The sequence below is a fragment of the Eschrichtius robustus genome, chromosome 3 (genome assembly GCF_028021215.1).
Source record: "Eschrichtius robustus isolate mEscRob2 chromosome 3, mEscRob2.pri, whole genome shotgun sequence".
Classification (NCBI taxonomy): domain Eukaryota; kingdom Metazoa; phylum Chordata; class Mammalia; order Artiodactyla; family Eschrichtiidae; genus Eschrichtius; species Eschrichtius robustus.
The window spans coordinates 102972954-103044416 of NC_090826.1; the positions used below are offsets into that span (position 1 = coordinate 102972954).

Below are 71463 nucleotides of genomic sequence, written 5' to 3' on the forward strand. Positions count from 1 at the left end.
GCAGTGTACTGTGGGGAGAGTGCTAGAAAAGAAGACTCAACCTGACTCTGAATTTCAGGACTCAGTGTAAAACACCTGGGGAACAACTTTATAATTGTTTCATTTACAAAGACTGCTACTAATAAGAGCAAATTATTTAAGTGGCAGTTGTATTAAAGGAATGCTGAGGAAAAGACTGAGGACTTGACTCTGTGTGTTTAATAACAGCCTCCAAGACAGGGACCAAGAAAACGTTGACTTTTCTAAATATCCAGAGGCAAAACCTAAGGGCTTCAAAAATCATTAACAGAAGAAAATATGTTTACAAGCATACTAAAGAGCTTTTATAGGGAGTTAAGAGATGACTGGAAAACGGAGTCGGAGGAAAAGTTTCAGGGGTCAGAATTCTTTAGCTGACAGATTTCTGATGGTCAGTGGTCTGCCTAGAACTGTGCTTTTAAAGCAGGAGGTAATATGTCTGCTGCTAGACAGGAAAAAAGAGATTTGCAATGGCGGGATAGACATTGGCTAGGAGGAACTTTGGAATGGTGACAAGGGTTGGCTTTATTTTAATACAGTGATAGTGGCAGCTAAGTGGCTTCCTGGGGTACCAAGGGAATGGTAAAAGATAAAGATGCATGCTTAAGATTGTTTCCATGCAACCTTTAGTGCAAGCTGGGCCAAAGAGACTTCTGTCCTTCCAGATCCCTAGCTCATTGATCTCGCAAATGTTTGCTTCCAGTGGAAAATGCTAACTTCATGTAGGTTCCAACTCTTATTCTAAAGCCCTTAATTGCAATGGCATGTTTATTCATTTCAGCAAGTACTTACTCAAAGTGCTAGCACACTTGGCTCAAAATACTGACTTGCATCATATTTTTCAGACATCTGCTGACTATTCACAATGACTGGGCCAGCCCTCCGTGGTGTGTCAAATCCTCCTCAAAGCCATCCACACTTGGCAGCCTTGAGGGCTGTAAATGCTGAGTCTCTGGACCAATCAGTTTAATTGTTTCCCAAGCTAGGAGCTTAATAAGAGCTGATAGAATAAGAGGTAGATAGAATAGAGAGGCAGAATTTGCCCCACCTTCTCTTCTGGAAGTTTCTTTTATCCTCAGCACTGCTCTGGGAGTTTGAAAAGATGCACAATCGTTCTGCCAGTGTCCTGGGACTATCCAGTACCAATCACTCCCTGGGCCTCAGTTTCTTCATGTAAAATAAGGGGAATGTTTGCTCTCCAAGGTTCCATTCAGAAACCTCTCCCAAGAGGAGGAAAGAAGCCTGTCCCCCAAAAAGGATATTTCCCCCTTTGGTCACCTATGTCCCAAAGCATCTCTCTCACATCTGAGACTTCTGCACCTCAATTCTGGCCACAATGTCCCTTTGTCTTAATTTTATAGGCGTGTTCAGGGCTCCACGGTACAACCCGGCAGGCGTTCTTTACATCATTCTTTCCCATAAAAAGTTTTCAGCTCCTGCTTCCTTATCATGTTCTTTCCCTTCACCTCTTAAAATTTGTCCTCAACACCTGGCAATAAACTTTACCCCTAAAAACACCCCTGAAAATTGCCCAGAAGTGCCTAGGCCATAACACTTGGCTGTAGCATTTGTAGAAACATCAACTTTAGAGGAGTAATAGCAAGGCCCTTTCTGACATTCTGACCCGTTTTTGTCGAATTATGTTTCTTTCAACAGGACTGCAATGAAAAATGGATTATCAAATGACTTGAAAATGGAATGCGATTTGCCTCTAGAGGTGGGATCAGGTGGGCCAGAACAGTGGTGGAGGAGTGTTTGTTGATCTGTATCAGTCATTTTTAGAAAAGAAATGGTTCTCTGCCTCACGATGATGCACATGGTAGACTGATGAAGAGTAGGAATAGGCAGAAAAGGCTCTTGCCGAGAGGAGAGGCACACGGAAACCCTCTCTCTGTATTTGTGAGGACAGCCATGTTGAAAGCAATTAGTATTCTTCCACCAAAACTTCCTTGGTGCTATGCTCAGAGACCACATTTTACAAGCAGGAAGATGGGTTCCCATCTTGCAATTTTGAGGCCAGGCTCCCCCATTGCTAGCTGAGTGGCCTTGTTAGAAGAAAGTCCTCAAACCTCCAGTTTCCCACGCTGGAAAATGCGGCTAAAGCCCTTTACCTTTCGGACTTGTGAGAATTCTAGCGGATTTGATATGTAAAAGTGCTATGTGGAGGCGAAAGCAAACTTTGGATTTTAATATTTATTTTTATGCCTTTTCCCCTCTCTGGCACATAGCTAGAACTTTGAGGTCCTCCTGAAAGGACCTTCGGTAATCTTCAGCTACCAAATGAACAGCTGTAGAGACCAAGGGAAATGCCTTGATTTATCAGGTTTATGTTGTTGAATGGGAAAAAAAAAATGATAATTTTACTTATGAACCGAGGAAAAGGTGATCCGCTAGCAGGAGAAACCTACATTGTTCAGACTTTTGCTTTCTACATTTTGTTGTTGTTCTTGCTGTGCTTTTTCCATTCAGACCAGGGCCCAGGGGATAATGAATCTCAAACAAGCTGAGAGATCTTTAGCAAGCAAAAGCCTCCTACAGGTTAGCGGTAATGGTGGATGTAGGGCATGTAAATAAAGCATTTCCTAGACCTTTGGAGACAGAGCCCTGATAACTCTTCATAAATTCCTTCTGTTGAATAAGCAGCATTGGGAACTCTGTTCTGGATTTGGGGGTTCTTTCCCCAGCAGTCACGAATTTGAATTCAGTTGGCAATTCCTCTGGTCTTCAGGGCCCGCACTGATTTAACCAAGCTTGAAGGTCGCTGGAGGAGGCACCAGCCCTTAATGCATTCTTGGGCAAGAGGAAAGAAACAGTTTCTTCTAAGAAGGAACAAAGACTTAGGCTAATGGTCTAACTGATAACACAGTTGCTACTTTCTCCCCCTTTGTTTTTCTTTCTTCCTCCCTCCTGCCCGTTTCTTTCAAGTTTCACATCTTCACTCATGTTAAATTAATACTTGGAGTTGATAGGGCCGGTTTTAACTTGCTTAGGAAGTTAATGTTTTCCTTGTTTCCAGTCGGAATTCCCAGAGACATGGAGTGACTTTCTCCTGCAAATCGTGCTTTCCCAGAGTATGCTTGACTTCCCCAAAACATTGTTAATAATACTTCGCTTTTTAACTGTAGGAGACCTTCAGCCATTGCAGCCTCTGCAGAAGCTGTAATGGGAGAAAGCCACACAGCGCAGCCAGGCCAGGGCCCTCTGGGGGGTTCCTGGACTCCTCACCACACTCCAGGCCCAGGTGCCTCACAGCACCAAAGGCTGCGGTGAAAGAGGCCCTGCTGTGCCAGGTGGGGGGCAAGGAGAGGCATGAGACAGGCCCTCAAACATCTCCTCGGAGGAGGAGCCCCTTTTGCTAAGGATATGCATTCCCTGAGGTTTCAGTTATTCCTCCCCCCAAAAATGATCCCCCAAACTGGAAAAGCAGCTTTCATTCACACAGTAGCGTGAATGAATTCACAGCAGGCCCTTTGGATTATCATTTGGGGGTCTTGAAGCAAAGGAGGGAGAAGGCACTTGGGACCTCCGGCAAGGCCAGCTCAGGCCCTGTGGGGATATGGATAACGGGGATCCCAAGACCACAGGAGGCATTCAGGAGGGCACCAAGAGGCTGGCCGGGGACGCCATCGCAGGTGGGCGCGGGGGCCTGGACTCCGCAGGGGGGCGCAGTCCCTCCTGCGGGCGCTGGCTGCAGGCACATCCGACCCCTCACCCCCATCCCGGTGCTTCCCTTAGTCCCAGAAGAGCTTTCCGATGCCCAGAAAGGCCCCTCCGCGCAAGGTTTCTGCCCCGGGTCCGCGGAGATTCGGGGACCCAGTTCCGTGGACGTCCCCGCACCCACTGTGGACCTTGCGTGCCCTCCAAAGCAGGCCGGTCACGCAGGGCGGCGGGAGGGGGGCGCGGGAGCGGCATGGCCGCCGAGTCCCCGCTGCCCAGCCAGCCGGCGCGCCCGGGAGTGGCGCGGCCGCGGCCTCCCGGGACGTGGGCACGCGCGCCCCAGGGCCCGGCGCCCTCCTGCCGGGAGCCGCGACCTGCCGCAGCCGGCGCGGCCCCGGCCTGGGGGTGGGGCTTGGGGCGGGGGCGGAGCCAGGCCCGCGGCCGGTGTCAGGTTGCTCCGGTAACGGTGACGTGCCGCGGCGTGGGCGGGGCTAGCACGCAGGTTGCATATTTTAGGAAGTGAGGAGGAGGCGCGGGCTTGAGCTGCGGCGGGGTCTGGGGCTCAGAGCAGCGGCGGGAGGAGGCGGACACGTGGCAGCAGCAGCGGTAGCAGCCCCGGCAGCGGCGGCAGAAAAGGCATCGGCCCGAGCCGCCGGCCGTCTTCCCTCCTTCCCGCCCCGCGGCAGCCCTAGCTCCCTTCTCTCCGCTCCCCCGGTCGCGCTTTCTCGGCCGGGAGCCGCTCTCTTCTTTTCTCTCTGATTCTCAAGCAACAGGACCCGGCGCGGGGCACAGACCACCGCCAGTATGGGGAAGGGGGTGAGTGTCCGGGGAGCCAGGGGAGGGGCACGGGGAGCCCTGGAGGGGAGGAGGAGGAAGAAGAGGAAGTCAGGAGGGCGACCACAGCCAGAGGGAGGCGGAGGAGGAGGAAGCGGCGGGGCGCGGAATGGGTTGGCAGAGCGGCGAGGCTTAAAAGACGACGCACTTTGGAAATGGAGGAAGCGCAGTAATGAGGGGCGGGCGGGGGAAGGGAGCGCCCGGGGGACGGAGGGCGGCAGCGCCGGGCAGCGCGCAGACCCTGGAGAGGGGCTGCGGGCCCTCGAGTCCGAGCGCGCCCGGGGTCCGGGGCTCCTGGAGGCGGCGCTCGGGAGCCGCGGGCCCAGGAGGAGGAGGGAGGACGGCTGCTGGGCGGCCCCGGCAAGGAGCGGGCCGCCGGCGGCATCCCCAACCCGATCCTTCCCTCCCTCCCTCCGCCCGCCCTCACCTCGCGTCTCTTGCCTTCCTTTTTTTCTCCGCCCTTCTTGCCCAGAGGAAAGGCGTGCTCCTCCCCTTCCCCTGGGGCGCTCTGCTCGGCCCCTTCCCGGGCTGCCGTTCCCGCCGCGGCTCCGGCCCGGCGCTGGGGGGCTTGCGACGCGGGGGCGGCCTTAGGGTCCCAGGCTGCTTCTGGAGGCGCCGGGCTTAGCCAGTTGCCCGCAGAGGCGGCCGCCCTCCGCTAGAGGAAAAAACTGGCTTCCCCTTACTGTGGAGCCGGTCGGGCAGGCTGGTGCCAGAAAGGGTGTGTCTTTGCCCTAGGATGGCCTTTAAGGTATACTTTTGAGAGCTTTAATGGGCCCCTTTCCATAAACATGGGATGCGCCCGGGGCAGCTGGAGCAACTGGAATGGTTATCTTAATGGTGGGGAGAGTGTGTGTAGATTTTTTGGAGGGATGAGCCAGGAAGGAGCACAGGCTGATCCACCAGGGTCTCCGGGTATTATAAACACGAAAAAGGACGGGAAGCCGGGGCAGTACGCGGTAGGAGTGCCGACCTGCGGAAGAGGGGTTCCCGAAGGAACGAGGGGGTCCCCTGGGCAGGAGAGGCGAGCGCTGTGGTGATACCAGAACGACGGCTGGTTCCTGCATTTCTGTAACTTGGAGCTGTGCTAACCCGTAGCCACGGCAAGAGACTGGGTGCCAGACCCCAACGGGGCCAAAGTCCAGTCGAGAAAAGTTTATACCAAAGAACAATCAGAAGTATCAGTTGATGGGATAAAATGACCAGGTCATGAGAATACTGGTAGGAGAGAATCCGCTCCATTGTGTCCAGGGCTTGCACAGTGCCTTGGCGGTTAGTAGGTCTTTGAAGGTTCTGAGGGCTCCTCGGTGTGGAGTGAGTGATGGGCGAAGAGGGACGGTGCATTCTTTGGGGACTCTAAATGGATTTTGAAGGAGGTCATTGAAAGGCTTGGACCTGGTCGAGAAAGTAAGGAGAAGTGGGAATGCACAACTTGCATCTTATAAAAGCACAAAATGTGGAGGGCTGGCTCAGGTCAAGTAGCTGAAAAGAGCTGAGTGCCAGCCTCTGTACTTCCAGGATGAAAACTGGGGTAGTGGCCTGTGCTTGTACCACACCATCAAACCCTAAGTCATTCCAGTAAACAAGCTCTTTAAAGCTCATTTCTTTGTCTCTTTCCCCTCAAAAAAAGTTTATTTCTTGAGCCTCACATTACTGACTGGGGGGGGGCTGCAGAGATCGTAGATATGTACCCGGGGCCTAGGAAGGTGAAGTGATTTGCTCAAGGTCAAATGGTTGGTTAGTGACACACCAGACGTCCCTGATTCGTGAACAGCCTGTGGTCTCCCAGCCTGAATACTCACTCACTCCTTAACATTGCCTGATACGCAGAACTCTCAAGTTATTTTTCCGATGAAACTGGGGTGTTTGTGAGGCTGGATTAATGGACCAGAGAGATGTTTGAATAACTAAGTTATGTCCATAGATCTATATGTCCCTTTCGTAACCACACACATGCGCAGTGGTGGTAAAGCAATATACCTGGGTCGTGGAGGTTCAGCCTAGATGCCTTATGGATTTTTAATAAAATGCCTAGTAGCTGGCAAACACAAAATTGAATTGTAACTGGTTAACACAGGCTGATATGCTGCTTATCTGCTGGGTTGTAGTTAGTATTTTGGGTACTCTGATAAATTAAACAAGGGGGGGTGGTGGGTGGGGTGATTCCCCTGGGATAAAGTTACCCCTTTGTCCCCAGTGACTTACCGTGATAGTCCAAATGTTCAGAAGGATATTTTATGCTCAAATGTTGGGATTTTTCCACATGGGGATTAAAATGTGGGTGGAGTGGTGACTAAAGCCCTGCTGATAATTGGTTAACCAGGAAGCCAGTGCTGGCAGCTAATTTTTAAGGTCATTGTTAATTTCTTCCCCTCCCCTTCCCATTACTGTTGGGAGCCCAGGTTTTGACGATATTTCAGGTGATTTTATTTCTCCTTAAAAATCGATCTTCTAAGCTTTTGGTAAAGAAATGGAAGAACAGCTCCTGCTGAATCATTCCTGGATGAAATAGGATTTTGTCCTTTTTTTCATACTGGTTGTTTTTGCCAGTCACTTGGCTTAAATCCACAGCTAGGCCTACCACCCACAATCCTTTAGCTCACCAAAGGTACGCAAGAAACTTTCTCTTTTCTCAAGTTTACAAAAGATGAGGGGAGGGGGGATGTCACCCGGTCTTTCATTGCAGTTCTCCATTGTTTGAACATTAACTTAGTTACCTAGAAAAGAAACCATAGCTTATGGGTAGTGATTTAAAGAGGAGCCTGGAAAAAGGTGCAGGTGAAGGTTGCACAAGGGATACAGATGTCAGCAGAAATCCTGGTTGTATGGTAGCACTATCAGCTGCCCTTTGGGAGCTCAGCTCGAAAGTGTGACTAAATTCCCTCTGGCTGCTATAAAGCTAGTACTTTAGACTGAAAACATCGCACGGCAGCGTCCTCGGAGTGGAAGGTTGCCCAGGCCTGGCCCGAGCAAGTGGAGTGGTTACGGGAGGAACTGGTGACTAGCCCTAGGGACAGAGAAGAAGGTAGGGGATGCATCACACCGTTTGCCCCCATCGAGTGTTCAGTGTATGAGTGACGAACACCCCCCCACCCCCCTCGCCTTTCTGTACCCTGCTCTGAGGGTGTATTCTCTTTGGGTAACTTACTGTTTGTTAATTTGTAGTTTTCTCTTCCAGTAAGTTTGTAACACTCTGGTGACTCACCTTTGGGTGGGAGGGTAGGAAAGGGGGAGGTCTGCATCATAAGTATGAGAAGATTGAGAGAAGGCTAAGCCTGACAACCCCCGTCCCCAAAAGAGGGCGAGGAATTTTTAAAAATCCAGTGAAATGTTTATTCAGGTGAGGAATAAAACTTAAAATATGCAGACCCCTGGAAGTGTTATTCCTAAATTGCACTTAAAAAGTGAATTCAACATTATAAAGCCCAATAGACTGGGTACCCATCCATTCTCCATCCCAGAACCCTTCTAAAGCATTGTTTTCTGATTATTTTAGCAACAAATGAACAGATAAGTGACTTTCTGTTCAGTCAGGCTATGTTCCATTTTTTTTTTTTTTTGGCTGCATTGGGTCTTCGTTGCTGCGCGCGGTCTTTCTCTAGCTCTGGCGAGCGGGGGCTACTCTTCGTGCCGGTGCGCGGGCTTCTCATTGTGGTGGCTTCTCTTGCTGTGGAGCACGGGCTGTAGGCATGCGGGCTTCAGTAGTTGTGGCACACAGGCTCAGTAGTTGTGGCTCGCGGGCTCTATAGAGCACAGGCTCAGTTGTTGTGGTGCACGGGCTTAATTGCTCCGTGGCATGTGGGATCTTCCCGGACCAGGGCTTGAACCCGTGTCTCCAGACGGATTCTTAACCACTGCCACCAGCGAAGTCCAGGCTATGTTTTTTCACATAGTATATCCAAACTTAAGAATGAAAGAGGCTTTAAGGAAAATAGTTTTCGAAGGATTTTGTATGGAAAAGTAAGTAAAATTAGTTTCTTTATTTAAAACAGAAAGTTTTTTAAAGCCCTGAAGTGTCAGTTTCTCATCTGGCCCTTAGGTAGAATACCCACCCACGTGAAAGTCACCTGTGTTCCGTTTAGAGAGGGTACAGGGCAAGTGTGAGTGGCAGCTGTTGTTGGGGTTTTAAAGCATTTGGCGTTGAGAGATCTAATCTTTATAAACTATGGGTTTTTGCTGTTCATCAGTCTTAAGTCTTTTCAAAACTAGAGAACGGTTTTTCTTTCACCTGAAAAAAAAATACTGAAGATTGAAAAGAATGGGAAATATTGAATACTATGAATTACCCTCCAAAGGGAAGCTGAGTGGAAGTGTCATTGGACACTGCTGGGATGCTGTTGAACGGCATCTTTGAGTTCTCATTTACTTTCACTTTCCAAGTAAAAGGCTTTACGTTTTTAGAGTCTTGGTCAAAGTCTTGTGAAATAAAATGGGCTTTTCAGCCCTCTGTGAGGGGCAGGAGGGTGAACATTTGTGCTGTGGTGCCTTCCTCTAGTCGCCCAGGGCGCTCTGCCAGCCAGCAGGCCAGAAGAAGAAACACGAGTGTCAGATCAGATGGGCTCACGGTAATCAGAGTTGCTGCTTTTGGCCAGCAAAACACTGGGCAGAATGTTTCCCCACCCCTGCCAGAGCTGTCCAATTCTGGATTCCGCTGAAATTACGTGTCCAGTAAGTGATAATGTGAAGGACAGAGAATTTTAAAATCCACTATTTTTTTTAAAACTCTCCTTCGTTTATATATTTTTGGAAAAGGAGCCATAACCAAGTCAGGTCTGAACTTTCTCACGTTGCTATGAATCGAATGTGTGTGAGAGGAAGTGTATTCTTTGGCTGTAGTCATAGAGAGACTGTTCTTTGCATATGAGTCACCTCCTTAGTTGTGCTTAAATCTGTCGTCAGGAATCCACAAGCAGTTCTTCACATTTATTTGACTAATGTTTCACATAGCAGATTCTGTCAGTGAGAATAGAAGCACCCCACTCTATCCCCCCAACCCACGCTGCAGTTTTTCTCTCTGGTTTCATTTGGATCCTGAGCCAAGGGAATTTTGGCCAGTGGACCCCATACCTTAGTTCCTTTGTGACTTTACAATGGATTATATCTGAACATTAATTATCTCTGTACCTGGTTTTATTCAAACCCTGTTCAGTAACAGCTGTTAGATGTTTTTGGTTGGTGATCTGAAAAGTTGATCCTTGATGGCTTGTGTTTTTGTCTTTGGGACCTGTATTGTTTGGGGGCCTGATAATCAGTGTGTTAAGGTTTTGTGGGTCATTGGGACTTGGTGCTTGGTTTATCTTTCCAGTTTGTCATCATGGTGAGGGCAGGGCCTCACGCACTTTGGGGTGTTACCTTCTTGTGTTTTTCCTTTATCCTCCACATGATGCTTCCATGGTGCCATATTGGTTTTATTGGTTTCAACTCAGGTGGCATTCCTCTAGGGCCTGTCACTGCCTTTGTCCTCTTCAGCCCTGCAGCTGTTTTACTTCCCACCCTGGGCTTCAAGGTACCAATTGAGGAGTGATCTGGACTTACTGGAAATTGATTCAGTCCCCTTTTAATGCTTGTGCTGGTTATTAAGCCAGGGTCTCTCAAACCAACAACTTCTTTTGAGTAGCACTAGCTAAAGAGTGGTCTGACAAAATGAAAAAAGGCATGAGGAGGGCAGCAAGTGGGGGGAAACAGGCAGAACATTTTAACTCTTCATAAACCAGGTACCTAATGTAGAGGTAGAAAACCCCATTGAAAAGACAAGTTTTTTTATTTTAGATAACTGAAAAAGCACATTTTTCAAGAGGTCATACATCTAAAGTATAGTGATTATTTAGATGTTTTAGAATTGTTTTGAATGGTCACGGATGTATACTGACTATTGCAGGTAGGGTGGGCTGGCAGGCCCGTTGAAATTTCACATGCAGGCAGATTGGGGAGGAAGGTTAAGCCTTGTTCATTTTGGGCTGAGGGAACCCGCTGGCTAGAGCTGGAGCTGTTTTCTTTGCCCCCTGCTGGCTGATGGGCTGCAGCCCAAGTTTGGAGGGACTGAGCTGGGCTCACAAAGAGACCCACTGCTTTGGCCTGGCTACTTGATATTCCCCAGCTGTCGGCAGGTTTAGGTGAGTGAGAGAAGGACTGTGAAGGCCAGGTGTCTGTCCCTCGGGTCACGTCCTCTTCCTTCTCTGCCCTAAACGCTGCTCTGGGCTGCAGAGCCCTGCAGTGTCACGGCAGTGCCGTCCTCTTTCAGCCCCAGCCGTCTCCAGCCTCAGCTCCCTGGCTGGAAAATCCCTTGTACATGAACTAAACTACTTAATCATTTAGGAGCCATCGGAGGTGTGATGAACTGGGATTGGTCATGTCTTATATCTTTATAAGTTTCAATTGACGATGAAATAAAAAATGCCCCAAACGAGGTGTGTTGTTGTTTTTTTTTTTAATTCATAAGGACTTTTCATAGTAAGTGACGAGTGGCAGTGATTTACGTGTTCATTAAAACCAAGTTATAATAACCTTTGTGTAGTGCTTTGCAGAGTACCTTCACATACACATTTGTATTTGATAATGATTAATAATATATCATCCCAGGGAGACTGGAAAGCCTACCCGCGCCCCCCTTTTTACATAAAGGAAAGATGTAGCCCAGACTAGGCAGTGCCTCTAGGCAACCAGTGAGGATCGGAGACCATCCCTCCAGCTTCCTGCTAAGGTGGAATTTGCCAAATTCGGTTCAGAGGTATCCTTTTGACAGCCCTCTTGGCCAGCTTTGAAATGCGCTGCATTGGGGGCAGTTACTTTTACCCTCCTTCTGGCCCCTCTTGATAGTCCAAAGCTTTGTCAGTTTTGGAAACAGTGCTGTTTTTAGCTGTTTTGTTTTTGGATTTGATGGCAGCCCCTTGATTCATCTGACTATCAGAATGCCTCTCTAGAGTCTTTAGTAGTTAACACCAAGTGTTATTCCCATTTTAGGCAACGAGGAAACGGAGGCTGACTGTTCAGGGTCGTCTAGCTGGCACATGGCAGAGCTAGAATGACTTGGGACTGACTTAAAAGTACCATCCATAGTCTTGCCCAAAGGGTGTGGACATCGCTGCTTCCAAGTACCCTCCAGACGTTATCAGCAGCAGTTTCTGAAGTCTGAAGACCTCTGACCTCCCGGCTGGCCACAGGGCATTGTGCTGATGTGTGGTGGGAACCGTGGCCAGACATCACACTGCACAGTTGAGAAAGCCTCTAAGGCCTGATGGGGGCCAGTTGAGATGGGTCCGAAGGCCTCGGGGCAGCTTCAGCTTATGCAGACGTCAAGTGACTCACCTCTAGGCTGGAAGCTTGTCTCCTAAACTCATTGCACCTTCTTTGTGTGCCTTTGTAAAAAGTTTTGGGATGTTTCTCTGCACCTGTCACATCCGCTTCCCACTCCACCCCCTTTAAGTTGTTAACTGCTGAAGAAGAGGAAGGAGCATCTCCAGCCCTAGCAGGCCTTGCTCATTGTAAGGGTTTGGTCTATGTTTTTAAAAAAGTGAACGTTGGAGCCTCAACCCTGGGGGCTGAGGGTGGGCGCCTTCCCGACGCTGCACACCAGGCCCACTCTGTGCGTAAATTCACAGACAAACGTGAATGGATGACAACAGAAAATAGCGTTAGAATAGTGGGAATCAGCAATTTTGCACAGGAAGCTTTGGGAGATGTTTACTGACTGTAGTCTCCCTGAAGTTGGGACAGAATTGAACAAATGAGGAGTTCAGTGCTTTGGAAAGTGAAAAAGCTGCTAGTGAACTCTTATTCTCCTCTATCAGGAGAAGTCACTGAAATGAATGAAGCTTTTGCAGAAAATCCAGGGCTTGTCAACAGATCTTGTTATGAAGATGGTTGGCTGATCAAGATGACACTCAGTAACCCTTCAGAACTAGATGAACTCATGAGTGAAGAAGCATCTGAGAAATGCATAAAATCCATTGAGGAGTGACAATGGAACCCCTAAATAAACTAGTTTGAAACAACTTAAAAAAATAAATAATAAACAAGTGCACCTTGCTCCAGGTTTCAACCTTGGTTCCTCCTGTCAAGAATTTTCTCACCCCGTCTCCTGAGCACCCTTTCCCTCTACCCAGACCAACTGGTGGCAAAACTCATAGTGAACCGTTGAGAGGATGAAATCCCCAGGAAGCACAGGGCGAAGTAATGACACTCTTTATTTTAGGCTGTGTCACACTGGGCAAGCCCCTGCCCTTGTTGTGACCTCCCACTTCCTAAATTAGAATGGGAAAAACAAATGTTCACAAGTGGCCCTTTTGGGGGGGTGGTATGACAGTGGCCTTGAGCCTCCATCGTACCCTTCCTCAGAGACGGCACAGCGGTGCCCAAGGGTGCTGTCGCAGGGAGTCTGGTCACTGCCCGTCTTCCGTGGAGGAAGGAGAACTGACCTGCATTTCCTAATGGGAACAGTGGGAATTGTGTGCCCAGTGCCCAGAGGAGTGGGCAGGTCATCACAGTAGGTTCGGGAGACCATGTTATCATTTCCCTTTTCATGACCTTTGTTTTTCCCTAATGCTTTTAAAAGAAATAAAGAAAATGCTGTCTGCCCAATTTTAGGTTGTTCCCTGTCCTACCCTGTACCACCGCACCCCACCCCAAACACACACACACAGTTTTTTTTTTCTGCTTTGAAACTAGTAATTGAGATTGGTAGGGACTTGAGTAATATTTGGTTCCCATCAAGATAAGCTAGTACTATTGTTTGACTTGTAGGGAAGCACTGAATTGCATAAGCTGCCTGGTCTTCTGGACATTGCCTAGTGAAACAATTAAAATCTTGAAGGAGAAGAAATATCACTTGTTAGCACTTCCCCTGTCTCTTTCACAGATGTCCTGTTTTAAACCACCACCCCTTTTATGCCGTGAAGGGATGAAGAATGGGGAGGGTTATTAGGGAATCTTGATTTCCAGCTACCTTAACCATTGATAACTGAGAAGCTTCAGGCAGGAGATCTGTTTTGTAAATGGGGATAAAACTCTGGAACATGTCCAAGGTCTAGCCTGCTCCAATAATTCTCTCCCCCTCTTTTGGAGTGGAAAATATTGAAAGTCGGAGAATAATCAAAGCCTACAGATGGTGAGGCAGAGGGCTTTTGACTCTGATTTCCATATATTGAAATTAAATATGTTTTAATGATACTCAACTTGCTTAACGAGAATTTGTGAACTGGATTTAAAAAAATCAATACAAACGCTCCATGTGAGTCTTTTAGAGATCCCTAGTCAATGTCTTTAACATGAGTTTTCAGCGTTGTGCTTCCTTATTAAATATATGAAGGAAGTCCCACTTTAGTTCCTCTCTGGTGGGAGCCCCGTCCTTTGTTTTGTTTGTCTGTTTGCTTCCAGTGTGTGTGATGATTTTAAGTCTGGCCCCAGGGCTCTCCCAGAGAGGCTCTCACCAACGTGGTTGCTCCATAGTGGAGAGAATGTGGAGAATGTTGACTATCTTTAGACTTGCTTCATTCGTAGCAGATAAGATACAGAAACTAAAGAACACTGAAAAAGTTAATGGGCAGGGAACACTGTAAAATGTGACCACACAAGTTGAGCAATGCGAATACTGTACATGTCTCTATGTTTTGGCAACACTAACTAACCTGGGGCCAGGATCGCTTTAGAGTCTTAAGAGGGTATTTTCAAATTCAAGTGAATATGGTATTTATTTGCAACCATATCAGCTATGACTGAAAGACACCTATATGCTTTGATTTTTAAAATTTATTTTATATTCAGCACAGTAGAATTTTTTTTTTTTAATTTCATTTATTTATTTATTTATTTATGGTTGTGTTGGGTCTTCGTTTCTGTGCGAGGGCTTTCTCCAGTTGCGGCAAGCGGGGGCAAGCGGGGGCCACTCTTCATCGCGGTGCGCGGGCCTCTCACTGTCTCGGCCTCTCTTGTTGCGGAGCACAGGCTCCAGACGCGCGGGCTCAGTAATTGTGGCTCACGGGCCTAGTTGCTCCGCAGGCATGTGGGATCTTCCCAGACCAGGGCTCGAACCCGTGTCCCCTGCATTGGCAGGCAGATTCTCAACCACTGCGCCACCAGGGAAGCCCAGCACAGTACAATTTTAATCTAGACAGTGTTTCTACTTGTTGCTTTAGTAGCTGGTGAGGTACTCCTGAAAATCAGAAATGATTAAGGGAGAGCCACAAATGAATACAAATAGCACCACATAGCCTCCACTGTAAGAAAATTGCTAATATAATTGCCTTTCTTTGCCCTTCTTAGGTGATAGTGGCAGTGTGTGGGCTGGGGGCCTCTGGAGTGAGGGGCGTCTTCTCTCCAGGGACCACTACCCTTAGGAGCACCAAGTTCAGGCTTTGTGTAGCTGGGCTCAGGCATTTTCAACAGGAGGTGGGGGAGTGGAACAATCTAAATTTAAACTGTGGAATCAACGTTTTCTCTAAAAATTGTTCCAGTTTTCAAGAGGCGTAGGTGGATCCTGCAATATGTGTGATAATGCACATGCTTTTCCTACATCCTGCTTATGTCAAAACATTTCCAGGGACTTTCATTTGGGGGCTTTATTCTCAGGCTGCAGATTGGGGTGGGGACTCTCTTCTTTGTCTTTCACTTGAAGAAGTTGAAGGATCCTTGGGCTGAGTTTTTTTAATAAGATGAAAAGGTCCGTGCTCTTAAGGCAAACCCTAAAGGTATTTAAAGTTGATACATAATGACTTCTTTGCAAAGATAAGAATTTAAACATCATAATAAAAGTCATTCACATTTAGGTGTATATATCATTTAATCCTCTCAAAACTCTAAGGAGGTAGGTGCCATTATCTCCATTCTAGGGAAGAGAACTGAAGAATTTCAGAATTAGTGACTTGCCCAAGGACACACAGCTATTAAGTGGTGGAGCCCAGGGTATGAACCTGTCTGATTCAGAATCCAAGTGCTTAAGTACTATACTGTACTCTTAAGTTAGTGATGTGAAGATAGTTTCATTCTTTCAGTGGGGAAGATGGAGGGCCATGGCATGGAAATGTTGACAACACAACCCTCTCCCCCCATTTACCCCAAATGGAAGCAACGGGCAGGGCCATTCTGAGGCCTGACAGGACTTTCCCATTGGTCTTAATGCCCTAGGGTGCAGATGGCCTGACCTGAGCTAATGATGGCAGTATTAATCCTAGACTGCTGTTGAGTATGCAGCATTAGAACATATATTTCCATGGATATTAGCCCAGTGACTGTTCACAATGATGGCTCTCCTAAAACTGCTGAAGATCCTTTCTCCACAATCTTGAGTTTCGAAATGCTGTTCCGAATTCACAACCGCACATTTCCCACATTCCTCTATAGGTTGGACGTGATAAATATGAACCCGCAGCTGTTTCAGAGCATGGCGACAAAAAGAAGGCCAAGAAAGAGAGGGATATGGACGAGCTGAAGAAAGAAGTTTCTATGGTAAGTACTAGGAGGAAGGTTGCTCTTTGTTCGTCTTAAAAATTAATTGTATCTTACATCTTCTGAGTGTATGGTACCCCTCCCCCCAGTCATCCTTCAGTCAGAGACTTGCTTCGTTTTCGAAGTAAAGAGATTATAGCAGTCGTACAGATTTTACTGAATTGTAGAGGTTGCTATGGAAAAATTTCATTATAAAAGCCGTTAGAGGGTTGGACAAGTTACTCAACACTCTGGCATAACCAAAGGTCCACAGAGGAACTGTGGTTGATATTATCGTGGGCCATTGCTTTTGTGTTTCTGCATCCTACTGAACACGGGGAACTTCCAACCTCTGCAGGCTGCGGAGGCGTCCACAGATGCAACCTGTCTATAGTCTGCCTGGTCATCAGAGAAGGTAGATGAGGTCTAGTTAGGTCTCTAAGACTGTCGGGTTTCTCTGACGATAGGTGGCAGGCAGTCGGGCTCCCGTCACACAGCTTGGGCCATTCTCCAGTGAAGACCATTCAGTAGGTAGCTGTGTGGTTGCCAAGCCATTGGGCAATGGTGAAAGTATACTAACTTGTGCACTGAAGAAAAACTTGTCTTCTGAGCCTAATGATAGTGAGGAGTGGTGATACTGATGCTTTTTTAAATCTTTTTTTTTTTTTTTTTTTTTAATGGTACAGTGTTTAATTCTTTTCCTTCTGTTTTCCCTTAGGATGACCATAAACTTAGCCTTGATGAGCTTCATCGCAAATATGGAACGGACTTGAGCCGAGTATGTTCTAATTTGTTGTATAGAATCCTGATTTCCACTATCCCGTTTTCCCCAGTATCACAGGCCTAACCTTAGGGACTCAAGGAGAACAATGAGAGCCACCATCTGAGTGTCTGCTACATGACGTGCACAAAGCTTGGGCCCTTTTTTTTTTTTTTTTTTTTTAAGATTTTTCATGTGGACCAATTTTTTTCTTTTTTAAGTCTTAATTGAATTTGTTACAACATTGCTTCTGTTTTACGTTTTGGTTTTTTGGCTGCAAGGCATGTAGGATCTTAGCTCTCTGACCAGAGCTCAGACCCATACCCCCTGCATTGGAAGGCCAAGTCTTAACCACTGGACCACCAGGGAAGTCCCAGAGCCTGGGCTCTTGTATGCTGTTTTACTATTTTGTTTCCCTTGAAACTTTTTGGAAGTACACGTTATTTTCCCCGTCTTGTAGCAGGTGACAGCCCATAGGTGGGAGTCCCAGGATTTGAAACTGAAAAGCTCCAAAGCCATGCTCGTCCCCTGACCTTGTGATTACAAATCTTCCCTTTATTCTTCTACATTTGTTAAATTGAGTTGATTATTTCAACAGGTTGAATCTTGAGCGATTCAGATTTTTGCACTTTTATCAGCTAGCTCATTGCTGTATGTCAGAGCCTTTGGTTTATTCTATCATTTATTTGAAACTTGTTTTTTAAACAGCTCAAAGAAACCTTTAAATAAAGTATGTATTGTGTATCCTTGTTATCGAGGGGATTTTGATATTAACTCTGCCACAAACAATATAAAAGTAAACAGTCAGGCGCAGGGGTGGAGTTTGTTATTTTCTAGACAGTCACTAAAAAGTCTGAGGAATGACTAGAGTGCCAGCTAATATGTAGCTATTGTTTCAATAAATTATCAAGTAGTTCTGAGAAGTCTGGGGGCCTTAAGCTCTGAGAGGAGGCCTGACTCTTAAGACCCAGCAGGCAGTTCCTCTCTGAGCACATCACATGGGTTATCTCACTGAAGTTTTCACTAGACTCCTATGAAGTATGTTCTTTGGGACCCTAAGTTACTTGTTCAAATGCTGTGGGTCTGTTTTCTTACTTGTAAAACGGGTTGTGGTGAGAATTAAACAATTAATTGGAAGCACTGGATCGGTTCAGTGCCCAACAAGTAGAGACAGCTCAGACGGCTGGTGGTGGTGGTGGTGATTCTGTGCAGGGATCACATCACGAACTTGAGGCAGAGGAGGGTCCTAAATAAGTCCTTGTTTTCCTTGAACCATTCGATGGTTCTTTATCCCTTTCCCTATACTCCCTAGTTAACTGCAATATTAAAAATAACATGAAAACAAAATATATATACACACTTCAGGCAAAAATGTGTTTTCTGTCTTTTTTATGAGTTGGTATTCTAGGATGAAAGTAATCACATTTTCCCCTCATGGCCGGAGCCTCTTGTCTCTTGTCTGCTGTCATTGCATCTTGGTTTTAAGGCCCATTAGAAAACAGCAGGGCCCCAGTACAGTGGATGCTTCTTCCAGTGAATACTTTTCAACTGACAGGTGTCCAGGGGGTTAGCTCAAATATGCACATGTGTGAACCCTTCCCTGCCAGACAAGTATTTCAATTGCCATCCAGAGAATAAAGTTCTATACTGAAGCTTGGCAAGTTAACCCAATAACAGGTTGGATTCTGACAGAGATTTTTTTTTTCCTCCTTTGATATTTATAGAGTGATTTTTTTTTTTTCCTCCCCCTTCCCTGACAGATTCAATACATAGGAAACTCTTAAGCTCTTAATTTGCAAAACTGAATCGATTAGTTAAGATTGATGTCTTTTTGGTAAAAATGCAGTTTGACATGAATCCCTTATCTAAAACTCGGAGGAGACCAGACCAGATTCCAGTCCGTCCGTTTATCAATTTTAAAAGAATTTTAGTTTGGGTGTTGTAGGTTCCTCAGGAAACTTAGGCTGTTGTTTGCCTGAACTGTTGCGGACGTGGGCGGGGGTTAGGCGGGGAATCATCAGAATTTTCCAGCTTCTACATTGCCCTGGGACATTTAGTTTTCTCCCCAGCTCTTTTATTGCAGCTTCCCAGCTGTCTGGTGGCTGTATTAGCTTGTAAGTCCTGAAGCAGTTTGTCTTATTTATGTTGCTCTATTTCTCAGGGCTTAACAACTGCCCGAGCTGCTGAGATCCTGGCCCGAGACGGTCCCAATGCCCTCACTCCCCCTCCCACGACCCCCGAATGGGTCAAGTTCTGTCGGCAGCTGTTCGGGGGGTTCTCAATGTTACTGTGGATTGGAGCAATTCTTTGTTTCTTGGCCTATGGCATCCAAGCTGCTACAGAAGAGGAACCTCAAAATGATAATGTGAGTGCCATAGTTTCTAATTTGGGTTATTAGGTATGCATAAAGTATCCTCTGTCTTTGCCACCTACTTATTTTCAGTTACCACTGGTTACTTGATGGTTTTAAACACCGGGAAAAAGTAGCATCAGCAACGATTGCCTTCAAGGCCCATCCGTTCTTCCTTCTTCGTTTCAAGTTCTCTCTCCCATCTCCTGCCCTGTGTGTAGATGTTCTTCCAAGCTGGGCATCTGCCCTGCATGTTGTTGCTGTGAACAAGCAGCTCTGCTCAGGCCCTGGCTCAGGTCTTGCTGCCACTGAGTGGCAGAGCACAGCTTTTAATATTGGAACGTTACACACGTCCAGAAATGTTCGGTAGCCACTCTTCAGAAGTCACAAGTTGTTTTGAAAATATCTTTCTTTAATAAAGCAGGAGAAACTGATTCATGTAGAATATTTCCCAAAGTGTGTCAAGCCTAGTGACCAAGCGTCAGTGTGACTCCATTTCTGACACTCTTGTACACCGTCTCTCGGAAGATAAACGTGAAGACATGAGTTCTGTATTTCTGAGGCCTTCATCTCTGTTAAAAGTCTGATTTTTATTCAGTCGAAAATTAACTGAATGTTCCCAATTCTTTACTAAGAGCCATGCATCCTAACTTGTTTGTTCTGTCCCAGCTGTATCTTGGTGTGGTGCTGTCCGCCGTCGTCATCATAACTGGGTGTTTCTCCTACTATCAAGAAGCTAAAAGCTCAAAGATCATGGAGTCCTTCAAAAACATGGTTCCTCAGGTACCTGCCGCTTTGTCCTTCCCCATCAGGTGACTTGACAGCCCCAAGAATGTGAGCTGGTGTGAAGCTAAGGTTTTCCAAATATTCAGTGGCTCCATCAGAGAGAGGGGGGGATGCCTTCTCCCCACAACCAAAACCAGATCTGTTTTTCTTATACCCCAAAAAGTGAGTGTCTTCCCTCTGGACGTACACAGCACGATGGCAACATGCGGACTGCCTCTTAGATAACTTGAGCAAGCTTTTGTTAACTTGTATAAGTCAACAGATTAATATCTTTGCTATACATTCAGATAATTAGGATTACAGATCATTTGGTAATTTTGACACTACCTTCTTGCTGCTATTCGTTTTTATCTGATGGAATGGTGTAAACTGTATTCTCCTTCCAAAGCAAGCCCTTGTGATTCGAAATGGTGAAAAAATGAGCATAAATGCAGAAGAAGTTGTCGTTGGGGATCTGGTGGAAGTGAAAGGAGGGGATCGAATCCCTGCTGATCTCAGAATCATCTCTGCGAACGGCTGCAAGGTAGGTTTAAACAGAGTCTCCGTAGTTCCGGACAGAGTGGGTTGAGTGGTCCGGTAGCCCGGGACGAGGCTTGTGCTGCTCATGTGGCGCGTCTTACTTTTCTCACGGGCAGGTGGATAACTCCTCACTCACTGGAGAATCAGAACCGCAGACCAGGTCTCCGGATTTCACCAATGAAAACCCCCTGGAGACACGGAACATTGCCTTTTTTTCAACCAACTGCGTTGAAGGTAGACCGTTTTCAAGCACTCTTCAGCACGGCGTGGCATTTATCTTGGGCATTAACAACCACCACCAAAAAAACCCACCGCCACAATTTCTCTTTTTGTCTTACTGGCCCCATTTCTGACCACTTCAGTTAGGCACAGGGCAGAAGCAATTGACTTGCTGGCAGGAAGACCCAGGAAGCCTCGGGGCTGTTTTTTCCCTCTTCCCTCCACCTCCTGCGTGCCTCTTCTGTTGGCAGTGCTAAGCTAGCATGGGGTTTGGAGCCGCTGTCCTGCTAATGGAGAGAAATCCCTGTGCCAAAGTCCCTATAGTTTAAAACAGACAGCGTATACCACCAAGGAGCTGGCCCTTAAAAACATGTGTGTTTCTGTCTCTTTTTTTTAAACCCTGCCAGGTAATTGTGCAGATTCTGTGGCTTCGTTGGTAAAATTTAGTACAATTCCCCCTCCTCCTCCTTTTAAGGTACTGCACGTGGCATTGTCGTGTACACGGGGGATCGCACCGTGATGGGCAGAATCGCCACGCTCGCTTCTGGGCTGGAAGGGGGCCAGACTCCCATCGCTGCGGAAATTGAACACTTTATCCACATCATCACGGGTGTGGCCGTGTTCCTGGGCATGTCGTTCTTCATCCTTTCTCTGATCCTTGAGTACACCTGGCTTGAGGCCGTCATCTTCCTCATCGGCATCATTGTGGCCAACGTGCCAGAGGGTTTGCTGGCCACCGTCACGGTAAGAGGCTTGGGGAAGGCGATGCTCGCTCACTCTTGACGGCCTGCCTGATTGTGAGACTCATCCGCTACCCTTTCCTCAGGGAGTGCGGGGGCTGCCGACTTAGGTTTTTTTTTGCATGTGTTTGTACGTGGGTTTTCTTCAGAGCCACCTGGTGGGGTTAGACAGTGAAAAGACCTCAGCATGTTTTCATACGGAAGATAGTAACCCAGAAGCATACTTTTTTTTTTTGCCTTGAATTTTATCACATGATCCAGAACAGTGTAGCACAGAAAGGAGAAGAACTTGGGGGTAAGTAGGGAAAACAGACTATGGTAAATCCTGGCTATTTTCACTTTTCTTAATAGTCTGCTTTTTGGAGGGGGGTGGGGGGGGAGGCCCCATATACACGTTACCATTATTATTTCCTCCAACTTCAGAGGAAGCTTGGAGAGATGTAGTTTTAGACAAATTTCTCCCGTGTTAGGGGGTAGCCAGAGTTAGTATGGAATGGCCGCCTGGTTGAGTTTGAAGTAATCTGGCTCCAACGCTTTAGGTGTGCCTGACCCTGACCGCCAAGCGCATGGCCAGGAAGAACTGCTTAGTGAAGAACCTGGAGGCTGTGGAGACCTTGGGGTCCACGTCCACCATCTGCTCAGACAAAACCGGAACCCTGACCCAGAACCGGATGACGGTGGCCCACATGTGGTTCGACAATCAAATCCACGAGGCCGACACGACGGAGAATCAGAGTGGTAAGACCAGGGCCCGGCCCACACCTGAGCCTCACCTGCTTGCTTGCTTTTCATCATTTGGTAAAGAGGGTTTTAGATGGTTTGGGTTTTTTGTCTTTTGGGGTTTTGTTTGCATGTCAGTACAAACATGGTTGGAAAATGCCTAAAACCTGACTGGTTGCGTTCATTGGGAAATGAGACGTGTCACCTCACATTTCTGTGGGCCCTTAGTACAAAGCTAGCGCATTATTTTCCTCTCTTTTTGCTTCCACCAGGTGTCTCATTCGACAAGACCTCAGCCACCTGGCTCGCTCTGTCCAGAATTGCAGGGCTTTGTAACAGGGCCGTGTTTCAGGCTAACCAGGACAACCTGCCTATCCTGAAGGTAGGCTCAGCAGTTCTGTTAAGGTTGCCTTCGAGGTGTGCAGATGCCACCCAAGAACCACCACCTGAGGGTTCTCTTGAAATAGCACGTGGCCTTTGGGGGCTGTAGAGTAACTGGGACACTTGGAATGGTCCATGGGATGCTTTGCTATGTGTAACTTGAGTTGTGTCGCCTGTAGACCCCAAACTACTTTCAGTACCCTGCGGTCAATATAGGTCAGTAAAGGGGGAATATACAGTAAAAACTGACCAAAGAGGAGTTGGGGGAGGTGGGAGGCAATCTTTACTGGTGAAAAACCTAATTAGTAAAATCCAGCTTTACTACTCTTGAGTTTACGTGGTGATCGCCTAACCTAGCAGACAGTGAGGGCTACTTTTGTGACTTAATAATCGCATTTGCCTATTAGGATACAGCAGATTCCAGTCAATCCCTTAAGCCATTTATTTTCTTAAAATAACTCAGCTATTTCTCTTATCTTATTTGTTCTTAGTTGGCTACTAATGACGCAGAAATAAGCTAAGCGTAGCCTCGTGGAATTTGCATGAAATTTGAAATGACTGAGAGATTTTTCTGTGTGGCCCAGTAAAGACTTGGTCCCAGAAAGGTCACGAGCTGCACAAGGTCCTTGCGGACAAGAGGAGCTGCACGGGGCCCTCTGGGCGGCTCCCTCTCCCCGAAGCTGCCTGTGGTGGTTCTGGGTAGAAACTGGGTTGTCGAAGAGAATGTGGCTCCGATGGAACCGAGATGGCTTCTGTTGTGAAGATAGGATTCCATTATTCTTTAAAGGAGATTCTCTTGGCATTTGAATTGATGTTGTTTTGAGGAAGATGTTGTTGATCTTGGGATAAAACTTGAGATGCCAGCTTCATCGTTTTTCTTACCTCAAAGTGGAAATTTTCTAGGCTTTGAGAACAGGGACTCATAAGTATCCAGTCTTCGCTCATTTCAAAGCTCCAGAAAGGTAGCATGAGAAGTTATTTCCGGGGGTTGGGGCCATGTTATATTAATGGCATTATCAAAAATTTAAAAAAAGGCATGCAGCCCAATTCTGCTTTAGTAACTGGCCTTTATTAAAGTGATCCCACTTATTTCATGCTTCTTACCAAACCTGGCCACATTTCGTATTAAACAGGGCTACTATATTTGTAAGTGAGCATTAACTTGCTATCTGCACGTCCGGCCTGGCATGCCAAAGTTCTAAAATGTTTATCTGTGTAAAAGTTGGCTGTAGCCAAAAATGTTTTTAGTATGTCAAAATCTAAGTGTTACAGTGTATCACACAAAATATATGTGTTACCGAAAATGTATGCATTAACTACAATGGTGGCTGATTACATTACCGTTGGAGCTAATAATAGCTTTCAGTTTGCATCACTCAGGCCCAGACAATCCTGCACAATTGAATTAGTTTAGAATGTAAAGTCCTGTTTTGCCCTTGACACAGACAGCTTGCCCTCTGTCCTGAGAACGCAAGGCGTTTTCTTTTTTAAATTGCAGGGCAGTGAAGGGGACCGTAAATATTTACATTCTCACTCTGTATTTTCAGATTCATAACTAGAAATAGGTGGTTGGGAATGGTTGGCTTGGAGACTTCTCAGCAGGCCCAGGGAAGGTAAAAAAGGCCGGAGTAGGTTGGAAGAGTGTCTTGTGCTTCTCCCAAGCGTAGGTGACGCCTTCTCGCGCCGGTTTGGGGGGGGAGGGGGCCTCTGGGTGGGGCGGGAGGCCGGGAGGCCGGCAAGGAAGAGGTTGGAGTTTAGCGGCTGCGATGCCATGGTCACCCGCCACAACTGTGCTCCTCCTCGCCCAGCTCCCCTCTCCTCTTCACGGGTGGGAAGACATTCTGAGTCTTCTCTGGGTTTCAGCGATGCCTGGGTAGAGCGCTTTCAGGGTGACTAACAGAGGCGTCTCTGTTCGCAGCGGGCCGTTGCAGGCGATGCGTCCGAGTCCGCGCTCCTGAAGTGCATTGAGCTGTGCTGCGGTTCTGTGAAGGAGATGAGAGAGAGATACACCAAGATCGTCGAGATACCCTTCAACTCCACCAACAAGTACCAGGTCTGAGGGTCTGGGGACCTTGTGGGGGGCCCGAGGGGACAGAAGAGAAGGACATACGCTGGAAAAAGATCCATCATCCCTTTTGGAATTTTCCACGCTGAAATGCTTTCTAAAAACGAATGAGTCACACTCTTTTATGAATGCTTTAACTTTACATCTTACCCTGACTCCGTATCGAAAATCCGAATTTATTTGAGTATTAGTAGGATAAATGAAGCCTCTTCTAATATGTTGTCCGGGCCCTTTTGAATTCTCATTTGTCGGTTGGAGTGGGTGTGGGCGTTTGGAGAGGGGGCTGGGTAGGGCTGCAGGTGCACACATGCGTGCCAGTCCCTTTTCTGAATTTTCTTCGGGAAAACTGTGTACATGAACACGTGTCAGGGATGTATGAGCACCTCACCACGTTTGTTTCTTCTGTAGCATTCAAAGTGTGTTACAACGTGCGAGACACTTCAGAGTTCAGAAATAGGGGCTCTTGGATATTTTTGAAAACAACTACTAGGGACTTCCCTGGTGGTCCAGTGGTTAGGACTCCACCCTTTCACTAACGAGGGCCTGGGTTCCATCCCTGGTCGGGGAACTAAGATCCCACAAGCTGCGCGACGCGGCCCAAAAAAAAGAAAAAAATTCCCTCCCTGGGCTGCCCGTCCCAAGCCATCCAACGTTTGCATCTCCACCGTCCTTCACAGTTGTCCATCCACAAGAACCTCAACACGGCTGAGCCCCGGCACCTGCTGGTGATGAAAGGTGCTCCGGAAAGGATCCTGGACCGCTGCAGCTCCATCCTCATCCACGGCAAGGAGCAGCCCCTGGACGAGGAGCTGAAGGACGCCTTTCAGAACGCCTACCTGGAGCTGGGTGGCCTCGGAGAGCGCGTGCTGGGTAGGCAGATAGCCTGGCAGCAGGGCCGCAGACAAGTCCGGGAGACGATTGCAACTTACTGGGTTAACCTCTGTTTCTCCTTAACGTCCCTTTATTTGCCCCCTATTGTTTTGAAAACAATAAGCGCTGGAGACACTGGGCTGCAAAATGCTGCCGGTTTGCTTCTGACTCGGACTTTGACCTTTGGTCTCATGCTGGTCAGTTCTGTTTGCTCAAAAAAAAGAGGGGAAAGGAGTTTTATTATCTGGCTTTTGTTGCTGTGCCCATGATCTGTAAACTTAATGAAATGAAAATTAATTCCTTAGGGCATCTAGAATAAAGCCACTTCCTGACTGCCACAGAATGGCTGTGAATTTACACGGGCACTTGTGCCGCCAGCTCGTAAATTAGATGAACGGTAAACTCGGGGCCCAGGATGCCACCTGTCCTTCCTGCTCTGTCAGCCACCTCGGATTAGAAGTACATTGACCCACTGTGTCACTGAGAAAGTGGCATTTATAATCTTGCAGGATGACAGATAAAAATTCATTATTGATGTAATTCTTCTGTTCTTAGTTTGGATAACTTAGAAGTGGTCCCTTACTCATGTTCTTACCTGCTCTCGTCTAACTTGAGGTGTCTTAGGTCTCTATCCAACTGGAAGGTCGCTCTTAAGTGATTTTTGTTTCTGCACCTCCCACCCCAATGTTAGAAGCAGCCTCTCTTATATGAACTCCACTTGATACCACTTTAAAGTCCACTGTAACCTTCACACAACATTGAAAGAAATATCTTAAATATCATGATTCTTGTGTGAACAATAATACTAGATATAAACCCCGTGGGCAGAACGTGTCTGATCTGCATTTATCCTCAAAGAAGCTGGCACGATGGCCCACGTGGGTGCTCAGCAGTATACTTTGGTTAGATGAACAGTGAGCAGAGATGTGGCCTTGATTTTTCCCAGAGACGGAAGTGGAGACAAATACTTACACGATGTGCCACGTCTCAGTAACTGAGTGGGCAGGTCTAGGAGCCGGAAACCATGGTGCCCGAGTCGGTCTGCTCTACATTGAACAAAGCCTCTTCCTCTGAGGCTTAGTGATGGATTCTGTCTTTTGCACAGTTTTTCTCCTAGGCATTCTGTGTCATTCATAAACGTTCGATAAAACTCACTTGGTTATAAAAGTAGACTTTAAAAAAACCTTCCAAGCTAAGTGAATAATAAGCCGCTGTCCTGCTGCTGCCTCTGTCACTGGAAGTCCTCACAGGCTCCCTGCCCTCCTGCAGGTTTCTGCCACCTTTTCCTGCCAGATGAACAGTTTCCCGAAGGCTTCCAGTTTGACACCGATGATGTGAATTTCCCTGTTGATAATCTCTGCTTCGTGGGGCTCATCTCCATGATCGACCCACCACGGGCTGCGGTCCCTGATGCCGTGGGCAAATGTCGAAGTGCTGGAATTAAGGTAATGCCCCGCCCCCCTTTTTGGCATCACCTCTCAGCAGCTCGGGGCGCCCTACTTAGTGACGTTGCCTTGTGTGGGGTCCATGTGGCAGCTGGTGTTTCTCACCCAGAGTATCAATTTCTCATCTCCAAAGCTTTTTAGTTACCACCAGAGAAGACCAAATGTTATTAAGATGTTGGTGTAAACTGCAGATGAGGGATTGAAAAAAAAAAAAAAAATCAACTTTTTAAGGGAAATGTAATGTAGCAAATTAAAAAGAGCAGAAGACTTGGTAAGTTTTTTTTTTTTTAATAATTTATTTTAAAAGTAGTATGGTTTAACAAATTTAACAAAGTTACATTGGCACTTTTTTTTTTTTTTGACATCTTTATTGGAGTATAATTGCTTTACAATGGTGTGTTAGTTTCTGCTTTATAACAAAGTGAATCAGCTATACAGATACATATATCCCCCCATATCTCCTCCCTCCCACCCTCCCTATCCCACCCCTCAAGGTGGTCACAAAACACCAAGCTGATCTCCCTGTGCTCTGTGGCTGCTTCCCACTAGCTGTCTATTTTAGATTTGGTAGTGTATATATGTCCATGCCACTCTCTCACTTCGTCTCAGCTTACCCTTCCCCCTCCCCGTGTCCTCAGATCCATCCTCTACGTCTGTACGTCTGTGTCTTTATTCCTGTCCTGCCCCTAGGTTCTTCAGAACCTTTTTTTTTTTTTTTAGATTCCATATATATGTGTTAGCATACAGTATTTGTTTTTCTCTTTCTGACTGACTTCACTCTGTATGACAGACTCTAGGTCCATCCACCTCACTACAAATAACTCAATTTCGTTTCTTTTCCTGGCTGAGTAATATTCCATTGTATATATGTGCCACATCGTCTTTATCCATTCATCTGTCGACGGACACTTAGGATGCTTCCATGTCCTGGCTATTGTAAATAGAGCTGCAGTGAACATTGTGGTACATGACTCTTTTCGAATTATGGTTTTCTCAGGGTATATGCCCAGTAATGGGATTGCTGGGTAGTATGGTAGTTCTATTTTTAGTTTTTTAAGGACCCTCCATATTGTTCTCCATAGTGGCTGTATCAATTTACATTCCCACCAGCAGTGTAAGAGGGTCCCCTTTTCTCGACACCCTCTCCAGCATTTATGGTTTGTAGACTTTTTGATGATGGCCATTCTGACTGGTGTGAGGTGATACCTCACTGTAGTTTTGATTTGCATTTCTCTAATGATTAGTGATGTTGAGCATCCTTTCATGTGTTTGTTGGCCATCTGTATGTCTTCTTTGGAGAAATGTCTGTTTAGGTCTTCTGCCCATTTTTGGATTGGGTTGTTTGTTTTTTTGATACTGAGCTGCATGAGCTGCTTGTATATTTTGGAGATTAATCCTCTGTCAGTTGCTTCGTTTGCAAATATTTTCTCCCATTCTGAGGGTTGTCTTTTTGTCTTGTTTATGATTTCCTTTGCTGTGCAAAAGCCTTTAAGTTTTATTAGGTCCCATTTGTTTATTTTTGTTTTTATTTCCATTTCTCTAGGAGGTGGGTCAAAAAGGATCTTGCTGTGGTTTATGTCATAGAGTGTTATTTTGAAATATTTGCCTTGTTCTAAATTAATACGCTTCATGCAGTGAATGGCATGTGTTCTGTGTTTTCAGTGAACTGGTTTTGGAAGGAATGTTTGGCGTACTCTGTATTGGTCTTAAGTTGCAGAGTATTGTTCAGGTACGCTGATACAGTGTGGTTCAGTGTAGTTCGTGTAGTCTCCCTTGTTGCTGGCTGTTTGATTCTCCGCTTTCTCATTCTCATGAGTACTACTGCCCTGAAAAGCTTTGTAAAAATTATTCTCCTACCACCTCGACTGTATTCTAAATATAATCTGGGGTCAGAAAGAGCAGTGACTGGTTTGAATTCTTGTTACTTACTGCTTTCCCTCCAAATTGGGCCAGTTTCAGGATGCTGACCCTTTACTCACCAGCATCAGATTTTTATCATTTTTTTTTTGGTTGGTTTCAGTAAATTTGAGTATTTTTCTGTGATGGTGTAAAAGGAAAAAGATAACTGTTTATTCTGTGTGATTGTGTGCCAAGATAAAAACTGGGTATTGCTTTGTGTCTTCTGTGAACTCATGTCTGTATTTTGGGCTAGTTCATGTTTATCGGTTTTATATTTGCATTTCTTTCCCTTTGATATTCCAAGCCGAGTCATCCTTGACACTTAACTCTTGCGTACTTGTAAGACTTCTCAAGGTCATTTTCTTGGCTGCTGCGTTCAATAAATTGTCCTCTTCCTTGTCACAGGTCATCATGGTCACCGGAGACCATCCAATCACAGCCAAAGCCATTGCCAAAGGTGTGGGCATCATCTCGGAAGGAAACGAGACCGTAGAAGACATCGCTGCCCGCCTCAACATCCCAGTGAGCCAGGTGAACCCCAGGTAAGGCAGGAAGGTCAGAGCACTGTTGCCTTGAATGTGCAGATGCTGGCAGTTGGGCATCTTCAGCTTGGTGTTCTACACAGTTCTCTTCTAGGCTTGCTCCGGGTTAGGGATGCCCCTCCAGTGCCAGAAAACAGCCTTGTTGTTCCTAGGGAGGGTTTTCAATAAGAGCGGTCACCATAAGCCACACTTAGATGGCGCCTACCGCTCTAAGCACTTGCTACAGTACCCACGAAGGCAGGTGATACTCCCACCTCGCAGAGCAGGGAGGCTGAGGCCGAGTCACGCAGTACACTCGGCAGTCTAGCTTCTGAGTTCACGCTGTTAACCACTGCGCCATACTGCCCTGCACCCAGCACCTTGTCGTTTTCAGGTCCACACTAACAAAATAAAATGGGCAAGGCACAATTGTCCAGGCAGCTCAGGCCAGAAAGGGAGATTTTGGTAATAAAGTAAAATAGATAACTTGAGACAACTTTGTTTTTAATGTTTTGTTAAGGTTTAGGGCCACCCCCCACCCCCACCCCCAGCCAAACCCTACTTTGGGTTTGGTTTTTCATCAGCTCTGTCACCGCCTAAAACTGAGTTACGTTATTTCAATGCGTCTTATAAAGATGGGGAAAGGAGGATGAGAGACAGGCCTGCCCAGTGATTATTGTGAGTCTTGAATGAGAATATGAAAATGCTTTGTAACCTGTGAAACACTGCACAGATAATACATAACGGGGACAGTTCCCCCTGGCTGTGTGGTGTTTACGCAGTGTTCTGCGTAGCGTGGCAACATTCCTTCTTGGGGATGAGCATCGTGCTGGTGAAGTGACGGGTGACTTGTCTTTCGGTCCTAATGGTAGGGATGCCAAGGCCTGCGTGGTACATGGCAGTGATCTGAAGGACATGACTTCCGAGCAGCTGGATGACATTCTGAAGTACCACACGGAGATCGTGTTTGCCAGGACCTCTCCGCAGCAGAAGCTCATCATTGTGGAGGGCTGCCAGAGACAGGTCAGCGCACAGCCGGGGCCGGGCTCTTTCAGGCGCTACTGACCTCGGTGATGGCAGTTCCAGTAAAAACAAAAAGCAAAGCAACAGTGGTGGAAACATGAGCCCGTTTCTCTCAGTCTCAGTATACACGTGCCAGTAAGATGCTCCAGGCATAGAGAGAAGGGTGGTGACTGGATCATGGTTCAGCCAAGACACGTACCCCACCGTACAGGTCTTCGCTGTGGCCCAGAGTCGGAGCTTCGGCACTCGCCTGGAATAGCAGAGCAGGGTCCTAATGTGTACACTGGAGATGTGAATGTCCAGGAGACTCGCATCCCATACCTGGGAAAGACCTGGGAGTGGGGGGATGCATAAAGGAACGGGGCTTTCCAAAGTGCCACTCGCCCAAGTCATGACTTTGAGTAGCCCTTGTGAACGAGGTGGGGGACACGTTTGTTGTCACTCCTGGATTCTGGCTGTGGCTGTGTGCATTCCCGGCTGAGACGGTTCCGCGTCTCTATAGAGTCTCAGTGGGAAAGGAGCAGTGTCTGTCCTGAGAGGCGACTGGAGGCCGCACCTCCCTTATACCCATCGCTAGACTACACGATTCCTAACCCGCATCCCTCCTTTTTCTGGCAGGGCGCCATCGTGGCTGTAACTGGCGACGGTGTCAATGACTCTCCGGCTTTGAAGAAGGCTGACATCGGGGTTGCCATGGGGATTGCTGGCTCAGACGTGTCTAAGCAAGCTGCCGACATGATTCTCCTGGATGACAACTTTGCCTCAATTGTGACTGGAGTAGAGGAAGGTGAGAGTACTGCATGTAAAGCGACCAGCAAAACCTCATTCAGATGCTGCCGAGCCGTGTCAGTTTCTGTACGCTTAAGGGATGTGTGCAGTGTCTGGTCCGTCTCATTAAGCTCTACAGTAAAAGCAACCTTTTGCTTTCATAGGTCGTCTGATCTTTGATAACTTGAAGAAATCCATTGCCTACACCCTCACCAGTAACATTCCAGAGATCACCCCCTTCCTGATATTTATTATTGCAAACATTCCACTACCCCTGGGGACTGTCACCATCCTCTGCATCGACTTGGGGACAGACATGGTGAGTGACTGTCGCGGCTTCCACACACCACAGTGTTAAGGTGTGGCGTTAGCACTCACCGCTGTGCTCTCTGGGTCCCCGTGGCCACTGTAAGGAAAAGAAATGCTCGGTAGTGACATTTCCGATGTGTGGCAGCCTCAGCATCAAGGATTGAGTGTTATCATTCCTCGAGACAGCCAGATAGAAATCTTCCCTTTTATATAACTTTGCCCCTTTTGTTTTTGAAAGTGGGACTCGTAATATCTCATGTTATGAAAAACATTTTTTAAAGGGAGGGCAAGAATTTTAAAACAAAAGGTTCACAACATCAGCTTGCTGGTTTCTGATAACTTGAAATCCCTTCTCGCCCCTCCTCCCCAGGTTCCTGCCATCTCCCTGGCTTATGAGCAGGCTGAGAGCGACATCATGAAGAGACAGCCCAGAAACCCCCAAACGGACAAACTCGTGAACGAGCGGCTGATCAGCATGGCCTACGGACAGATTGGTGAGCCGGCAGGTTTAAAGTATCTGTAGGGGTGGTGTCTGCCTTCTGAGACTTCAAATGTTGGGTGACTTTCAAATCTAGGATGAGCCATGACCTAGGGTGAGACTGGGGATTTTTTTTTAGATTCCCTTCCAAGTGAGAATAAATCTTTTGCGGTCTGCCAAGAAACCGTAGTTCTTTAGACTGGGCACCTGCGACTGAGCTCGTCTGCCTTAGAACTGAGGACGCCCCTGCTCACAGAGCCTTTCCAGTGCCAGGCACAGTTCCTGGGAGCTGCCCTATTAACTCATAGGCAGCTTTTCCTGGGGAAACCTAGTGTCCGTCACTCATTTGACTCTGCAAACCCTAACTCACTGTCCAGAGTTTGCAGGTTTGGCTGATAGGTCACCGCCAAGTGGCTCCTCTGCACGCCCACTCTCCCCACCCCCAGTGCTTGATTTCTGTTCCACCAGTGGCGCATGACCAGCTAACACATGGTCTAGGTGGTGGGCAGTGAAAATACCCTTTGATCCTAAATCCTCTGCCTTTAGGAAAACTTGGTGAAGCCACCATCAGCAACTTGTTCTTCTGGAGTGATGGGTTGCATCACTGCGAACACTTGGGTAAAATGGGACAGATTAGTACATTACGGAGATATGGAAAAGATTGATTTGACAGTTGGCTGACAACAAAGTGATTGGCTGATGGCCAGAAAGACCTCTAATTTTGAGCAGAAGGAAGACTACGTCCAGAGCGTGGGATGAAATCCCAGCCCAAGAAGTTGAGGGCACAGTGATTGGATTGGATCCTGGGGAGAACGAGCCTGAAAGTGGGGGAGGAGAAAGATGGGGTCAGAAAGTGCCACGTTCATGATTTCCACAGTGGCTGGCAGAAAGGCGATGTGTAAAAATTTTGAGACATGGGAGGGAAAGTCGTAATTTTTCAGAAATTAAAATGTAGGGAAATGGATTTTTAACCCCCAAGGCTCTGATAGAAGTGCCCTGATAGAAGCAGATGATCGAGTAATAGAGATGGGTGTTTAAGAGCAAGGCCCAGGCACCGTCTTTTAAGCTCTAAAAAGTGACTCACAGTGGAGCAGGCGTGAGCAAGGAGTGTGTCCCGGGTCATCCGTCCCACCAGTCATGGCCTGTGAGTGATCAAGACCTTCCTCCAGGCCCTGGCGTTCGAGTTGTCTTTCCAACCTCTCAGGTATGATCCAGGCCCTGGGGGGCTTCTTCACTTACTTTGTGATTATGGCTGAGAACGGCTTCCTCCCGACTCACCTGCTGGGCGTCCGAGTAGACTGGGATGACCGCTGGATCAACGACGTGGAAGATAGCTACGGGCAGCAGTGGGTGAGTGAGGGCTGCCCGCCTGACCAGTGCTGGACGGAGCTCCTCCAGCCCCAGGGGATGGGGCCACACGGCCTCCGGACACGCCGGCTCATCTGTCTGCCTTATGCATTTCAGACCTACGAACAGAGGAAGATCGTGGAGTTCACCTGCCACACAGCCTTCTTTGTCAGCATCGTGGTGGTGCAGTGGGCCGACTTGGTCATCTGCAAGACCAGGAGGAATTCTGTCTTCCAGCAGGGGATGAAGTGAGTAGGGCACAGTCAGGGGTCCTGGCTCAAAGAAGGGGTCTGGTGACGTCTAAACCCTTTGCCAAAAGCCCAGCACCTGACACACACGGCAGAGTTTCTGGAAACTTATTTGCGGAGCAAATTGAGGAAGCAAAATGTTTTCTAGGTTTTTTCATCTGACCTCAATCAAGTTCCTAAGTACAACTAATAATACATAAAGACATCGACCTGCCATTTGACACGTAGCATTAGAAGATACACTTCTGTTTGTGTTTTTTAACTTTTCCCCACTCCTTGCTTTTTTAGGAACAAGATCTTAATATTTGGCCTCTTTGAAGAGACGGCCCTTGCTGCTTTCCTTTCCTACTGCCCTGGAATGGGTGTTGCCCTGAGGATGTATCCCCTCAAGTAAGTCCCTCCTCTTCTAGCTCCAGAAAGTGGGAAATAGTAAGTGTGGCTTTTCCTCTCATGACACACGTTAGTAGCTGTTATTTTGGGAACTCTTGGGTGATGTGTACAAGAGTTCCTCTGGATTGGAAAATGAGGAAAGGCTGACTCAGTAATGCAGACCAGCAAATCCACAGACTGTGCTTAGGATTTGCCGTCACTAGGGCCAGCCGGGCTCTGGCCCTTGGGCTTGCTCGCCAGCCAACTGCACTGAGCACTCAGGTCCCCCATGGCCATGGCCCCGTCGTCTTGAGGCCAGCGGGGGATATCCGGGAGTTTGGGGACACAGGTTCCAGTCTTGATTGGCTCACCCAGTCACTGCGTCGCATGGCAAGCGGCTCACCTCTGTGGGCCTCTGACTCTTCTGCTCTCGAAGGACAACGGTGAAGCAGATCTGAGGTCCTTTTACTTTCCAGTCGAGCACGGGTAGTGTTAGGAGATCATGGGCGGAGGACCAGAGGAGGCTGACCACTAGGCTTTGGCCAGAACCAGACTGGCCTTAAACATGGTGAATGACTGACTGCACTTTGGATAGACCTGAATTTTCACATATAGGATTTGCCACAAACTCCAGTAGTGTTTCGAAGCATTGAGTGTGTTTGTGGTGTCTGCTAACTGGTTGAGGTTAGGCAGCTGCAACCTGTTAAAATATGCTAAACCACAGAAAACGGGACCCTACGAGTCAAGCTTTTGATCTAAACGTCAGTCTTCCCGTGCTCGCTCAGACCCATCTGGACTCTCTCGACTAGCCTGTTGCCCTTCACTTCCTCTCACTGATCTCATCCCAAAAGTAACCAAACCCTGTTGGCTTCCCTGACTGCCCATCATCTGTGGTGCAAGGGGAGCCTGGCATCCAGGGTCTTGTTACTGTGCCAGCCTGTCTTCCTAGCCTTATACCCATCCAGGCTTATGTTGGGTGAATTCAGTACTTCTCTTCTGCCTACATATTTGGGAAGGCTGTTCCCTTCTCACTCCATCAATCCCGATAGTTCCTCAAGGTTGGTTTTCTCAGAGCTTGTCCCCATGTGATCTCACCCTCCTGGGCGTGTGCAGCTGCACCCCTCCTTTGCCATTGTTGTCAGTCACTTCTGCTCGCATAGATTGTTATTTTCAGAGCATGGACCACGACATCTTTTTTGACTTTGTGTCTCCAGCCCCCTGCACAGAGCTGGCACACAACAGGGGCAAGTCTTATCCAAGCTGAATTCTGTCATCTTGGGCCATTGTTTGTTAAGAGGAGGCTAGGAGGATCAGAGCGCTCTAAAAGGCCAAAATGGAAAATCTCTACAAAATCTCAGCCTACAACAGGCTGGTGGTGCCTCAGGGCACCTTTTGCTATGACTAGAGAACTTGTTCCCAATAGGTTCTATCCAGTGTGGAAGGTGGCTTAGTTACAAGGGTCCCCAGGTCAAACGAGGTCATCTTCTAGCGTGTGGAGGACGCACAAGACAGGAAGAGGAGGAGGAGAGATGCCAGAGCTCTGTCCTGGGACAGTCTTCCTCCAGTGGTTGCTGCGGGAAGCTGGTAGTCAAGAAAGCGTCTGCCTCCTTTGGAGGCTGCCTAGGGAGCCTGTCTCCAGGCTGGGGACTGTGGCAGCAGCCCCTGGGCCCCCAAAGGCCTCGGATCTCTGCTGGGGTTCAGCTTCTTATTCCCCAGGTCTGGGACTCAACGCACTCCTGACTGTCCCAAGCCCCACTGTCAGAGACCACATTCAAGGGACGATTAAACTGGTTGTGACCCACACCGGCAGTTCTTTATCTTCAGATGCCAGGACATCAGACAGATAAACTTGAGTGAGCTTCTTAAATACTTTAGAAACAGAAGAAAGAAAATGTCCAGTCGCTCTGGAATCATCAACAACAACCAAAAAAATCTAAGCTGACCTGCAAACCAATTCTCAAGGAAAACCCAACTGAAGGTGGCAGTCCACTTTCTTCTGCCTCTCCAGGCCCTGAGCACACAGCAGCGGGCTGTTTTTATCACGTGTTCTGTGTTAATGCTCGGCCAGCTACCCATGACTGTACTTGGCTTCTCCTTTCAGGCTGATTATTTCATTATCACTATGCTGATGTGCAGTCTTTTTCCTTTGAGTTGTGCGTACGCATATAAATTGTCACTTGATTCTATTTCCAGACCTACCTGGTGGTTCTGTGCCTTCCCCTACTCTCTTCTCATCTTCGTGTATGACGAAGTCCGAAAGCTCATCATCAGGCGACGCCCTGGCGGTAAGTACAGGCATTTTTAGTTGGGGGTGCGGGCTGCGGAGGGGTGCCTGTGGGTCTACTGGCTTTTGCTCTGTTTCCTTTGAAGTGTTTGGGCTCCTCCACAATCAGTCTGCTTGGCTAAGTCCATTGGAAGCCAACTGTAAACTGACTTGAGTCACAGCCCATCCTCAGAATGGAGATCTCAGTTGAGGTTTCGGAACTGACCAAATACAAACCAAATAGGATGCAGTGGAAACTTGGTCAGAAATCTAAACCATCTTTCCAATTAACACGTTACTCTTACAAGCATTTACATAAATACAGTTGAGGGCCCAGATTGAATTTGGGTTAAACACCCCACCCCCCCATTGGCTTTGTTCCCCTGAGGTCCATTCTTTCTGTCTTTCCCTCTGCCCCCTCCCGAGGAGGAAGACTCACTGTCACTTATCTCTGTCTCTCTCTGTGGCCCCCAGGCTGGGTAGAGAAGGAGACCTACTACTAGACCCCCTCCTGCACGCCGGGGAGCGTCACGCCGCACACTCTGCACCCACCACCCACCCCCTCTTTGTGTACTTCAGTCTCGGAATTCGGAATTCTACCCTGGTAGGAAAGCACCAAAGCATGTGGGGAAGGGAGATGTCCCGGAATGAAGCATGTAGCTATGTGGGGGGGGGAGGGGGGAGGGCTGCCCGAGAAACATCCGTCTGTGGGAACAACATCGGGAAAGGTTTTTACGTGCCTTTTTGTTTGTTTTTGTAAAAAGGAAAACTCGGAAAGACTGAAAGAATACATTTTATATCTGGATTTTTACAAATAAAGATGGCTGTTATAATGGAATTGGTCTCATGCCCTCATCACTTCCACGGTCTAGATTTTCTTGTGTGATCGGTCTGGAGCCGTGGTTCCCAGCGCACGAGTCCCTGGCCAGGAGCTTCATTGGCATCACTTGGAACTTGTTAGCACAGCAAAGCCAGGGCCACTGAACCAGAAGCTAACCAGCAATCTGTTTAATAAGTCTCCAGGTGATTCTGATTCACATTCAAGTTTAAGGACCACAGATTAAGGGGAAACTTTCTGCCCGTGCTTTTGTGGTCTGAGTGGGTGAGCTTACCTCCCCATTTTCCCGTGGGCTACTGCGGGTGGTATGGCTGGAACTCCCCCTGCTGCCTTCACATCTGCTTCTTGAAGGACACACCTGTCACGAGAAGGATTTTCAGACCCTCAGGGGAGGGCCTCCTCTTCCCGTCCTGGTCACAGCCCCACCTGTGGTCTCTCAGATCATCACCGCCACCACGACAGCCTCAAGTGTCTCTAGACCAAGATTTGTCTGAGAAACAGAAACCCACCTATACACAGTCTGTTGGGACATCACAAAGTGCTTCCCTTCCACGTAACTTGTTCCTAATTTAGCATCGAATAGCTCCATTTCAGAGAGTGGTTATGGTCCAGAAGCTACTTAAGAAAAAAGGTGAAAGATCTGTTCACTTCAAGGTCAAGTATACCTCCGGCTTTCAAAGAGTTAGTGTAAAAGGCCCCCTCAAGTCCCATCGCTCAGTAATCCATCCTGCGTGCTGTTAACCACCTGTACTTCAAGGCTGTCCTTGCTTCAAGCCAGTGCAATGAGGAGTACTTCTGGCACCAAATGATCATGATCTGCCAGGTGGTCATAGATTGGGTTCGGGTATTTTTTCTCTGAAAAGCTGAATTCATTGCTCATGCCTCTTGTGCTGCTCACTTCCAAGCTGTACAGATGGGAAGGGAACGAACAGGTGATGCCCACATACCAGCCAGTCATTACCCCCAGCCTCTCCTGCTAGGGGCACTGGGAGGGCCAGGTGGTCTGTGCCTTCTTAGTCCAACCCACCAGAGTCTTCCCTTCTTTCTCGGGGCTCTTTCTCCCAGGATGATCTCTATGCCTGTAGGCAAGTCATTTTTAAAGAGACACTTGTTCAGCCCAACATAAGGAAACTAGGATAAAGCTAAGAACCAACAGAGATCTCAGGCTCAGGGCTGGTGGTTACTGGGTCCTCCCTGAGGACATAGCTCTGAGGGCAAGAATGAGACTGCCCCACGTGCTTAGGCTGGCACAGCCTTGTCAGAGGCTTGCTGGCCTCTCTACTCCCTACACGTCTGTTTCCTGGCACGCCTGACAGCTGGCGAGTGAACATACGCCTGATGAAGGTCATGGGTATTCCCTACTTAGAGGCATTTGAAGCAGCCTGAGACCGTAGACTCTGGAGGTGACCCCGGATAGCTTTCTGGCCAGGCCTCTGTGCAGCCCTGGACTTCTGGGAACACGGCGGGGAAGGCAGAGCAGGACAAGGGCAGAGTGGAACCTCCCGCCTTCTTTCCACCCGAATACCTCTGCCCTTTCTCTGTTTGACAATCCCTTGAATAAAAAGTTTTGCAGCCAAACGTTTGATCTAGAGACCGCAGATAAGCAGCAGGCAAAGCTGGCACCAAAACCAGGCCTCCCAAAGGGCCAGATTTTTCCAAGCTTCCTACAGGCAGCAAGAGTAAGTGCCCGGGCCTCAGCATACCCCTTTACATTCACCCACCAACTTTAGCCCTGTCAGGAGGAGCTAAAATTTGCTCCAGAACAACGGAAACAGTCTACCCCACAAATCTGCAGCTGAGCCCCCTTGAATCCCACCCTCCCCTCCCCTGCAATGCCCTCCAGACATCCTCAGGGTAATGCCCTCTTGCTCACCCTCTGTGATGCCCTCCTGACACTTTGACCACCTGCCCCTTTGGCCACGTCGCTATCTGAGCTCTTGCCATTTTCAGCGTCCTTACTGCTTCCTTATCTCTTTAGCTCTCACCCTCCTTCCTTTGATGGACAAGCTTCTAAGGAGAGTGCCCATCACTTCTTCATCCCTCTGCCTCCTCCTGCCGGCTCCCATTAACACTGGTCCACCAAAGTTGTCCTGGTTGAGGTCACTGATCTGATTGTTAATCCACTGGGCACTCCCCGGTCCTTCCTCGGCCTCTGCAGCACCTATGACTCCATCACACGCCTCTTGAAACAGCCGCCGTGTCTTTCCGACATCACCTCTGCCCTCTCCTCACCTTTCCCCTCATCTCCACCTGCCCCTTGGCTGCTCGTTTCTTCAGGGAGGTCCTCACCCACTCCCGCCTCATATTCTTCCTGGGGTTTCACAACAGATCACCTACATGATGCTTTCCAACTCTCCAATCTGGTCCTCTCTCCTGAGCCTCAGACCCATAAATGCAGTTGTCTCCTGGACATCTGTATTTTTTCAGAAAGAGCACAGCACACTATAGAGTCTTAACCCCAGTGACAAACCCGAGTCTGAGGTCCCTCACAATGAACATGCTCTAGGCAAAGACATCTGTGGCCCTGTTGCCACTTCAGAACCCTGGAAGTCATGTGAGGCTTCTCTCCCCTACCTTGCTGTGGCCCTGCCACCCTGCCCGTCACCAACCACTGCTGGTTCCAGTTTGGTGGCTGAGAGCATGGGCTTTGTGTCTTAAGACCCTGGACACAGTGGCCCTGTCACTGACTGACCACAGGCACGGAATTTAGTCTCTTTGTGCTTCATTTACTCTAGAATAAGGGTGGTGTTTCAGAGTTGTTAAAAAGGATTATGTGAGATTATATGTAAAGGTATTAGCACAGTGGCTGGCACTATAAATCCTTTCCTCTGCCACCACTGCCTTTCACATCTGGGCACCAGCCACAGCCTCCTGGCTGGTCTCCTTACTTTCTGCCTGCCTCTAATTCAGCAGCTCTCAAAGTGTCATCTCTAGGCCAGCATCACCTGGGAACTTGTTAGAAAGTGCATTCTAATTCAGACCTACTGAATCAGAAACTCTGGGGAGTGGGGAGAGAACCAGTGATCTGTTTTAATAAGCCTTCCAGGTGATTCTGATGCATGTCAAAATCTAAGAACCATTGCTCTACGCCATCTTCCAAACTCCACTTGGCTGCCTCTCACCATGCATGTCTTCACCCTTGATCTCAGCACAGAAACCCATCTCCGCTCAGCCATCCAAACTCCTGGGCAGTACAAATGTGCTCCACACTGCTTCCCCTGCCATCCTACAAGTCCCCTTGGCATCCCCCTTCCAACCCAACCTTGGCCCAACCTGCATTCTCCTGGCTAATCGACTCACCTCTCCAGATACTATTCAGGCCTTTGTTCCTTGGGAAAGGTTCAATGGGCCCTCGTTTTTGCACACCTTACTGTTAGCCCCCTAGGCCTCTGTTTATTGGTTTGTTCCCTTATCAGGGAACTGGAGTTCCTGAGTGTATGGATCAGGCCACACCTGCCCCAACATCTGGCACAATTAGTGCTTGTTGAATGAATTAAAGCATGCTCATTACCAGGCTTTTTTTCTGCTGCCCAAGCAGCCATATTTTTAACATTTCACCCTCATCTCTTGAGTCTCTGTTTTTGGATCAGAACTGATACCACCCAAAGGAAATCCATGCCCAGGCTTGCCAGAGATCTATGAGTTAGGGTCTCTCCCCATCTCTCAAGACTCTGAAGCTGGAAATCAGAGAGTATTAAGAACGAGTCATGGAGGGAATTAGGATGGCCAGAAATGGACTAGGAGACCACAGCAAGTTGCACAAGAAGGTAAACAAGGTGAGGAGATCTACACACAGACACTGAAAGAGACACAGGTCCTCGGACCTGCCTGGGTTCCAGAGCTTTCAAATCCCTGTCCTGAGCCTCAAATAATCTCACAAGAAACCCTTCCCACCCTCCAACTAGGTTGGAATCTCCTATTAGGTAGTTGATTAGTACTCTGCTTCTTCATAGAACTCACAGTTCTAATTATTTATTACTCAATTATGTAATAATTAATCTAACATCCATTTTTGCCTGCTAACCTATAAGCCCTATGAGGTCTGGGAGCTGGTCTGTTCTTTTCCATTTTATCCCTGGTGCTCAGTTCAGTACCTTAAAAAGAGAAGTTGGCACTTAGTACAGTGGCCAACACTCCCTATTTAAAGAGAAGGGCGGGTTCCGGCTCAAGAGGACCAACGTAGGAAGATCCTGAATTCGCCTCCTCCCACGGACATGCCGAACCTACAGCTACATATGGAACAATTTCCTCTGAAAAAAACCCCTAAAAACTAGCTGAGCAACTCCTACACATCAGGCAAAGCACACTGAAGCAGAGAGGAAAGGCTGAGACACAATCTGGCCGTAAACTCTACCCTCAGTGTGATGACCCACCATCTGGAAGGAATCTAAAATCCAGAGCTTCTCCCTGAGGAGCAAAGGCACCCCAACTTTAAGACCTGCCTCTGAGAGACAAGCCCGCAAAACGTCTAGCTTGGAAAACCAACGGGGCTTGCGTCCACAAGACTCACAGGCTATAGTGAATGGAGAAACAGCTCTTAAAGGGCTCATATGTTTGGACTCACTTACCCCAGAGAACAGCGTGGAGCTGATTGAGCGGCATCCGGATTATGTGAAAGAGGCTTATTTGCTTGCCTTAACGCATCAGCCTGAGGGCAGACATCTAATTTAACACACACCTAAGGGCCTGCAGGGTTCTTTCTAGGGATGAAGGCTGCTGGCAGGCACCATCTGCGCTCCTCCTCTGCCTCGCTCCAGCTTGCTAGTATCTCCCGGGAAGGAACTTGTACCCTCCTCCAACACCCTGATTTTTGTGGCTGCCACCCAAGGAACACCTTTAGACCACCTGGCTCTGGTGGCCATTGAGACTTATGCTCAAGGGTCCCACAAAACTGTAACCAAGGGAGAAAGAGTTTATTTAAACAGCCACCACCTCCGGGACACGGCATGAGGCAACAGTCCAAGGAGCCCAGTCTTCCTATGAAAGAGGCCTATAGGCTGTTGCCTGAGGGTTCTAATTAGACACACATCTAAGGTCCTACAGAAATCCTTTCCAGAGATCTCAGGAGACGGGCACTGGCTTTACACTCTCCACCTGCATACTTTAGAGCATCAGTATCTCCTGGAGGGGAGCTTTTGCACATGACGGGTGCCCCAGGTTTTAGGTCTGGTGCCCAGGGGACACTCCTTGATTGCCTGGCTCTCATGGCCAGAAGGGCTTGCATCTTTGAGCCCCACAGGCCTATAACAATCATAGAGAATGTGTTTGGCTGGCTACCACCCCAGGGCACAGCACAAACAGCAGACTGAAATATACACCCAATCGCTCTGAGGAAGAGGCCTATTTTCTTGTCCTGGAGCTTTAGCCTGAGAAGCAGACTTCTGGTCTGGCACACATCTAGGAGCCCACTAAGGTGCATTTGAGGGACGATGAAGGCCATCTTTGTGCTCTCCCTCTGCCTTGTTCCAGGTAACTGGTTTCTCCCAGAAATGAACTTATACAATCATCTAGCACCCCCATTTTTGCAACGGCTACCCAGAGGACATATCCACATCGCCTGGCTCTAATGGCCAGTGGGACTTATGTTTGTAGTCCCACAGGACTGTATAGTATTTGCATACTTTAAAAGCTGCTGCCTGAGGGTCTGGCTTCCGGTCAGCCTGAATCTAGGTGCTGAGATCCTTTCCTTTGGGACACGGACAGGTCTTGGCATACCCTTAACTACTGGGAGCCACTAAAAATAGACTGCTTAGGCAATCAAAAAATTTGAGAGACAACCAAGAGCTAGGGCAAGTTTGAACAATAAGGTTCATCTCCTACACAAGGCCACTCTTTCAAGACCGGGAGAGGTGGCTGTTTTATCTAATGCATAAAAGTCAACAGAAAGTCAAGGGAAATGAAGAAACAGAGGAATACGTTCCAAATGAAAGAACAAGATAAAATCCCAGAAATAGTTCTTAAGGAAATAAAGATAAGTGATTTACCTGAAAAGAGTTCAAAATAATGGTCATAAAGATGTTCACCCAACTTGGGAGAAGAATGGATGAGCACAGTGAGAACTTCAACAAAGAGATATAAGAAAGTACCAAATAGAAGTCACAGAGCTGAAGAATACAATAACTGAACTGAAAAAAAACACTAGAGGGGTTCAACAGCAGACTAGACGAAGTAAAGAAAGGATCAGTGAACTCAAAGACAGGACAGTGGAACCTACCCAATCAGAGCAGCAACTAGAAAAAACAAAAAAACAAAACAAAAACAGTGGCTTAAGGGACTTGTAGGAAAACATCCAGTGGACTAATAGTCACATTATAGAGGTCCAAGAAGGAGAAGAGAAGGAGAAAGGGGCAGGGAATGTATCTGAAGAAATAATGGCTGAAAACTTCCCTAACCTGTGGAAGGAAACGGACATCCAAATCCTGGAAGCCCAGAGAGTTCCAAATAAGATGAACCCAAAGTGACCCACACCAAGACACATTATAATTAAAATGTCAAAGTTAAAGACAGGGAGAGAATCTTAAAAGCAGCAGGAGAAAAACAATTTGTTGGTACAAGGGAAGCTCCATAAGGCTACCAACAAATTTTTCAGCAGAAACTTTGCAGGCCAGAAGGGAGTGGCATGATATGTTTGAATTGCTGAAAGAAATACTTCTAAACAAGAATACTCTTATCCAGTAAAGTTGTCATTCAGAATTGAAGGAGAGATGAAGAAGAGTTCTTTAGACAAGAAAAAGCTAAAGGAGTTCATCATCACAAAACTGGCTTACAAGACCTGTTAAGGGAACTTCTTTAAGCTGAAAAGGGTACTAATTATAACAGGAAAACATATAAAAGTATAAATCTCACTAGTAAAGGTGAACATATAGTAAAAGTTAGAATAATCTAATGTTGTAAAAATGGTAGATTCATCACTTATAAAGCTAGTATAAAGGTTAAAAGGCAAAAGTAGTAAAAATGACTATAAATACAAAAACTAGTTAAGGGATATACAGAATAAAAAGATGTCAAATGTGACATCAAAAACATAAAATACAAGATGAGGAGAGTAAAAATGTAGAGCTTTAGAATGCATTCATACTTAAATTATTATCAACTTAAAATAGACTGTTATAATTTTTGTATGTAAGCTTCATGGTAACCACAAAGCAAAAACCTGTCCTAGGTACACAAAACATAAAGAGAAAGGACGTTAAGCACAGCACTGAAGGAAATCATCAAATTATAAAAGAAGAGAACAAAGAAGGAACAGAGAAACTACAAAAGAGCCAGAAAACAATTAGCTAAATGGCAATAAGTACAAACCTATAAATAATTATTATAAATGCAAATGGACTAAATGCTCCAATCAAAAGACATTGAGTGGCTGAATGGATTTAAAACAAAAACAAGACCCATCTGTATGCTGCCTACAAGAGACTCACTTCAGATGTAAGTGACTGAAAGTAAAGTGATGGAAAAATATATTCCGTGCAAGTTTAGGTAGCTATACTTGTATCAGGCAAAATAGATTTTAAAAAAAAGACTGTAATAAGAGACAAAGAAAGACATTATATAAAGGGGTCAATCCAACAAGAGGACAACACATTTGTAAATATTTATGTACCCAGCATAGGAGCACCTAAATATTAACAAACCTAAAGGGAGAAATAGACAGCAATACAATAATAGTAGGGGACTTTAAATACCCAACTTTCATCAATGGCTAGATCATCCAGACAGAAAATCAATAAGGAAGTACTGACTTAAACAACATGTTAGATCAGAGTTAACAAATACATACAGAACATTCCATCCAAAAGCAACTATCTTCTCAAGTGTACATGGAATATTCTCCAGGATAGATCATATGTTAGGCCACAAAACAAGCCTTAATAAATTTATGAAGATTGAAGTCATATCAAGCACCTTTTCTGGCCACAATAGTATGAAACTAGAAAACAATTATAAGAAGAAAACTGGAAAATTCACAAACATGTGGAGATTAAACAACATGCCACTGAACAACCATGGGACAAAGACGAAACCAAGAGAAATTTAAAAATACCTTGAGACAAATAAAAATGGATATACAACATACCAAAACTTATGAGATGCAGCGAAAACAGTTTTAAAAGGGAAGTTCATAGCAATAAATCGCTATATCAAGAAATAAGAAAAGTCTCAAATAAATGACCTAACTCTACACCTCAAGGAACTAGAAAAAGAAGAACAGGGCTTCCCCGGTGGCACAGTGGTTAAGAATCCGCCTGCCAATGCAGGGGACATGGATTTGAGCCCTGGTCCAGGAAGATCCCACATGCCGCAGAGCAACTAAGCCTGCGCACCACAACTACTGAGCCCATGTGCCGCGACTACTGAAGCCCTCATGCCTAGAGCCCATGCTCTGCAACAAGAGAAGCCACTGCAATGAGAAGCCTGCGCACTGCAATGAAGAATAGCCCCGCTTGCTGCAACTAGAGAAAAGTCTGTGCACAGCAACAAAGACCCAATGCAGCCAAAAAAAAAAAAAAAAAAGAACAAACAAAGCCCGATGTTATTAGAAGAAAGGAAATAACAAAGATCAGAGCAGAAATAAAGGAAATAGAGCCTAAAAAAAAAGATCAATGAAACTAAGAGCTGGTTATTTGAAAAGATAAAGAAAATTGGTAAACCTTTAGCTAGACTCATCAAGAGAAAAGAGAGGACTTGGATAAATAAAATCAGAAATAAAAGAGGAGATATTACAACCAATACCACAGAAACACAAAGAATCATAAAAGACATGAACAATTATACTCCAACAAATTGGACAACCTAGAAGAAATTAATAAATTCCTAAAAATATAAACCTACCAAGACTGACTCATAAAGAAGTAGAAAATCTGAACAGACCGATTATTAGTAAAGATGTTGAATCAGCAATCAAACACCTCCCAATAAATGTCTAGGACCAAACGGCTTCACTGGTGAATTCTACAAAACATTTAAAGAAGAATTAATACCAATCCTTCTCAAACTCTTCCAAAAAATAGAAGAGGAGGGAATACTTCCAAACATAATTTATGAGGCCAGTGTTACTATGACACCAAAACCAGACAAGGATGCCACAAGAAAAGTACAGGTCAATAACCCTGATGAACATAGATGCAAAAGTCCTCAAAAAAATTTTAGCAAACTGAATTAAAGAATACTAAAATGATCACACACCATGATCAAGGACGATTTCTTCCAGGGATTCAAGGATGGTTCAACATCCACAAATCAATAAATGTGATACACCACATTAACAAAATGAGGGGTTAAAACCATACGATCATCTCAATAGATGCAGAAAAGGCATCTGACAAAATTCAACTTCAATTTATGATAAAAATTCTCAGTAAAGTGGGTGTAGAGGGAACGTGTCTAAACATAATAAAGGCTGTATATGACAAGCCCACAGCTAACATCATACTCAACAGTGAAAAACTGAAAGCTTTTCCTCTAAGATTAGGAACAAGACAAGGATGCCCATTCTTGCCATTTTTAATTCAATATAGCACTGGAAGTTCTAGACAGAGCAATTAGGAAAAAAAAAAAAAAAAAGGCATCCAAATTGGAAAGGAAGAAGTAAAACTGTCGCTATTTGCAGATGACATGATACTATACATAGAAAACTCTAAAGATGCCACCAAAAACTGTTAGAACTGATAAACAAATTCAATAAAGTTGCAAAATACAAAATCAACATATAAAAAATTTTGTTGTGTTTATACGCACTAATAAACTATTAGAAATAGAAATTAAGAAAACAATTCCATTTACAAGGGCATCAAAAAGAATAAAATACTTAGGAATAAAATTAACTAAGAAGGTAAAAGACCTGTACACGGAAAACTATAAGACACTGATGAAAGAGATTGAAGAAGACACAAATAAATGAAAAAATATTCCATGCTTATGGATTGCAAGAATTAATACTGTTAAAATGTCCATAGTACCCAAAGCAATGAATAGATTCAATGCAATCCCTATCAAAATTCCAATGGCATTTTTTGCAGAAATAGAACAAATAATCCTAAAATTTGCAAGAAACCACAAAAGACCTAGTATAGCCAAAGGAATCTTGAGAAAGAAGAACCAAGTTGGAGGAATCATGCATCCTGATTTCAAACTACATTACAAAGCTATAGTAATAAAAACAGTATGGTATTGTCATTAAAAACAGACATATAGCTCAATGAAACAGAATAGAGAGCCCAGAAATAAATCCATGCATATATGGTCAATTAATTTGCAACAAAGGAGCCAATAGTATACAGTAGGGAAAGGACAGTCTCTTCAATAAACGGTGCTGGGAAAACTGAACAGTCACATGCAAGAGAATGAAACTGGACTACTATTTTACATTACACACAAAAATTAAATAAAAATGGATTAAATATTTGAAAAAGACCTGAAACCATAAAACTCCTAAAAGAAAGCATAGGTGGTAAGCTCCTTGACATCAATCTGATTTACTGGATTTGACACCAAAAGCAGAGGCAACAAAAGCAAAAATAGACCAGCGGGACTACGTCAAAGTAAAAAGCTTCTGCACAGCGAAGTAAACCATCAACAAAATGGAAAAGGGAAACTACTGAATGAGAAAATATTCACAAATCATATATCTGATAAGAAGCTAATATACAAAATATAAAAAGAACTCATACAACTCAATAGCAAAAGCACAAATGATCCAATTATAAAATGGACAGAGGACCTGACTAGACGTTTTTCCAAAGAAGACATACAGATGGCCAATATGTACTATTAAAGGTACTCAGCATCACTGATCATCAAGGAAACGCAAATCAAAACCACAATAAGTTATCACCTCACACCTGTTAGAATGGCTATTATCAAAAAGATAAGAAATAGCAAGTGTTGGCAAGGATGTGGAGAAAAGGGAACCCTTGTGCATTGTTGGTGGGAACGTAAATTAGTGCAGCCATTATGCAAAACAGTGTGGAGTTTCCTCAAAAAATTAAAAATAGAACTACCATATGATTCAGCAATTCCACTCCTGGGTATTTATCCAAAGAAAATGAAAACACTAACTTGAAAAGATAAATGCATAACCTTGTTCACTGCAGCACCACATTTGACCCTTGAACAACATGGGGTTTGGGGTGACAACTCTCCACACAGTTGAAAACCCGAATAAAACGTCACAGTTCCTCCTCTGTATCCAAGGCTCTACATCCATGGATTCAACCACCCACAGATGGTATAGTACTGTACACATATTTAGCAAAAAAAATCCACATGTCAGTGGACCCACTCAGTTAGTTCAAACCCATATTGTTCAAGGATCAACTTAGTAGGTAATATATGGAAACAACCTAAGCGTCCTTTGATATACACACATACATATGCACAAGCATACACACACACACACAGTGGAATATGCCTCAGACATAAAGAAGAGTGGAATCTTGACATTTGCAACAACATACATGGACCTTGAGGGCATTATGCTACGTGAAATGACTCAAAGACAAATGATCTCACTTAAATGTGGAATCTGCAAACCAAAACAAAACAGTTAATAGAGCTCATAGAGAATAGATTAGTGGTTGCCAGAGGTGGGGGCGGGGGGTGGCCAGTGAAATGGGTGAAAGGGGTCAAAAGGCACGAACTTCCAGTTATAAAAGAAATGTCATGGCAATTATAGTCAATAATATTGTAGACCATGTTTGAAAGTTGCTAATCATGTATCTTAAAAGTTCTCATCACAAGAAAAAAAAAATTTGTAACTATGTAAGTCTAAATAAACTAGACTTATTGTGGTGATCATTTCACAATACATACAAATACTGAACCATTATGTTGTACACCTGAAACTAATAATATATGTTTATTATACCTCAATAAAAAATAAATAAAATAAAATCATTTGATGTATCATAAATAAAGAGAAGGTCAGAGAGGCAGAGAGACTTGCCATGATCTCGTGTAGCTGAGAAGAAGAGGCAAGGCTTAGCTGGTGGGTCTCCTGCTCCCTGCCCTCCTGGAGGCCGACCCGGGCATGCAGAGCTGCAGAGGTGAACAGCCTCCTGGGTGGGCTTGCGCTTGATTGTGGGGCTGCCTGGCCTCTGGGCTCAGAGAGTTTCAGGAGCTGGGTTTCTTTTCTTTCTTTTTTCTGTTTTGTTTGTTTGGGTTTTTTTTTTAATTAATTAATTTTATTTTTGGCTGTGTTTGGGCCTTTGTTGCTGTGCGTAGTCTTTCTCTAGTTGCGGCGAGCGGGGGCTACTCTTCGTTGCGGTGCGCGGGCTTCTCATTGCAGTGGCTTCTCTTGTTGTGGAGCACGGGCTCTAGGCGCGCGGGCTTCAGTAGTTGTGGCACTTGGGCTCAGTAGTTGTGGCACGTGGGCTCAGTAGTTGTGGCTCACGGGCTCTAGAGTGCAGGTTTCAGTAGTTGTGGCACACGGGCTTAGTTGCTCCGCGGCATGTGGGATCTTCCCGGACCAGGGCTCGAACCCGTGTCCCCTGCATTGGCAGGCAGATTCTTAACGCTGCGCCACCAGGGAAGCCCGGGTTTCTTTTTTATTCCTTGTCCCTCTCAGCCTGTGTGCCTAGAGAGAAGCGGTCTCAGCAGTGGTTTGGGAAGTCTGTTTCCTCAGCTTGTTAAATGGGAGATCTGGACAAGGAACGGACTTTCTCCAAACCTCTCTTTCTGCCTGCACAGTGGAGGCAACTGCCTCCCCTACCATATGAGGGTGCTGTGAAGATTAAATGAAAAGAGCCTGGCTCTTCTTCAGCGTTCATTAAAGGGTAACTCGCTTCCCACACTCGCCCACCAGCACATCTGCACGGTAACTGTGCTCCAAGTGTCCCCTGAAGACAAACCTAGGAGAGCAGACTTGGTGTTCCCAGAATAGAAATAGCTACGTGGGCTAGGCAATGGCCCAAACTACAACCATTTTACAAATGAGAAAACTGAGGCTCAGAGACGTGGAGTAACTTGCCTGAAGTCACACAGCTAAGAAGTGGCAGAGGTGGGCGAGTCTGCCTTGAACCCAGACAGTTGAGCTCGGAGCCCAGACTCCTGAGACTCTGTACCTGGCCCCATATTTAGCAAGCGCTACGGATGTGTTGGCGTTGTGACAGAAGGCTAGTGCCAGGGCCAAGAACTGGAGAAGGGCAGTTTTTATGAAAAACAAAGAATAGGGAAGGTTAGAGTTGGTGCTAAAACATAAGATCGTGGAAAGTTTCTTGGAAATTAAGCACACACTGTTGAACAGTTACTCAAATGGATTTGCCCCCAGGAGGTGCTGGGTGACTGAACCTGCAGTTTGCTAACCGGGCAGCATGAAGGCAGGCAGCTCTAATCCCGGCCAGCTCTGTGCTGCCTCTCCCGTTAGGCTAGTGGCAGATCTGCTTCCCAGGCTGTGGCAGGACTGAGCTGAAGGATGGCGGGTCCCTTGCATCCTGCAGGCTCTGCGTTGATGACTGCTCTTCAGGGGTCAGGAGCTAACACTGCCCTTCCCAGCTCTGCCTTCTATAGAAAGGAAGGATCCCTCCCTTCCAGCATTCCTGGCTGCCCTGGTGTGCTTAATTTGTGCGCAGGAAAGCAAAGCTGTTTAAAGAGGTTGTTGAGTAACGCAAAGAATCTTTTTGTAGTATAAATAATTGCTCCCTTTAAAACTAGTTGCAGGGTTTTAATTTTTTCCTAAAATGACAGACATGTGAGGACATTATTGCCAACAAAATACTGTCCCAGAAATATAGTTTCATCCTTTACTATAATGAGTTCTGTGAGGGTTTCTCTCCCAAAGAACAGACAGCAAAACACTCAGAGCCAGTGCTTCACTACCCATGCGTGTGCCGGGGGAGAGACCCAGAGTCTCGGCAGGTCACCTGTTTCAGTTCCCTTATCTCTGGTGCTAACAGGGCAGTATTTTCTAAAGGAAAGGGAACTGACGTTTATGGAACAGATACTATATGCCTACAGCACTCTTTGGGCTTTATACTAATTTCACTTAATCCTCTGAAGCAGATAGATAGATACTGTTCCCACTTTACAGAGAAGGGACACTGAGGCTTGGAGAGATCTGTCACTTGTAAAAGGTGGCTGAGGAAGGGAGCACAGGTCTGTAAGCCTTGACTCCTTCCACCACATCAGGCTGCCTTCCTCTAAGGACATAAAAGCACCCCATGTTGCCATTGGTAGTTTTTATCTGGACATACCCTGAAGCCAGGGACTCCTACACGCTCATGTCGGCTCACAGAGACTTGTGGATCCACGTGTGTGGGCATCCCTCCAGGTATACTTGTTCCAAAGCAGCAGGTAGGAAGTAGTTATGGCAGCAACTCACTAGTTTTTCAGCAAACCATGCACCCTTTCCTCCTGAGCTCCCAGTGAGACCACACTTCCCAGCCTGCCACGTGAGATGCAGCTAGGCTCCGATAGATCACTTCCAGGCCTGGCCCGTAAACCCTTCCATGTAAAGTCCTCCCTCTCTTTCCACATCCACCTGCGAACGGAGGAAGTGACAGTAAGGCCCTAAAGCAGTGGTTCTCATCCTTGGCGGCACAATGAAATTACCTGGAGAGCTTTAATGATCTCCAGGACCAGGCTGCCTCCTAGACACGTTAAATCAGGAGCTCAGGAAGTGGAAGTCAGCCATCAGGAGTTGGGTGATCCCTCTCTGCAGCCAAGGTTAAGAAGTATTGCCCTAGAGCGGTGGTTCTCAGCATGTGTACCCTGGCCGGCAGCATCAGAGCCACCTGGGAACTTGTAAGAAAATGCACATCCTCAGGCCCCATCCTAGACCTGCTGAGTCAGAACTCTGGGGAATCACGTTTTCACCTCTGCAGCTGATTCTGATGCACACTAAAGTTTGAGAGTCACTGCCCTAGAGGAAGGTAGGCGCAAGACAGAAGGGGCCTGGGTCCTGAGCTGCTGTATCAGGAATACCCGTGTTGGAGTATGAGTGAGAAATAAACTTTTATTTGTTAAGCCACTGGTTCAGTAGGTCAGTGTTTGCGTAGCTTAATAGAGAAAATGGAAGATCTGAAGGTGGGACTGAGCAGTGGCGTGTGAGAGCTGGCTCCTACCAGCTCACTTGATTGATCCATTTTCGGGAATTTTGCAAGTCTGGTGACTTCACATCAGTAGCTTGAAATTGGCGGAGGCTAGAATATTTACACCATGGAAGTCGTCAAATGCTGCAAACCATGGCTTGTTTTCCCAGAGAGCCGGCTGTTAAACATTAACCAGCTCACTGTTAGGCCCAAGTATCAGCATGAGAAGGCAGCACGGTGCACGGACGCTGGGCTGTAACGAACCATCAAAAGAAATGCCACCAACGTGTGAAGCTCCCTAGACCCAGCCAGCACTCGGGCTTTTCTTGACAAGCCCTGTCTTGGCCAAGTCCTTGTATTTAGAGCTTCTGGAAGCTGAGAGAGGGGGACTGTAGGAAGCAGAGGGGGTGAATGGTCAGAACTTTCTTACAGGTTAAGAGTGATTGATAGGTTCAGGGCAGGGCTTCCCAACCTTGGCGCTGTTGACATGTCGGGTCAGTTCATTCTTGCTTGTGGGGACTGTCCTCTGCCCTGTGCACCATCGCATGTTTAGCAGCACCCCTGGCCTCTACCCGCTAGATGCCATTAGTCACCCCCTCTCCCCCCAGGTATCGCCAAATGTCTCCTGGAAGGCAAAGCCACCCCCAGTTCAGAAGCGCTGATTAAGAACTACCTAGAGGGCTTCCCTGGTGGCGCAGTGGTTGAGAATCTGCCTGCCAATGCAGGGGACACGGGTTCGAGCCCTGGTCTGGGAGGATCCCACATGCCGCGGAGCAACTGGGCCCGTGAGCCACAACTGCTGAGCCTGCGCGTCTGGAGCCTGTGCTCCGCAACAAGAGAGGCCGCGAGAGTGAGAGGCCCGCGCACAGCGATGAAGAGTGGCCCCCGCTTGCCACAACTAGAGAAAGGCCTCGCACAGAAATGAAGACCCAACGCAGCCAAAAATAAATAATAAATAAATAAATATAAAAAAAAAAAAGAAAAATACAATTAAAAAAAAAACTACCTAGAAGGGAAGAGACACACCAAGGGGGAGGGCTGGGCTCAGCCTACCATCTCAGCCCCACAGCAATTTCGAGAAGATGCTCTTGGGTTCAATTGCAATCACGTGCTGGTATCCCACCAGTGTCTTCAGCAAGCTCTTTTCCTCGGCTTCCCATCTCCCTAATCAGGCCCTTTCCTTCTCAACCATGCCTGTACCCCAGAGCCTTACCACCACCTTTAGCTCGCGGTTTGGGAGTGTCTTCGGGTGCTTGCAAAGTGCTGCAGGTGTGTTTGCTTCTCCTTGTAACACCAGTGGCCTCACTCTCTCCCTCAAGACAGTATGGTACAGTGATTGAGGGTATTGGTTCCAATGGCAGATGGTCCAACTGGACCCTGCTCAGCCGAGCTTTAGCTGTGTGACTTTGAACACGTTTCTTAACCTCTCTGAGCCTCCATTTCCTTGTTGACCGAATGGGAAAAGTACTACTTCCTACTTCATAGCGTTGTTTGTGAGCATAAAATGAGACAATGCTCAACAAGCCTTGGCTATTGTTTTTTAATAAACGGAAGTTGTAGAGTACACTGGTGTGGTGGACCCTGTACCACGTGCCAGGGATGCACTACTGTGCAAAACACAACACACAGCCCCACACCCTGTAACTCCCAGTCTGCTGGGGAAGACCATGCAGTCAGCATATCTTAAGATGTTGTGAAGTAAGTGCCAGAAAAGACCCCTCCCCGCTCCTGCACCCTCGCCACCCGACCCCTTGCTGCAGAAACTCACAGGAGGGGCCTAACCAAGCCTTGGCGGTTGGAGGGAGGCTCCGTGAGGAAATCAACATGGGCACTATGCAGATCCTGCTGTTTGCCTGCAAACATACATCCGCCGCCCCCACCTTTTGCCCTTAGGCATCCCAGGCTCCCCTGGGGGCATCCTGAGTTTTCTGGGCCTTCCTGATGGAACGCCAAATAGTTTCTCTATTTTCCTCTCCCTTTTATTCACCATCTCCAGCTCCCATTCCTTTCTTCTGCCTTATAGGTACCATTTTAATGTGTATCTTTTTATTTCAGTGTCTTCCCACAACATGGGTATTGATTTGTGTGTGTTGTTTTAAACTTTAATTATGAAAAATCTCTAAGATACACAAAAGTAGAGATAATATAACAAAGCTCCACATAGCCATGACCTAGTTTGAACAACTACCAACATTTTGCCAAGTTTGTTTCATCTCTTTACCCCACTCCATGCTCACTTTTTTCTTTGAGGAGTATTTTAAGACAAATTCCAGACATCATGTCATTTCATCCAGATACACTTCAGTATGCATCTCAAACAGAAAATGACCTTTTAAAAAACTCATAGCCACCAAGTAGATTTTTTTTCCCCAAAATACATTGTTTTTAAGATCCACGCATGTTCCATGGGTACCTCTGATCCATCACTTCTAACTGCTGCCTAGGGGTCTTGTTGGTGCACCCACATTTGACCTCTTCCTTCTCTCAGTGATGGACATGGGGTTGTGGACAACGTCCCTCCACCCCAAGTAAAGCTGCAGGGAATACCCTCACACATGTCTCCTCTCACAAAGTGGCCTTTGTGAGAACTTGCCTGGGAGTGGAATTGCTGGTCACGTGGTATGTACATTTACATAATTTGACCAAGAAGACCAGACTGCCCTCCAGAATGGCTGCACCGGTCCACACTCCTACAGGCAGCGTGTATGGGTTCCCATGTCCCCACATCAACAACTGGAATTGCCCAGCTTTTTAATTGTTAATCTAATGTATATAAAAATTCATTTGAATTCATTTCTTTGGTGATTAACAATGATTTTGAATATTTTGTCATCTGTTTCTTAGCTTTTAGTGTTACCTCTTCTGAAAATTGCATGTTCGTATCTTTTGCTCATTTTTCTCTTGGGGTTGCTCTCTTTTTTCCTGGGTGTGTAGCAATTTCTCGTATATTCTAGAAATCAGTTTCGACATTGCAAGCATCTTCACCCACTCTGTCCTCTGGTCCGTGGTCAGAACGCTACTTTGATCAGGTAGCCACTCTTCCCTCCCATCTCCAGCTCCAGGGTGATATCCTGCTCAGTCTCTCTATTCATGGGAGTCATATACTTCTTGCCAGTGATACATTTAGGAATACGGTTGTGACCAATTCCCCACTGAGCTAGAGAAGTCAGCCAGATTTCCTCACTCTTCAGAGCCACAAGAGCCAGGCTCTGCCTTCCGTGATGTTCTCGTGATGTGACATGAAGCTTCCGTAGCCATGTTGCTACCAGCCTGAGGATAACCAACCCCTCGTGAAGGCTTGCCATCCTTGGTGGCATAGAGGAGCCTGAATCAAAGTGGATCCTGTATCCTGAGGCCTGCCCCACCTTTGGACTTCCTTCTAAGTGAAATAATAAATATCCTTCTTGTCCAAACTAGTTTGAGCCAGGGTTTCTGATGCCTGTAGTGAGAAGGATACGGACAGATATAGCCTCTAAGCCAAAGGCTTTCAATTTTTTGAAATGACCAATGAGAATTCATTTCATACACGTAACTGAAACAACAGGTATCTTTATTACATCTGATGTGCTCGGATGGTCTATGCTATTCCTTTTAATGCTGGGTGTGACCCACTAAATTGATTATACAAGCGACTAATGGGTCATGACCCACAGATTGAAAAACGCTGCTCTAGGTCTCAGCCCTCTGAGCTGAGGCCTGAAAAATAAGCATTAGTCAAGTAAGATAGTGGGCAGGGAGAGTGGCAAACAGAGTTTTTTCTACAAGGCCCCCAAGGGGAAGGGGCCAATCAGATACCTCCCTCCCCGAAGGATGACCACAGAGTGAGCCCTTGATAAGCCTTCCTTCCCACAGCTCTCCTCCCCCAACATTTCTGTGAATAGATGAGGCCAGAGCTCTTATCTCACTTCTGCCGGGCCCTTAAGATGCCCTGAAGCCTGCTAATTAGAGATGGCTGCGAGGATTACCAGGGCCCTGTTCTGGCAACTGTGCCCAGCTCTAAATTCAATATCCAGTGCCCCACAGGGTAAGGGTTCACCTTGATAAGCCCCCAAGACAAAGCAGGGAGACAGACAGGGTTTGTTCTCAACAGAGCCCTCACTCTCTGAATACAGTTTCTGTTTAAGCCCCAAGGCTGGGAACATTCCAGGGCTTGGCCAACTCCCCATCTTCTCAAGGTCAGTCCTTCCTCAGCATTCCTCTTTGGAGACATCTCCCACGGCTGGCCCTGCTCCTGCCCCCTGGCTTCGGGGGCAGTTATATAACCCTTAGGAAGACCTAGAAATGCAAGCATACGGTGTCCTCAATTCCCAGCACAGATTGGCTGCTTCACATTTTTAGCTGCTGCCGAGAGACTGGCTTCACACACAGAGGAGCACACACGTACGCACGTATCCCAGACTCACCACCACATTTCTGCTGCAGAATTTTTTTTTTAAATTAAATCCAACATCTGGAGCCACATAAAGGTGAAACCATAGGACATTTTGTCCCAGTAACTGGTGGGGAAGGGGAAGTGCATTCACTTAACAGGTGGATGGAAAGGCCTCTGAGGCAGGACCCAGGGAGGCCATATCACGGCGTCATTGCAACTGCAGAGCCAAGGGGCCTTGTACCCCTTGGATTTCGCTCTGAGGACTTGGCTGGGCAGCCGGTGGTTTGCAGCTGAATTCCCTAACCAAACCCTGCTTAGCATGGGTGCTCAATCATGGTGCTGAGCTTACCAATTCAGCATGCGTGTATTATGTGCTTACAATGAATAAAAGGTTAGTGAAGGAAGCCTGGTTTCAGCGGGCGAAGGAGAATCTAGAAAATGTGTTCTGCAAAAGACTTTATTAGAGACCCCGAAAATGAAGATACCGAAAGCATTTTATTTAAAGCGGAGAATATGGGTGTACATTTAGAGTAGTGTAGTTGTTAAGAGCATACTGTCTATAAATCAGCCCAATTCACATTCTGGCTCTGCTATTTGCTAGCTGTGACCTTCAACAAGTCTCTCAATCTCTGAGTCTTAGTTTTCCAATATGTAAACTGGATAGAACATTGTGAGGGTGGTCATGAGAGTTAAATGAGATTACAGAGCACTTAGTACAATGACTACAGAGAGAAAGGGTTCTATAAAAGTAGCTGGTACTACAATTCACTTTAAAGGCAAGTGAAACGTCTTTCCTTTGGACAACGGAATAAAGGCATGCCAACTTTCTTTTCTCCAGTACTCTCTAAAGTCTGATTTACTGCAGAAAAGGAGGGACTGACCTTGGCAGGCCCCTGAGCTGGCTGTTTCCAAGAAGCTAACCTGGAGGGCCTCACTGACCTGGAGCTTACGGGACCTTCGCCTGCTGACTTTGAGGGATACTGCCGTGGGCGTGTGCTGCACTCTCTGCTCAGTCAGGACAAGCTGGCCTCGTGCTCCCTGCCTCAGAGAACAGGTGTGGGAGCTGATGGGTGCAGCAAATGCAAACAGCAGGCAGGGCAGGGCAGAGAGCAGACACACTGCTGGCTGCCTGGGCACGGCTGTCTCCCCTCTGGCTCTCTCAATTCTCACAGCATTTGCCTTCTCTCTGCCCCAGCTCCCGACTCAGGAGAAGCAGCTGCTAAGGGTGGGTGTTTCCAATGGTGCCGCTTGTGTAGTGAAAAACGCACTGCTACCATTTCCTAAGGCCTAATTAAATGCAGGTTCTGTACGTGTATTTTCTCACTTAATTCTCACAGCACACCTATTGACTCCAGCTTACAAACGACGAGACCCACCAGGAGGCTGTTGCAGACGTCCAGTTGTAAGGGGCAGTGGCAGCAGAGAAAATGATTTATTCTAGCATCAGCCACGGGGCTAACCCCTTTAGCTATAATCTCGTTTATTCCTTTTCACACTCCAGAAGCATCATCCTTATTCTAGGGTAAAGGGAGTTGGTATCTCTTTGGAGAGCCCACACTATCCCCTGGCTAGTGCCGGGAGTGTCCCTAACAGGGGTGCACCTGGAAGCTCCCCTTTAGGCTGGCTGCCCGCATCGGGCTTGGGCACTGTGACAAGCACTTTACTACTGCATATGCATTACCTCATTCAGTCCTCACACGGCCCATGAGGTCGGAAGCCATTGTACAGATGAGGAAAGCAAGGTCCCGAGGCTCTAAGGACGCATCCGAGTCGCCCGGGTTGGTCCGACAGCACAGCAACAGCAACGCTCGGGATGCGCGGGGTCGGCTCCGCGCTACGGCGGCCGCCGAGGGTCCTGCCGCAGAGCCCGGAGCTTCGCGGCGGCTCCTCCGGCCGTGGCCATGGCCGCGGGAACGCCGACCTAGGTCTCCAAAAGCCACCCCGGCCTCGGCCAGCGGGGAGTGCAAAGGGTCCTTTGTCCCCGCTCCTGGCCCTCGGATCCCTCGCCAGGGCTCCTGCGCCCACGGCCGCCACATGACTTTGGCCGCCTCCCCCTAGAGAATCTGCTACCCGCTCCAGAAGTCGTGCTGGGAACCGACTGGCGGGAGAGTTCTGTGCGCCTCTGCACCAGGCTTAACACCGTAGTGCAGCACAGAAGCATTCCAGTCATCACATCTTGGAAAATACTGAGAACAATAAAATGATTTTACGAGCTCACCTAATTCTACCACTAAGCAAATCACTGTTGCCGTTTGCATATATTTTCGCTTCATTCTATTTCTATGTATATGGATTTATTTTTACATAGCTGTGATAATGCACCTACTAATGTGAATCAAGGCTTGTTTTCACTTTTATAACATAAATATTTTTGTTATGTTATTACAGACTCTTTCTAACTATAATTTTTAACGACAGGATATTTTTTCATTGGGTGCATATGCTAGTATTTACCTGAGCGTTTTCCAAACGTTTAACATTCAAGTGGTTTCCAGAGTTACACCATTATGAATTATTTTGCGATAAACGTTCTTGTGAACAAAGTCCTCTCAGTATTTAGACCAATTTCCTTAGGTTATATACACAGGAGTAGAATTACTAGGTCAGAGGGTATGAACGTTTGTAAGGGCTTTTTCAGTATTCTTGCCAAATGGCTTTGCATGGGAAGAATGCACCACTCCAGAACTGATGGATTTATCCCCTAGCTGCTGGGGGTGGCTGGCAGATAGCCCTAGGCTGTCAGTCTTCTCTAGGAAGTCTCTCGGCAGAGGGAGAGGCCTCTTCAAGGTCACATCCTGTTCCTAGGGCAGTCCACACCCAACGTGGGTATAAAGGTCTGGTACCCTTACCTCAGCTTCAGAGCTCTCCGGGGGATCAGCTGTGGCCTTTGTTGAGATTGCTTTGTAGACCAACATCGTTCACTGCCCAAACCACCTTTCTCTCTTCCCCGTCCCTTCCAAAGGTTGATCCCAAGAGAGCTACCTAATAAATATCCTGCATGGAAATCTCTATCATCTGGGGGAATCCAACCTGTGACTGAATCCCACATGCAATATTCACTTACTACTCTCTAGGTCCCTCTTCAGTTAACATTATCTAGAAATAATATGAGGATAAGTCATAAATCAAAATAGGCTTATTTATGTCTCTGTAGCTTCTTTTGTGTCACTTCTCTTTTCTCCCATGACCTGCCACGTTGTGATACCTGTTTCTAGGTATGGTAGACAGAATAATAGCCCCCAAAGATGTCTGTGTGCTAATACCTAGGACCTGTGAATATGTTAATTACATAGCAAAGGGGAATTAAGATTACAGATGGAATTAAGGTTGATAATTAGGTGATCTAAAAACATGAAAATTATACTGGGCTTAATGTAATCACAAGGATCCTTTAAAGTAGAATAGGGAGGCAGAAGAAGAGAGTCAGAGTGAGATATGACTACGGAAGAGGGTCAGAAAGATGCAAAGTGAGAAGTACTCTATTCACCATAGCTGGCTCTGAAGATGAAGGAAGGGGCTGCAAGCCCAGGAATACAGATGGCCTCCAGAAACTGGAAAAGGTAAGGAAATGGTTTCTCCCATAGAGCCTCCTGAAAGGAATCCAGCCCTGCCGGTACCTTATTTTTAGCCCAGTGAGGCCTGGGTCAGATTTCCAGACTACAGAATGGTCAAATAATCAATTTGTACTGTTTTAAGCCATTACATTTGCAGTAATTTGTTACAGCAACAATGGGAAACTAACACACTAAGCAATTCCACTTCTTTAGTGATCCCAAGGGGTCACTTATAGGGGAAGGAGGCCTCAGCAGGAACAATGAGAAAAAAGCAGCTGGTACAATTCTCGCAGGAATTACCCTTGGTCCTTCTTATAGACTGAATGTTTGTGTCCCTCCCACCCCCCATTCATATATTGAAATCCTAAGCTCCAATGTGACGGTATTTGGAGGTGGGGCATTTGGGAGGTTATTAGAACACGAAGGTAGAGCCCTCATGAATGGGATTAGTGTTCTTATAAAAGAGATCCCAGAGAGATCCCTCATCCTCTTCCTGCCATGTGAATGTATAAGAAGATGGCAGTCAGCAAGTCTCACCAGAACCTGACCATGCTGGTACCCTGACCTCGAACTTCCAGCCTCCAAAACTGTGAGAAATAAAACCACCCAGTTTATGGTACTTTGTTATAGCAGCCCAAACTGATTAAGACAGCGTTCTTGTCTTGGTACTATTATCCAAGGAGAGAGATTTTAGTATTTCTCTATAACCTACCTTCTTGGAGTGAAATAATAAATCTGAGAATTTTAGCAGTAGAAGAGAGTGTAGGGTTCATGTCTCTTAATCATTTTCAAGCTTGCTTTTATCAGAGGAACTCTTTTTTTCTCAAGTAGGAAATAATGGCATTTAATATCCAAGTCAGGTAAAAGTGGAGCTGTTCTGATTGAAGTCCAAGGTTCCTTTTCTTTCCCCTCACCTGAGGGGCTCCAGAAATGAGGATGAAGTTTGGAAGCCACAGACCTAGGTCACTGGGGCCCTGAGAGCAGCAAAGCAAAAACAAGAACTCAGGTCTGAAGCCTAAGCAGAGAAATTTACTGTGGGCCCTTCTCAGAATACTCCATATGGACAGACTTTCCCTGCTGCTTCCAATCAATGAGATTTATGTAGCAGAATAACTGTGAATTTCCTACAGGCAGATCTACCTCTTTATTTTCATAGTTTGGTTTATGTTTTCTTTTGTTGTTATTTACCGGGTCTTCTCACTCATGGCCACTCTGTACATGGGACAGGCAGCTTACTACATGATGTGATTCATGCGGGCAACAAAAGTACCAACTGACTCCAACCTTTCTCCCCCCATCTGCCAAGGAGCCTGACACTCCACCATGGGAGTCACCAAGACATTGCCTCAGGAAGGCTCCCTTCAAAATTCAATTACCAGGGGCTTCCCTGGTAGCGCAGCGGTTAAGAATCCACCTGCCAATGCAGGGGACACGGGTTCGATCCCTCGTCCGGGAAGATCCCACATGCCGTGGAGCAGCTAAGCCTGTGCACCACAACTACTGAGCCCGTGCTCTAGAGCCCGCAAGCCACAACTACTGAGCCCACGTGCCACAACTACTGAGCCTGCGCTCTAGAGCCTGCGAGCCACAACTACTGAAGCCTGTGCGCCTAGAGCCTGTGCTCTGCAACAAGAGACGCCACCGCAATGAGAAGCCCGTGCACCACAACAAAGAGTAGCCTCTGCTCAGCACAACTAGAGAAAGCCCACGTGCAGCAACGAAGACCCAAAAGGGCCAAAAAAAAATTTCAATTACCATATATCATTGAGTCTAAGGCTCAGATAGTGCCATATTTAAACATCTTTAAAATCAGGACAGAACTTAAGATCTCTAGAGTCTTGCGAGTATGATTGTTTTTTCTTAACGGCACACAAACTAATGGAGCGTCTTGCAATCGATGACATCTTAGATTTGAACAAATATGGTATGGGACTTGGAAGATGCAAAATAAATTAGGCCGTTAGTACTCTTGAAGGCTGAAGCAGAGATCAGAATTCACAAAGAATAGACCACTTCAGAGAGGAAATTAGTTAAGGGAGAGAAGAACAGGAAAGACTCTGTGTGTATAAATAGGAGTTGTGTGTGTGCATGTGTGTGCACGTGTGTGTGCAAGGTAGAGTCTCCACAGTATGCAGAGGGGCCTGAGCAACCAAGAACAACCATGAGAGCCCAGGGGATGGGGGCACGGAGGGGTTCTCTAGGGCTATATAAAGTTTCTACCCTGACATAAGAAATTAAGTAAATTAATATCTTCATTTGTTCTTAGAAGCAAATAATATTCCAAAATGATTCACAGGGTTTGTGTTACAATGACATTCCTTATTTCAGAGTCTGTAAGTAATCAAGTAAGTATAAAATATATAGTTTCAAGCATAAATCTTACTCCTTCATTCTATAAAATGGACATACTGTCATTTTTGTGTACTGGCTAAAGGCTAAATGACAGCTGATGTCAACCGTAAAGAGTAAAAATTAGGGCTTCCCTGGTGGCGCAGTGGTTGAGAATCTGCCTGCCAATGCAGGGGACACAGGTTCGAGCCCTGGTCTGGGAAGATCCCACATGCCGCGGAGCAACTAGGCCCGTGAGCCACAACTACTGAGCCTGCGCGTCTGGAGCCTGTGCTCCGCAACAAGAGAGGCCGCGACAGTGAGAGGCCCGCACACCGCGATAAAGAGTGGCCCCCACTCGCCGCAACTGGAGAGGGCCCTCGCACAGAAACGAAGACCCAACACAGCCAAAAATAAATTAATTAATTAATTTTTTTTTAAAAAAAGGTGGCTTTAAAAAAAAAAAAAAGAGTAAAAATTACTAAACTGGCTATCTGTTTGCTCTTCCAGCCCATTAAGTTAAATGAACTGTTAATTCATTTAACCAGAGTCATCTGCCTTAATCAAAGGTAACAGCCCCCAAGGATTTGCCGATCCCAGGATGACATTTAAGATCTAAAAAACAAAAATATACTTTTGAAATACAGACATACTTTCATTAACTAATAAGTATGATTAAGGCAGGCATTTGTTATTTAAACCATTTTGTCTGGGAACAGAAGGAGAAACCCAAATTGCAATTCAGGGACTTGTTATTTTGTCTTCCTTGCTACAAAAATTAGCTAACACTTGGTGTCCAGCCAAGGCCGTGAAGTCCCACTTTGCTTGCCTTTCATTATAAATTTGGAGATGTGCTCCTCTGGAAAACAAATTGGCACCAACACATGATAAAATTCTGTGCAAAAGGACAACAGATCTTTGAAAATCACGCAGAGGAAAAACAACAGTTTTCTGCTGAAAGAGTCATTGTGTTACTCTCTGCAATTCACCAATATGGATGCAAATGGTTGAAATATTTTTATGTTTGGCAGAAAAGCATAAAGGTCTAAAGAAGAAATACCGTGATGGCTTAACTGAACAGAACGTAATGAACTGAACATCCCTCAGCTTTAGCAACTCTCTCGCCAGTTCTTACAGAACACTCAGCACTGCACAAACCCTGTTCCCAGAGCGCTCTGCAGAAGCTGCTGGCATTTTGCAATGTACTTGCTGATCTGAGGGAAGGTACAGGGAGATACAGAGATGCAGAAGTGACCACTGAACATAGCCCTAAGTTAACAAATGGTCTGAGGGAGCTGAAAATTCTGCATACAGTTTCCATCTGTGAAATCAGTTCCCTGAGTGTCAGACTCGCTAACAGTGAATTCCTGTACGCTGAGTTTCTGCAGAGCACAGCCCATCCGGTTAGAAAAATGCCATACCAGCAGATGTTTCCTGAAGGCATACTGTGGGCAAGACATTGCATTGGGCACCAGGGAGGATACAAATTGGCATCACCTTCCTGAAATGTCCATGACAGGCAGATGCGGTGGTGCTGTCACCCAGCCACAGAGGATCACGGGGTTGGGTGGGAGCCACAGAGGAGGGGGAGGTATGTTCTGATGCTTGACGGCAGGAGGAAAGCAAACAGCGTAGGAACACACGGTAGGTGGAGGAAGGTGCATTTGGTCCCCATCTTGAAGGAGGAGTGGGGTCTTAACAGGGAATAATGGAGAAAGGGCATCAGGGCAGAGGAAAGAGTATGAACTAAGGGATGAAGACCAGAAAATAACGGGGTGCTTGGAGGAAGGGTGAGTTGCTTGGAATTACAGTGCTGGAAAAAGGGAGGCTGGGGCTGGGTTGAGATGGGGGCCCAGATGTTGCTGCAGCACTGTGGACTCTGGGTAGCTGTGAAGCAGAGGGATATCCTATCAGGTCACATCATCTGTCCTTGCCTCTAGTCCCATACTTCAAGGACCCTGCAGAGGGAGGAACGAATGCCTATTGTAGCCTGGTTTTCTAGCAATTAGAGGAATCGTTGCCCTGTGTGTGGTCTGACCTTAAGCTTTGGCCTTCGTCTTCAGGAACTAAGGTTTTGTTGTGGTCTTGCAGCCACTGCAATGAGCCTGCTTGGAGTCAGGCCACCCCCTGGACCACCAAAGGGAACAGTAAAGTCAGAACCCAGCCAACTGAGTGATGCCTCTACTACCTCCCCCCTCCCCACCCCCAATCTGGAGCTGGGTTCTTAGAGGTGGAACCCCATTCACCTCTGCACCATGAGTAAGTTTAGAACATTTTATCACCCCCAAAAAGAAATTCTGCTCCCCTTAGCCATCACCTTCCAGCCCTTCCTATTACCTCTTCAAGCCTAGGCAACCACTAATCTACTTTCTGTCTGTAGAGATCTATAGAGATTTGCCTGTCTGGGCATCACATGTAAATGGAATCATGCAATGAGTGAGACATTTTTGTCTCATTCTTTCACTTAGCATAATATCTTCAAGGTTCATCCATTCTGTAGTATTATCAGTACTTCATTCCTTTTTTATGGCCCAATACTATTCCATTATGGATATACCCCATTTTATCTGTACATTCAACACATGTAGGACATTTGGTTTGTTACAACTTTTGGGCTATGGTGAATAAGGCTGCTGTGAACACTCACATACAAGTTTTTGTATGGATGTGTGTTTTCAATTATCTTGGGTATATACCAAGATATGAAATGGCTGAATCTTTTATTATTCATCTCCATTTCTCCTAGCAACTAAAATGAATAAATACCTGTTGAATGAATGAATATTTGTTGAAAAAATGAATGAATAAAAGCATCTCATTTTCTTAGAAGGTGTTTCCCGGGTTACTACAAAATACACCAACTTTAACAACTACTACTGGCAGTTAAACCTGACCACAGTTCTCTTAGTGGCTTATGTAGGTTGACGTAAGCGTGGGGTCCATCAGCTCACCTGCCCCAACCTTCTTGGGAAGCTGAGGAAGCTGGGGTGGGTGGACAGAATGAGTGTGCGCCTCCCCAACTCATCCAGGAAAAAAAGGCTTATCTTGACTCTGTAGATTCTCAGAGCAGTGAAGACCCTACAGTCTGGCTGACTCACTGTAGAAGATGGAGCTGCCAGGAGCCCATCACACAAGATTGGGCCTCACAAGGATGGCTCCTCTGAGCTCGGCTGCAGAACCAGCCGGGGGGTGGGGGGCGGGAAGGGAGAGGGGCTGCATTCCTTTGACACATCAATCTAAGGGACGCTTGGCGGTGAGGAGTACAGGGCCTGAATGTAAGTGTATTGGAGGGGGGAGGCAGGTATGGGGTGGTAGCCTGGGGCTCATGCCTCCCACGTGCACTTAGTATTCCAATGAGCATGTTGCCCGTAACCCGAGTCTATTATCGGTAATAAAGAGCCACGCAGGGATTTGCAGCTCCTGATGGATCAGATGCCTGATGTCAGATGCCTCAGCTCTGAGGCCCCCGCCTCCGCCCATACCTCGTGCACCACCCACGCTCTTGCCCTGGCTGGCACTGGGCAGCTCAGCCAACAGCACAAGTACAGTGCCAACTGCTTTGGCAGGTATAACCCAGATTCGTGAAGGGCAGTGGGCAGGTGGGCAGGTGCCCTCCCAGCTGGTGCTAGGCAGGGCCGCGCTCTCCTGCAGGGGGCACCGATAGCACGCCCACCCAGGTCAGGTTTGTCACAGATGGTCTCACAACCAAGGACACAGCTGTACAGGGTTCACTGGTCTGAGCAGAGTTACAACAGGCGGCTTGCATATCTAGGGCAGAAGCAGAAGGAAACACCTCTACCCACCTAGGCTGTCTGCTCACCCCTTCCTGCCTCCCCCTGGCTTTCTGACTGCCCTTCAAGGCCCAGCCGCCCGCTGGCGGCATCTTGCCTCCTCATCACTGTTGGACTCATGCAGACACGCCCTCCTTTTTCCCTGTTCTCTCATGCTTTGGTGTGGTCTTTTCTCCCCAGTAAGATGAAAATGCTTAAGGAAGAGAGTATTTCTTTTTCCATAACAGCTTTCCTGAAACCTTCAGAACACAGCCCACGATTCAGAAATCAGCAGAAATATTTTCTCTGCCTTAAGAAATCATGGTCACGTCTAATATCATATCCACAAGCCTGGCCCTTACTCAGAGCCTCCCTGGATATTTAACATGGAGCCAATATTTCAGGCGGAAATAGAATTTAAGTGTTTTCTTTTAAAAACAACACGTGTTCAATGTAGAAAATAAGAAAATCATACAGAAAGAAATAAAAAATCCATCTATAACCCACATCCAGAAGTAAGTAACTCCTGAGAAATGTTGATATATATTCTCCTGCTATTTTTTTATTTATGTTTATTACTTTTTTCAAGATTGTCATCACAACGTACATGTTGTTTTACAACCTGCGTAACATGTTATGAATATATCATAATGCCATGAGATAGTTTTTTGCAATTTCAATGGCTTGTACGTATAATAGTCTATCACATGGACTTAATGTATTTTATTTAATTAATGCCCAATTGTTCCTTCTATCAACTACTTTCAATTTGTAAATTTATAAAATGATGTCACGATAAATAATCTTTTTTTTTTTTTTGGACGCCCCATGCAGCTTGTGGGATCTTAGTTCCCTGACCAGGGATCGAACCCGGGGCCCTCCACAGTGAAAGCACTGAGGCCTAACCACTGGACCACCAGGGAATTCTATGATAAATAATCTTGTACAGAAATATTTTTGCACATTCCTGAATATTTTCTTAGGCTACATTTCTAGAAAGAATAAAAAATTATGAACATTTTAAAAGCTTCTTTAACTCATTGCATAATTGTCCCTCAGGAGGGTTATATCAGCTTACACTCCTACTAGATTTGCCTACAGCAACTTGTAATAAGCTTGACTTCTGATTGGAAGCTTCAAAATACAAAAAGAAGACAAGGACTGCAATGAGCAGCCCAGTGACATCAAAAGGCAGAGTGAGAAAAACTGATAAAACAGGTCCATTGCTGAGCGGAACAGAAAGACATGTGCTCACCAAGGTACCTTTATTCATCAAGTAAATGTTACACCACAGCACACATTCCCCACCCCCAGCATCCTCTGCTTCAAAAGGCAGGCAAGTATGTAATACATTTTAGAAAGTGTTCCTTCCAAAGCCTTCACCAAAGCAAGTGGCAGCACAGTGGAGCAAGTGGCATCAGAAGTCTCAAGGGGGCTTCCCTGGTGGCGCAGTGGTTGAGAATCTGCCTGCCAATGCAGGGGACATGGGTTTGAGCCCTGGTCTGGGAAGATCCCACATGCCGCGGAGCAACTGGGCCCGTGAGCCACAACTACTGAGCCTGCGCGTCTGGAGCCTGTGCTCCGCAACAAGAGAGGCCGCGATAGTGAGAGGACCACGCACTGCGATGAAGAGTGGCCCCCGCTTGCCGCAACTACAGAAGGCCCTTGCACAGAAATGAAGACCCAACACAGCCAAAAATAAAATAAATAAATAAAAAAAAATTAAAAAAAAAAAAAAAGAAGTCTCAAGGCCCACCTCACCTGCAAACCCCACAGAAACACACTGAATCAGTTGCCTTCTCTGGTCCTCAGTTTCCTCCTTTGTAATTAAGAAGAATATTAGAACCCACCCAGTAGGGTTCGTGTGAACCTCAATCAAGATCAAGCATGTCAATGTACTTTGTAAACAGTCAACTGCTGACCTTATTGCTAAGACTGGGAGCTTGAAGGAATAAGCACAGCTCTACTGAGAGTGGAAGGTGTAATTCCCTGGAGATGCAGGGAAAAATGGAGCATGTCTGCCATTGTCTCCTGTTCCCACAGCACCTGAGAACCTCTGCCCAAACTTCCCATTAGCACCTTCTTTCAACATTGAGGAGACTGCACAAGATCTAATTTCTGTGAGTCGCAGAAGGAGAAAGGAAAGGTCTTCTCCTATTTAAATTCTCGTCCACAAGGGTTTGCTCTACACATGGCCAACTCAAGGCTTTTCTTGGTCCTACACGTCATGGGAATTTCACTGTTCTACATTTGCGGGAAGCTTAATTGGCTCCTCTGCTAGAGGATCTGCTCCTGCCATTTTCCTTTGCATTCGTGGCAGGCCTCAGAGGAGAAGCTGGAAATAATAATGTCCCAAGGTGAAATGAGGTGATGTGCTAGAAATAGCTTGGAAGAGGATAAAATGCTATGCAATGGTGAGCTCTAATCCTTATTCAGTTGTGATGGAAGGACTAGCTATGCAGGACAGCCTGTGTAGCACAGAATCAGGAACGTGAATTTTGGTACAGATAAGTATGATGTTGTGTCCTGACTTTTTCCCCTACTAATACATGACCTTGAACACATTATTTAATCCATCAAATCCTCATTTTCTCTTCATGGCATTTTTGACCTTCTGAAATCATCCTCTTTATCATGTGTTTGTTGTCGGCCTCTTCCCACCAGAAGGTGGGCTCCTAGTGAGTGCAAGGATATAAGTGGTCTTGTTCATTAAGACAAAGACAAAGCTCTCTAAGACAAAGAAAAGTGTCTACCTTCAAGGTCTTTGTTGAGTGAATGAGTGATTCTGGCATTTCCTTAAGACACCAACTCTAGGGATTCTGCTTTGTCCCCGTCCCTCCAACCACTTCAAGGGCAATAAGTATAAGTCAGGGGTGTTGGTGGCAAGAAGGGGGGAAGGAGGGGGTACCACTGGAAGAAGAATTTACCTACATGGGTACAACAGTACCTTCCTTTAGGAAACAGCCCACTCCTTTTTTCAAAAAATGTAACTGCTGAAGAGATTGTGATCTCAGCATGTTCTAAGTCTCCATGGGCAGTAATTACTCCTAAAAAGGACTATTAATTTGAATTGTAAAACACTCCTTGCCTTTGAAGTACATATATTCAATAAAGATCATTTTCCCATTACTACCGAAAAAAAAAAAAGTTATTGACTAACTCAAAGCCAAAAATCACCATACAGGACAAGATATTCTCTTCATCAGGATAGCACTTCTTTCTTCAGCACTTCCTTTATCTCTCACCCGTGCCTCCCTCCTTGACCTGCAGGGTATAAAGGAGCCTGCCTTTTTTGATAGAAAAATCAGGTGCTGCAAGTGCTCAAATCTGGGCTCTTCTTCCCTGCTGAGGTTTCCACAGTAACCAGTAGCTCCCCACGGGGTGGGCAGGGCTCAGGGCTGGTTCAGCTCTGCGTCCACAATCCCAACATGTTGAATGAATGAAGAAGGAGGAGAAGCTGGCTTGAATGAATGAATGTGTACTGAAGGACTGCAGGAGGCACTGCTACCCATTTCTCCATCATCTTCACAGCAATGTTATGACTTTGGAATGACCAGTCTTATTCGAGGTGAGGAAATTGAGGCAGTTTGCCACCAAAGAACAGATCCAGTACTCAGATCATGGTTTGGAGCTAACAGATGGTTGATAAAAGCTCAATTTGTGGCTTTATATATAAGGAGTTTATAAGTAATTTAAGATTTGTTTTATAAAGGTTGGAGTGGATGAGTTTTGGCATGATTATCTTAAACTAGAGAGGGTCACTTGGCCCTGCCCACCTGGCCCTAAGCTAATCAACATCTGGAATGGAGACTTAGAGAGTGTGTCATAGGATCTGTAGTTAAAAAAAACTTGAGAGAGTTACTATACTAAATGAAAGGATCAGGGTCCAGAAGATCTTGAGGGTTTAAATGAGGGACTAGATCTAAAATGATGCCCTCCCCCATTTATTCAAGTTAAGCCAATTCATTTAAGGTCTTCTCAGACTCATAAATCCAACTTTATAAGGAGGAGAGGGAGAACTTTCTTCTTAGTGATTCGTGTAATTAATTGGGTATGTGATGACACTTACCCTGTTGTATTTTAATTCCTGAAGAGAAGGAGGGGCAGGAAATGGTCATGTCCAAATGTAAGGGAATGAACCTAGCTATAGGGCAGTCTCAGGCCAGGGTCCAAACTACAGTACACCTCCCTTTTACTAGGTATCTGGAGGAAATTACAGAAGTTATGTGGAGGTAATTGCAGTTCTTACCAGATCATGGTTGTTCCTATCTTATAGAGATATGGTGAGGATTCGATAAAATAATAAATATAAAGAATTTAATGGTGCCTAGTACATAAGAAGCACTTAATGAATATGAGTCATTGCTATTATTTTCAGTTCTTCCTTATTATAAATTTCTGTGTTTTCCTTTATGTGAAAAATTTTCCCATTTAGGTTTATTTTCTTTAGCTAAATTCCCGAAAGTTAGATTCCCAAATCAAAGGGTATAAACACCCTTAGATCTCTTCATACTTCATGTGTATTGCCAAAGTATATTCCTAAGGAATTATAACAGTATCTACCACAACCAGACACAAGGAGACCAGATTTTCAGTACCATCGCTAGCACTGAGTATTATTGGGTTTTATAACAATTGGACTGCTTTTTAGAGTTTATCCTTCTACAAATATTCATCCAGAGAATGAGTGGGCTGGGTTTAGCTGGGAACAGGGCAGGGCCAAGCAACTTGGCTGAATGAACCCAAAGGCAAGAAAGGACATCTAAGGTCAAGGAGGGCAGAGAAAAGGAAACCAACAAAGGCATAAGTGTTCCCAGGTGCTCACAGCTGCAAGAAGTGGGGCTGCAGAATGCACTTTGACCCTCCAGGAGTACTGCAGATAAAGCATGGATAAGACAAGAAATCTCTGAGGCTTGAGTAACTAGCTGGTGCTGGTGGAAGAAGGGAAGGGCAGGTGACAGGTGGGGAAAGCACATGGAAGCCCAGCTCATGGACCCTGACAGTCAGTGGGTGTAAGAGTGATAAAAGGAAGGGTCTCCAAAGCACACCTTTCCATGGAGAATTTAGAAGACACCTCTCTGGAGATTTAGAATGCCAATATCCTTATAAGGGGGAGACAATCCCAAGATTGAAAAGATGTAGTGTTATATGGTGTGTAGAGAGAGAAAGCAAGAAACTGAAATTCCTAACTTGGAGGTCCCAAGAAATTCTACACCTGGTATATTGTTTTGGGAAAGGTGATGTATAGGCACCTGTGCTTGGCTAGGCCAGAAAGCACAGGTCTCCCAGAGCTCCCATCGGTTCAGAAGTCTGTGGTCCTCACACATCGTTTCTAATCCAGACACTGAGACTCAAGTTCTGATATGTAGACACATTCTTAGAGAATTAGTACAACGTATTTAAAATTGTAACTGACCAGGAAATGGGGGACCTGGAGTCAGTCACCTACTCATGGTGTGAGGAAGCAAAACAGCAGGACCCTGTGGGGCTCCTGGGCACGGAAGCCTTTCTGTCCCCCTTTCTTGTTTGTAGGGAATAGACCCCAGTCTCCGTGAACTTCCCTGAGTCCCA

General features: G+C 46.3%; 1 protein-coding gene across 1 annotated transcript; it reads left to right on the plus strand.

The window, feature by feature from the left end:
- The first annotated feature begins 4191 nt into the window (after positions 1-4191).
- Positions 4192-36842, plus strand: ATP1A1 (ATPase Na+/K+ transporting subunit alpha 1). Its single transcript, XM_068540577.1, has 23 exons — positions 4192-4491; positions 15841-15945; positions 16643-16702; positions 18846-19049; positions 19704-19817; positions 20209-20343; positions 20456-20573; positions 21034-21302; positions 21838-22036; positions 22291-22400; positions 24318-24452; positions 25142-25334; positions 26604-26779; positions 29084-29220; positions 30072-30222; positions 30841-31009; positions 31155-31309; positions 31670-31793; positions 32982-33127; positions 33242-33372; positions 33661-33762; positions 35935-36026; positions 36479-36842. The coding sequence occupies exons 1-23, from the start codon at positions 4480-4482 to the stop codon at positions 36505-36507; spliced, it is 3066 nt and encodes a 1021-aa protein (XP_068396678.1). The 5' UTR covers positions 4192-4479; the 3' UTR covers positions 36508-36842.
- Positions 36843-71463: the final 34621 nt, after the last annotated feature.

Excerpts from the sequence above, each read along its gene's own strand:
- ATP1A1 (XM_068540577.1), top strand. Across the intron at positions 16,703-18,845 it reads ATGGAACGGACTTGAGCCGA|GGCTTAACAACTGCCCGAGC; the intron begins GTATGTTCTAAT and ends TCTATTTCTCAG. Across the intron at positions 33,128-33,241 it reads ATAGCTACGGGCAGCAGTGG|ACCTACGAACAGAGGAAGAT; the intron begins GTGAGTGAGGGC and ends TATGCATTTCAG.